Here is a 72089-nt window from a genome sequence, read left to right as displayed (position 1 = left end):
TTGGTTATAACCCAAGTCCATTTTCAAAAGTGACACAGTGCACCACCCTCTATACTAAAAATCAAAACATGCTACAAATTAGGATGTTACACTTTCTGGTAATGCTAATACAATTTTATGTCATGCAATTTTAGTTTGTTGCAGGTATTTTATGGAGTTTATTGTTTGATATTATCATTTATTGTTTTATGATGCTTAGAAAAAGTGAAAATAGGTTACACAATTTTTTTGAAGAAAATAAGAAAGTTGAGTAATTTTTATGAAAAAAATATAAGGACTCATCATTTAGTTATTTAATTATTAAAAAACCAAAAATAATTTGGGTAACCCACTACTCAACCCAACCCAACCCAACCCAGCCCGGAAATTAGTGGGTATTCTGAAATTGGCCCAATGGTGTAATGGGTGGTTATTTTACCTCACTCAAACTGGAAAACCCTATATGGTTTGGGTTTTGGGTTTGATCAAATCCAACCCAAACTGACCTACGTACACCCCTAAAGAAAACATCAGCTAAAATTGCTTTTGTAGTTCCACCACTGCGACCATAATCGCAGAATTGTTTCAAAGAAAAGTGGGTTATACAGGATTCCACCAAAATAAAATTTTGCGAATACCGATTATTGTTGAGGGTAAGTATAATCACAAAATCGTTAGATTTAGGATAAAAATTGGGATTTTAACTACCATGATGCTGTTCATCATCAAGTTACATAAAATACTAGTAAGAGATATCAAACAATTGTGAGCAGAGACCAAATTTCATCTGATGCATATTTTTCTCTTCTAAAAACTCTCCGGCTAAATTAGTTCGGAAGTGAATGTATATTTAGAGTGTGAAAGTTGTCTCGGAAAATGCATTGGTTACGCTCCATAAAATATACGTATAGCTAAGCCGACTGCGGACAAAGGGGACTTGTTAAATGCTAAGAATTTCCCCCCCTTGACCAGTCTTCTGGTCAATTTATTGCTGACTGCTGAAATGCACCATGTACTTATTGTGTTAACTTTGACTCTGAATGTTTGGTTTTGAAGTGGAATAAAGTTGTTTTGATTTAAGTCCAAACTCAACCAGTGGCGTTCATATTATTTGGGTATGAATTATTTTTGCTTTATTTTTGTTGTTGGAAGGCACAATGGGAGAAAGCTCATGCACTGGCTCACTCTTATTATCAATTCGTGGGCTTGAGTAGCAAGTCCTCCTTGTATAAACATTTTATTTTATGCATTAGTTTAATATTTTAAATACTTATAGAACAGTTGGTTTGAGTGATTTGGTTGTTATATTCTGAACAAATTTGAATTAGTTGTTATTGATGATTTTCCCTATTTCTTTAATCTTCAATCCTTTCTTTCTTCCAGTCAAACTTCCCAAATACTTCCGGGGCACAACCTCCTGTGAGAGTTTTTGAACCTCAAACTCCTGCTTTGATTAGAAATCCAGAGCAATATCAGCAGCCCACATTGGGTTCTCAATTGTATAATGTGAGTTGATCTTTAAATTCAAATTCAATTTTATCAAGTATTTTTTACCAGATGCAGGTTATAAAATGACTTTCTGTGTTTCAGACAAACAACAATCCAACTTTCCCGCCTACCAATCAACCTTACCAGCCTACACCTCCTGCTCCATCTCACATTGGTCATGGCCCGAACTTACCACACGTTGCGGCACCTACGTCAAATCCAATTGGATTCATGCAAACCCCTAGTTCTGCTGGTGTTCAAAGACCTGGGGTGGGATCAATTCAACCTCCCAGTCCCCCTCAACCGCAACCTGTGCAACCGGCTGCTGCACCAGCAGCTCCACCACCTACTGTGCAGACTGCTGATACTTCAAAAGTACCTGGTAATATTTCTTTTACTTTTCAGTGACTTTTTCTTTCATTGAAAAGACTAAACTAAATATACTGGTGTTTATTTTATGAGTAAGAAGGCATAAGTCTTTAATTATGAAATTTATTTCATTTCTTTACTGATTCTCTTTTGGTTTTAATTTTTGCTTAACTATTTCAGCACAACAAATGCCTATCGTCACATCATTGACAAGGCTTTTCAATGAGACATCAGAAGCACTGGGAGGTTCACGTGCAAACCCAGCAAAGAAGCGGGAGATAGAAGACAACTCAAAGAGACTTGGTGGGTTGTTTGCGAAGTTGAACAGTGGGGACATCTCCAAAAATGCTTCTGATAAGCTCCTTCAGCTTTGTCAGGCTTTAGACAATGGTGATTTTGGTACTGCCCTTCAAATTCAGGTAAGTCAATTGCAATTTCTAGCATCAACATGGTTGTGTCGTTACCATACATCAAACTTACATTTTAACTGTTTTACTTATGTGTTGCAGGTTCATCTGACTACTACTGAATGGGATGAATGCCAGTCCTGGTTAGGTTCACTGAAGCGAATGATCAAGACAAAGCAGAGTGTGAGATTGAGTTAAAAAGTTACTGATACTGTTTTGCTGATTTTGGAGAATTTTCATGTGATTAGTAACTTGCAGTAGTGATTGCTGATAATCTTATCATCGTCGAAAAGACTACTGCCTCTAGATTGAAGGTGCAGGGTTTTGGTTTTATGCACTTCTACAATTTCTAGCAGTGTCTGCAGTTTTCAAATCGACTGTTATTAAAAGCTGTTACTCAAAATAGTTTTCAGGAAATGAACGGAAAATGTTTAGCAGATTGTTTTACGACCAACATTTGTAATAGAAGTGTTTTGTCTGTTTGTTTGCTCTAAAATTTCAGATAGTTTTTTCATCATCACACCCCTCTGGTACCAATGGTGATGCTCCAAGCTGTTCTAGTGTCGGTTATAGATTGATATTTCCTTTTCTTTGATATAATTTTTGTATCACACTAGTCATATAAGTATTAAATTAATTGCCAAACAATTGAATAATGTAGCATCATGTTTATTTGTCAACCATTTAAATTCTTGAAGCTGTACGTTATCTAGGCTTACCACGTCAATAGGGCATAGACTCATAGTAGTTGGGACGTGAAATGATCTTAGTTTTAGTTTGGATAAAAAATTGATGAGTATCTTTCTGTACGTGAAATGGTGATATGATTGCATAGCTGTGAAATGTGGATTATTTATGGATTTTGATAATATCCTTTTGGGTGAATTTTTGTTTTGAAGGATCCTTTCGGGTGAATTTAATGAATCATTTGAGTCCAAATATAACAAAAATAAATACTTAGGATATAAGAGTGGAATAAAGTGGTGTGAAATGTGATTCCATTGAGTGGTATATGATGGGTTCCATTCCATCCACGAATCTCATTTTCCTTCCCCTCTCATTTGGATTTGTGTTGTATGGGATGAAATCCAATTAGTTTATTATTTGTACACCAAAACCACATTATTTACTGCTTCATGATACTACATATTATAGCTCGTGTCCATTTTCTTCCAATTGGCTTTCAATCTTGCCTATGATGCTATACTACTATAGTAATAATAACTACAACAACAAAAAAATAACAACAATAACAATGAAGTGTTGATAAGTGCCAATGAAAAGAGTAATGAAGGAAGGAATTCAAACCTGAAACTTCCTACTTTTATAAGTGCCTACTTTTATCCTACGGTTTATTCTTCAAGGATCTGGACAAGCTAAAGGACAAAGAAGTAGAAGCTTTGGATATCAAGTCTGAATTACTTTGAAGATCAAGCACAATGGTTCTGAAGATATCAGAAGGTCAATGGATTCCATTTTACGTGAAGGTACAAAGAAGGACAACAATGTACGACCACTACTCCACCACCTCCAACATTTCCATGTGCATTGTACGAAGCTACATTTGTGTCTCCATTGGAAAAACGGTTAATTCCTTATCAAGGAAAGGATTCAAATATATTCCTTCATAGGACATTAACCAAATTAATGTTGAATGATCAAGCTTCTCAAATGACTCTTTGATGTGCTACCACTCTTCAACGTCTTTTTTCAACCTCTACATAAAAGATTAAAGAGTTGAAGACAAAACAAGACTCTACAATATTCTTACAAGTGCCAAAACTCTGTCAAATTCATCACACATTAAACACTTAGAATTTCTTATAAACTTTTATATCTTAGAAATTCTTTAGTTTAGAGTCTGAACTGTTTTGTATTTCTGAACACCTCTGACCGTATATCAAGTGTTCAACCAAACATTTGTTAGAAGTGTCTTTCTTGTGTGCTTAAGCAATTGTAATCTTGTGTGATTATAGTAAAAAATTTCTTGTAAGTGACAAGGGGACTGGACTACTTCCGAATTATGGAAGGAACCAGGATAAATTGTTTGTGTCTCTTTGTTCTCTCTCTTTAGTTCTTTCTTATCTGCCGCACTTAACTCTGAACATTGCTTTAGGTTCTAAAATCTATCAGAAGCTGAACTTCAGACTTAGTTTAAAACAAGAAAAAGCTAACACAATCTAACCCTCTTCTTATGTTTTTCTCACCTTCATAAAGAACATGCATAATCTAGTTTAAATCGAGCAGAATAAAAACATATATTGAATGAAAAACTTTATTAATAAGATCAAACAAATAAGAAGGGGTTCACTTGAAACCCTAATCAAAAGGTTTAGTTTCTCTTGACAACATACATCATAACAAAACAATAGAAAAACACACCCTGGAGAGAACAAGAGAACGAAGAATCCTTCCTTGAAGCTCTAATGCTTGACCCTTGCCTTGATCGTCAATGTTTCTGAATGAATAATAATGGGTACAAGAATCTCTATTTATAGAAAATGATTACTTAGAGTTTAAGAGAAGAAAACTGAGCTTTTTGCACCAATCCACCTTGAAAAACAAGCAAACTACCCATTCTGGCCGTAGCAGGGCGCCTAGGCACATGGGATTTGATGCAGGGGCACTAGCCATTGCTGCTTCAGGAGCAGGGGGAATGATCCATGTGCAGGGGGGCCTAAGGCAGCCCCTCCTGGGCGTTATCTTGTGTTTTCGTCCCGTTTTCGATCGTTCTTCCGTCTAAAAACTCCTAGGAACTTGAAATGAATTGTCTTCACTTTGAATTGTCTTCAACAACCTTCTAAGAACCATTGGTCTTCAATTTCATATCCTTGATCCTTCACGTGATGTCTTGGTTTGTCGATTTACATGATTTCTCACTACAAAACACTCAAAACACCTATGGAGCTGCACGATCTAGGATAAAAGTGAATTACAACAACTTGAGTGAAAACAATACAATATGTTCCACAAAAAATTAACAACTCCCCCGTCTCTCATCTTATTTGTCTTCAAATGCAAAGAAAAGTACGAAAAACATAACAAAAAATGTCATATGATGCTCTGTCATTATATTTTCCATTGTAAATGGCTTCCTCACTCCTTCTGGTACACACTCACCCTTTTCATGTCCCTAACCATAGAAATCACACTTAATAGCTTAAACATACTGCACACATACTGCACATGTTGCCTTGTGCTTGTCTCGTACTCAAACAAAACTTGCATTTGCATTGAAAAAGCTTCCATTTGTCTAGCTATAAGAGTATGACTAGCCATGAGTGCACCGTTGTCATTTATTTAAAACCCAACTGTAACGCCCTCTTTGAATTATTTGATTGTTTTAATAATAAGTTTAGAATATATTTATATGATTATGTGATTTATTAAATGGCTTATTTTATTATTTAATGGAATAGGATTTGAAAATAAAATAAGATTAAAGTTGTGGGGGCTGTTTTGGAAATTAGATGAGTGATATTTTGTTAAGTTATATGTTGATATTTATTAGTGAAATATATATGATTTGTAGTAGAAATATATGTTATTTGTTGTAGAAATACATGTTATTTGTTGTGAAAATATATGTTATCTGGTGTAGAAATATATTTCTTATTTAGTGTAGAAATATATATATGTTATAGAAATATATTTGTTATAGAGATATAATTGTTATATGTTACAGAAATATATTTGTTATAGAGATATATTTGTTATTCGTTATAGAAATATTATATATATATATATATATATATATATATATATTAGGATAAAATATTGAGATTTTAGGGAGATTTGGATATAAGAGAAAAATAAGTATGTTAAGGATTTTTATAAAAGGGGAGAGTTAGAATTAGAAAAGAGAGATTTCGTGCAAACTGCTTTTGGGAGAAAAAGGGAGAAAGTGAGAAGTCAGAGAAAAACAAGAGAAGAGAAGAACCAAGAGGAAAGGCTGCCGATCGTTAATCTTAAGGTAAGGGTAAGACTAGCATTCAATTCTATTAATCTATATGATTCTGATGGTTGTATTTAGCAAGAGTAGGATTGGATTTAGAGAAGTTTGAGAATTAGGTTAAAGTGAAGAATTGGTGAGAAATTGATGATTAATGATTAGATTGATGTAGAAACTGATTACAAACCTTAGATGATCCATATGATGATTACAGGAATCAATTTTGAGGTTTAAACCAAGTGATTAAGTGAATTTTCGTGAAAATTGCGATTCTACCTGAGCCAACATTCATCGCTCGCCTCCCGAGCTATGATCCTCACCATAGCGAGTGAGCCACTTCATCGCTCGCTTCGCGAGCAGCTTCTTCTCGCCTCGCGAGCCATACCTTGCAGCTCGCCATAACGAGCAGATTAACTCGCCTAGCGAGTGTGACCAGAATGTCAACATGATTTTGTAGTTTGACCTTTAAGTCGAACCTTAGATGTTTTTGAGTGCCTGAACATGTCTAATTATGATTAGAAAAGGTTCTAGATTGAGATTTAACCTGGAATAGTTTAAGAATGGATTTTTGGGCGTTACATCTGTACTCGCCATGGCGAGTAGAGGCTCTCGCCTCGCGAGCTAACCAGTTACAGAATGCCTTGTTTAGGTTAAAAGCGATCTTTGTCGCACGAGTTGATGTGAGTTGATCTTGGGGGTTAGAAACTAAGTTATTTACCTTGATGTTGTCATTCCAGTAAGCCTGGATTGTATATTCTAATGTTGATGATAATGTTATATAATTGTATATACATTATATGAATTATGTTGATATTTGAGATGTTGTTGATATGAAGTTGAAATTGTTATACATGAAGATTATTAATGATGGTTACTTGCTGTATATGTTTAAATGATGTTGTCTTGCTGTCGTGATGAATATGATTGGCTTTGATGAATATTTATATAATCGTGAAAGATGTTTATATGAAGTCGTAATGGTTGTATTTGACGATTATTGTTGATGTTGACTTGCTGCATATTATTTAATGGTGTTGCCTTGCGGTTGTGACGTATTAATATCATGAAGATCTAATGTTGGTCTAAGTTGTAAGATGTTGATCCAAATTATTGGAGTCATAAGAGATGTCTAAGTTGTTAAGTTGTTAAGATGTTGAGTCCATTGCATACTCATTTACGTTGGGTGAGGGCTTGATGCTCTGTAATGTATATTTATACATAATATGTGAAGGGAGAGAGCTTGATGCTCTGTGAGCCTATTTACGCTCAATACGTTGGGGGCTTGATGCCCTGGTTGGTACCACATGCATGATTAAGAAGTTGAAGTTGCATATGTTGAGTTTAAGTTGTAGAAGTTGCATTGTCGTTGTCGTTGAGTTGTCATTTGTCAATGAGTTGTTAATAAAGAACTAAGTGAAGTATTAATATTTAATAATCGTTGTTGGTTATGTTGTTGTTATATTATTATAAGATGATGAATATGTTGTTGTTATATTATTATAAGATGATGAATATGTTGTTGTTATATTATTATAAGATGATGAATAAGTTGTTGTTTATATGATTATGAAATGATGATTATGTTGTCTATGTTATTATGAGGTGATGATTATATTGTGTTTAATGAGATGATGATTATGCTGTGTGTTAAAGATGATATTTATGATGTGATGATCTATGTTGATTATGATTTGGTTGTTATGTGTTATATGATAATGTTTATAATGTGATGAATATGAAGTTAATGATGATTAGAAGTTGGTTGAGTCATTAAGAATTATTATTTGAAGAATCATTATTACTAATAGATGAAGTTATTTATGTTGTTAAATATAATTACTGAATTATATGCTTGATATTATTGTTTTGTGAAATCTCACCCCTTCTGCTTGGAAATGTTGCTCTTCGTATGAGTAACTTGCAGGTGATCGAGTTTAGGTTGCTGTGTTTTGCTGTCGTGAGTGGCTATCCCTCACTGAGTCGTTTAGGTGCTCTGATACGTAACGGGATGAGATCTTTTGTGGCTATTTTCTATTCATTTACGTATTTGATTATGATTAAGTTGTATAACTGAATAATTATGAGATATTTGATGAGGCCTGCGTGTCAAGACTTATTTATGATGTTGAATTAAATCCGCTGCAATGTTTTGGAATTGAATTATGTTGAAGGATAATTAGTTAATTATCTCATTTATGATTTTTAGAAGTGTGACATTCCGTGAATTACTCTGATTAATTAAATGAAATTTTTACGTTGGAAAAACGGGGGGAACCAACCCTTTTAACTCGAGCAATTTCATACCTATACTCATTTTGAGCCATGTAGTCAATTAAGGTTTGTACTTCTCAGTCAGTTTTCACTTTCATACTACCTCCATCTGAGGCATCTAAAAGAATCCAAGTATTTGGTTTTAGTCCTTCAATGAAAATCTGCATTTGGGTTGCCTGACTCAACTCATGTGTTGGACAACTTTTCAACAGCAATTTAAACCTCTCCCATGTATCATAGAGAGATTCAAGCTCACCTTGTCTGAAGTTTGTAATTTGGTGCTTTTTCTCCCAATTTTTTTTTGACATAGACAAGAATCTTGGCAAAAACTTCATATGCAACTCATCCTAGGTTTGAATGATCCCACAAGGCAATACTAACAAAAAAAATCCTTAGCTCTCCCTATTAAAGTGAATGCAAACAACCACAACTTTTTATGATCCTCAATTACATGATCCGGGGGTAAACGATATTGACATGTTTCATAAAATCTACTGAGATGCTCTTGAGGGTATTGAGCATCCTTCCCTCATATTGGTTATCACACAAGCCTTTGAGAATTGAGTTCTTAATGTCAAAGACTACAAGGTTGGCAAGTTGGAAAATGTGAGTCAGTTGACCCCTGTTGCTTGCCATCCCATACTCACCCATGATAGGCCTTGGTGGATTATCACCCATAACTACTACTTCAGTTACATCTTGAGTCGGACAACCTTGTGTTGCTCTTAATACTTCTTCTTCTAACTAGGCCAACTAGACGGCTTTTCGATTAGCTCTCGTGGTCTTTTCGATCTTAGGATCGTGAAGAAATTCCTCACATAAAATTCTACCTCTCATAAACAATCAGAAAACACCTTAGTAGCACAGAACAATACAAAATCAAAATCAAAATCAAGCACAAATGATTATTTAAGTATGGTTGGAAATGAGTCAGTCTGACTTAATAAGAACTTATTTAATTTAAAGGTCGACTCGAGATTGATATAAACATAGTTTTTAGCTTGGACTCGACTTAATTCATGTTTGCAAACAAATTAGTTTAACTTGAGCTCAAATAAAACAATTCAAAAGTGGATATAACTTTAAATCTAATTTGACCTTTTAAATTAATAATTTAATAATATTTTTAGATGAAATATATTTTTGATCAAAGATAAAAAAAATCTAAGTAAAAAATATAAATTAATGTAAATTAGTATTATGAAAGAGTTCTTTTTTTTTTTTTTGGGGTTAAAAAAGTTTTTCGTCCCTAACAATATTTCAAATTTAACAATATTTTTTATGTCTATTGTTCTGCCGGTTATGGTTGTTTAGAAGATTGAGATCATCTTTTTTTCAACTGTGAATTGTTTGGTCGGATATGGTCTCTGGTTTCTGGTTGGTTAGGTTTATCAACGGCTCATCACGGTAATTTATACGATCATCTTCAGTTTGGTGGGCTAGAGGGGTTTTCTTAAAAAATTCGCCTGACTTTCAATATTATTTGGATATATGTGCTTTTAGTCATTTGGAAGGTAGTTGATTTTGATTACCATCTTTTTGGTGGCTAAAATCGCATTATGTCTTATTTGATTTTGATTCCCTCACTTAGAAGCCGAGTCCTTTGTCGTGTTTAAAGGCAGTTGTATAAATTTGTTTCTTCGCTGTTGTTGGTTTTTAATGTGAACATCTCGGATTCTTAAATATCTCTGGTACACCTTATGTTGGAGGTGCTTTTATTGGTTTATCAATATATTTTTAGCTTTTTCAAAAAAATATATCAAATTTGTTTATAGTCCCTAGCTAAAAAATAAAATGAGATGTTTTTATATTCACAAAAAATTTCATTTTGTTTTTATTCGTTAATGGATATAATTGTGACATGTTTTTGACATTTCTTGAACATAATAATATGGACATACAAGGGTTGAACATAAGAGATGTAAATATGAACATAAGGCAACCGATTTCCCCTTGTATTCTTTTTTATCCACCCAAGCTTATTAGTGCATCTTGCACGGGCTTGTTGGTTAATAATATTTTGCCGATTCAAAAAAAAATATGAACATAAGTTGGTCATTAGGGACCAAAAGCAAAATGAAAACATGCCATTTTATTTGTTAAGAACTAAAATCAAACTTTGATATATTTTTAGGGACGAAAAACTTATTTAATCAAAATAATTTTTTTTATCTTAATCCTAATCTACATTAATTTATATTTTTAACAAAGATTTTTTAATTTTTTTTATAAAATTAATTGTCATTATGCTTCAAATATTTATTGGGCTGATCATGAATTAAAGGCAAAGTAAATGGTTTAACACATAACTACTACTAACGTTCTGGTGACACTAATGTTCTGGAGCCTATTTTGTAGTTAACTTTGTATTTTGATAATCTTAGCACGTTTGGTTGAAAGTTTATTACATTATATTGATTGTTGGCATTTTAAAAAAATAATCATACTCCTTCAAAAAAACACATGATCTTCGGTAATAAATTCAATTAATTAATTTGCAACTGTAGTTTAATTCATGAAACAAATTCAATTAATTAATTTTCAAGTTATATTTCTTTAACTGTTTTCAAGTCTATATTTCTTAATGGGTCCTGTTAACCGGTGCCCCCGGGGCACTGGTTACCATAAAATGGAATTATTACCATAAAAGGAAACTGTTTTTGACATTATTATAAATTAATTACACAATTTCAATGGATTAACTACTATATAATTTCCTTTTTCATACCCTTAACCAGTGCCCCGGGGGCACCGGTTAGCATTTCCCTTTCTTAATTTCTCAAGTTTCATGTGATTTATAAGAAAGGAAGTTTGTGAGCTGTAAAGCCTTGATTTAAGGAAAGGAATAATAGACTTTCATACTTATTGCAAACAGTTAAAGAGTAAAAGACAGTCACTTTCTTCGAGTTTTTTGGATTATGAAGCTAACACTTTTTAGACAGATCCTATTTGTCTTAACAGTGGAAGCCATTTTCTGTACTAATTTTTTTGGCTGTTACAATAACTCTGACTGAATGAGGATAACTCGAGGTCTGTGTAGTGTTATTTTCTTTTTCAATTATAAGCAAATTTTACTTTTTAGGTTCATTCAATTAATGATGTATGTGGTTCATATGGACCACATACATTATGAACCGATGGAGTATTTTCTTGGCTAACAATTTTGGGCAACCAGGGCACCCTTAATATGGACCTAAAGAAACATACAACTATTGTGATTTCGTCATTCTAAGTGATCCAAACAAACATGCATTATGTTAAATTAGCGGTGATTGTTTTACAAAAATATTGCCATTTCATATGAGTTGATATTTTTTTTTGAACTAATGTATTTTAGCGCGCAATAACAAAATTAATTGCACGAAATAATAAATGACATTTTTAATATTAATTTTGGAAAACACTACAAAAATAAGCATGAAAAGCACGTCAATGATGATATACTGTGATGTATCTCAGATTTAATAGCTAATAAAAAACAATGAATTTCTTCCCTTGAAAAAAAGAAAAAGAAAACGCCACAAAATTATGTTTTTATGAATTGATATCCAATCTCTAATTAAATTTTTAAGGAGCTTAGCTTGAATATCGACCAAAAATGCTACACTATGTTTGTAAAAAGAAAATGAAAAATGGGACAGGAAAACACATAATTTAAATTGAAGACTTGTTTGTAGTAGTTCTATAAATTTGAGTAAACAACTAAACTAATCCTTAATTCTCTAAAATACTTTTAAATAGTTCATTAAGATTATGAATATTTTAAAGAGATCTATTCTATCAAATTTTATCATATTTTGTATTTTTTTTTTGTCAAATAGTCTAGTGGCTAAAATTCTCTTTTTTCAAGGAGAATGAGTAGGGTGTCCAGGATTCAAACCCCGACCCCTGCATATAACAATGCATATCCCTGCCAACCGAACTATGCTCACGGGGACTCATATTTTGTATTTTAAGATATGAACCAAATTAATAAGAACTTGTTATAACAAGGGGAATTAATTGCCAGTAAGTTGTTAATTTAGGAACAAAGTTAAAAGTTTAGTAGAGTTAGAGAGCTTTTTGAAATATTCAAAATCTAAAAGACTTATTTAAAACTGTCTTGTGAAGTCATAAACTGATATAGGATTACGCTCTATAATTCATATTTAAAACTATATAACATTAAGATTAGGCTTACCTAATCATTGGGATATATGTTTTATCTAGCGAAAAGGATTAGTGTCTTATAACATGGTAAACCGATAATCAAATTTTAACAAAAAGATATGTCCACACTTAGGCCCCGTTTGGTTTGGGCTTATTTTAAGCTTATCAAAAATAGCTTATATAAGCAAATAAGTTTTTATTTTAATTTATAAGTTCTCACTAACGAAAATTGTATCTTCATAAACTGTTTTTTCATAAACTACTTTAAAAAATTATAAATAATACATAAAAACTTATTTATTTACATAAGCTGTTTTATATAAGCTCTAAAATAAGTTAATCCAAACGGACCTAGTGTTCAACTGAATCTCAAACATAATTACCTCATATAGAAGAAAGCTGTGAGAGCAAAAACAAATTACCAATAATGTGCAGAAGTGCTAGCACAGCATAAGTAAATATCACAAATAATGTGGAGAACATTTCACAAATGGTGAATACAGAAAGTTCATTCCACTCTATTGTTATAATACAACAAGAACCAAGTTTTATCATACTAAGTGATATCGGTTACATGAATTAAATAGTTCCTCTTATACTTTCTTTAGGTCTACAGCGATTTGATTCCTTTTCATCTGGTCTACTCTCCATACTACAGTAACAACCTAAGCATAGTTTATTTCATCTGATCCTTTCATTTGATGCTACCCCAACTTTCACACTAATTATGTTGTTTTTAATTCAATTCTCTTTAGTCTTAGTGCACATCTAACACAACCAATGACGGAGACCCTTTAGGGCATGGGTGGCCACGACCCACCCCACACAAAAAATATTTCTTTATAGGGAAAATTGCTAAAATATTTTTTATTTGTAAATAAAATTAACTAATGGTCCACCTTTTTCTTTATTTTAGTACGTTTTACTATCACACTTTCAAGTCTTTTTTTTTTTGAGCAATACGCTTTCAAGTCATTCAAAATACATAGATATTTTTTTTGAATTTCTATGGTTGTAATTTAATTTTTTGATGTTTTGATGCTTAACTTTATGCTTAATGTTTATTTTTTATTTTTGGACAAACCGTGCTTAATGTTTATTAACACATAAATTTTTTGTATATAAATTATAGTTTATTTTAGTTTAACCGGTCATACATTGTACAATAAAATTTTCCTTCAGCTTAACCGCTACTTTCGCATCACATAAAACACTTGAGACACTCCTCCATCTCAACCACCCAACTTAGATTCAATGGTCACACCTCCTAACTTCTATTTATCTTCCTTAGACTCTCCAAGTTGGACTATATCATATGCAAAAAACATATATATTGGTGCTCGCTCTTGGATGTATTATGTAAATACATCCAAAACTAAAGTGAAAAGATAAGGGCTTAGTGTTAAAGTTTGATGTAATCCTATTGTTATCAGAAACTCTTCAATCAATCATCAGAAGAAAGAATATTGGTCGTTCTTTTGGCTTTTGTACCAAAGAAAAAGGAAAAGTGTTATAGTATATTGATCTTTCATTAATCAAAAATATGTTTTTTATATTAGATAGCTAAGATGCTAATTGTGTACACTCTATCTGAAGACATGTAGTGAGTAGTGACTATTAAGATTCATGATTAAAAGTTGGGCTTCACAATTGCAATGATTGATGAATATAAACGACAAAGAAAGTACAAGTATACAAATGGACGGGTTGATCTAAGGTCCTCTTACATTATTTTTTTTATGAGAATTTCCCTTTACATTTGAAGAACGCTGGGACGATTTCATAAATTAATCAAATACCATTCATAACTTAAGAAGGAAGACATTTTTCGAGGAGGGAGATATTTCTAAGTAGGGAGATATCAGATAGTTCTAACAAGTCGGTAGTAGTTCTTTTGTTAATTTTCTTTATTGAGGAGGTGATTTTGGGTCAAATTTTTGTTGACAACAATAAACGATACAAATTGATAGAGTACATCAATATAATATAATTCAAAGTCGCTAAAAATAAAATGGATGAATCTGCGAACAAACTCACAACATCTATATTAATAGCATACAACGACATAGTACATATGCCTACAAATGTGAATATATTCAAGTCTCTGGAATACTCATGTTTTTGAATCTGCAACGTTAACGACACCAAATTATTGACTGGATCTGCAATTATCAAATCTAATCTTGTAAACCCACTTTTTGTGTTTTTATCTACATTTTTCTTTCTTTTGACTTCTTTTGATAAGCAAGTTCTACTAGTACTCCACTTCAAACTTAGAATGTTGCTTATTTCTAAAAGCAATGTAAACTTAGTTTCGAACCATACCAAATTTGTATGATTCTATCTAACCCCAGAGAAATCAAGTAGATGAAATATATAGGCCTAAACTGTGACATGATTAGTCGCCTAGTAACAACAAAGAAAATTGTATGGAGGCTCAGAAGGTTTTAGCAAAGTATAATAAAATAATAAACGATGGCTTGGAAATGCTCAAAGTACCAAACATGTGTCTCATGTGTAGAATAATACAACATATAGTCCTTAAAATTGTCGCAAATCCAAGCAAAAATGACATTCAACATGGATACACATATAATGGAAGAATTATAGTAGAAAGTGGACAATATTTGGCTCAAATTCTCATCGGTTGTTTTTTTGAACAATCCAAATTCTCATCGGTTATGCTATACAGAAAAGAGATGGTGATTGTGATGAATATATTTTGTAGCAAGTCACAATAGTTATCATGCTATTGAACTTCGGGGGTAAGCTAGTCATTGTTGTGATGGTCTTATTGACTATCTGAGACTCAAACAATATTTGATTTTTTTTTTTTAAATGAAATGGTTATATAATATGCAAAATTAAATAAGCATAGTTACGAGTATAAAAGTAAAAGATTTTTTGAATGTTTTGATAGGAATTTTAAAATGAATGTAAATGAAATGAAAGAAATGAACAAATGGGTTACCTCCCATTCAACGCATTTTTACGTCTCAATCTTGACAGATAAGTCTTTGTTGTGTATATGAAGACAAAAACTATAGGTGATGGTTGTTGTGTGGCGCTAAAGTTGGATAATAGTAAAGCGTATGATTGTATGGACTGGGAGTACATATAAGCGATAATGAATAAAATGGGTTTGACTGAGTTGTGGATTGAATGGATGGCTATGTTTGTGGAGTTTGTTGATTACTCTGTTTTGTTGAATACTCAAGCGGTTGGACCAATAATATCAAGGTGGAGGCTTCGCCAAGGAGATCATCTTTCACCTTATCTGTTCATCATATGTGTTGAAGGGTTATCTTCCTTAATTCACGACGTCGAGGAGCGCGAAGTTAATAGGTACATCGATTTGTAGAGAAGCACCACCGATTTCCCATATGTTCGTTTGTGGATGATGGTTTTCTATTTTTTAAAGCGAAGGTTGGTCAAACTCAAGTTATGAAGAATATTCTTGTTACTAATGAGGCAGCCTCAGGTCAAGCCATTAGCCTTCCTAAGTCAGAGATTTTTTGTAGTCGTAACATCACTACGGATATGAGAGCTGCTATCACTAATATTCTGGGTGTGCAAGCGGTTCTAGGTACATGTAAATATTTTGGTCTTTCATTAAAGGTGGGGCATGATAGAAATGCTCCCTTCGCTTATATCAAGGACCGCGTTTGGTAGAGAATCAATTCCTAGAGTAGTAAGTAATTGCCTTTCTAAATCTGCGCGTGAAGCTATGATTAAGTATTTCCTTAAGGCTATTCCGTCCTATGTTATGAGTATTTTCCAATTATCGTATTTGTTAATCACCACCATTGAGAGGATGATGAATTCTTTTTGGTGGATACTACGAGATGGAAAATACCGTCCTTTAAAAATGCAAAAGACAAGTGATTGCAGTTCGGTTTGAAACTTCCATCCTTGCTTACCAAACATTGTAAGATTAAAGACCGATAAATCATTGAAACCCATTTCACCATAAACTTTGTGCATACAAATTTTCCATTTTTTTTTTTGAAGAAGCTAAACTAACCCCCTCAAATTGGCACCAGAGAGAATCGAACCTAAGACCTTGAGGAGTACACTCCCAGGTCCCAAGCCAATACCACTAGACCAATCTAAGTGGGTTAAATTTTCCATATTCTAACTACTCATTACACATACCAAAGTAACTATTATCCTCTCTATTATTAAACCCACCATGACCCCACCAAAAACAAAATATATATAATATGAAAAGTATACATATATAATGAAACAAAATTAGTTATTTTGAGATGAAGGAACTATAAGAAATCAGGTAAAGAGATAACAGCGGGGCAACATTTATGTGAAGGGGATGGGACTTCAAAAGCAAAATTTTGTTGGTCTACCAAGGGTTGCACGTGAAAGGTGATAGGAACATAGTAGCAAACATACAAAAAATTGTCCCACAAAGCATACAGCTCGGAAACTTCAAGATTTAAATATTCCTACTTTCTGGTACCGACCTGTCTGGTCACATTCTTCTTGGTTGGTTTAAATATATTTTGTTTGTTAAAATTGGATCATTTTTGCTTTTGCTCTCCGAAATCTCTTTGATCTCTTTTTAGTAAAAGTATCTAAAATGTGCCAAACTTAGCTATTACTAGTTTTGTATACAGTTAAAACTTGAAAAAGATGGCAACAAACAGTACACACCACTCTCCTACTATGGTTTTTAGGGGGCTGAATTGAGAATAATAAATTACTAAAAGAGTCAATCACTATTAGGGATTTTGAAATTGCAAATATGGGATTAGTTTATGAAATTAATTGGCCAAATGATATTGATTAGGGATCTGAGAGTATGTTCCTTCTCAAGGTCTTATGTTCAATTCTATGTCAATTGGGCCCTGTTTGATTTGAGCTTATTTTGAGCTTATGAAAAATAGCTTATGTAAATAAATAAGCTTTTATTTTAATCTATAAGTTCTGACTAACGAAAATTGTATTTTCATAATCCATTTCTTCATAAACTACCTTAAAAACTTATAAATAATACATAAAAATATATTTATTTGCATAAGCTGTTTTATATAAACTCCAATATAAGCTAATCCAAACGAGCCCTTGGGCGTGTTCATTTAGCTTCTTAAAAAAAAGTTTGTGAAATAAAAAGTTGATAATCAATTAAGGCCCAGTTTGTTATGACTCTAAAAATAATTTTTATAGTATTGCATCTTTTTGGTATAAGAAACATAATCACTGTTAGTGTTAGAGGGATTGTTATGAAATTTTTAACAAATTTTTTAGTCAGTTTCAAAGGTGATATTAGTTTAAATTGCTTTTTATAAAATTGTTTTTTAAGTATTACATCATTTTTCTACTTTTTATGATAGTAAAATTTTTAAAATTGCTTTAAAATGTGATTTTTGCTATGTTACATCTTTAATAATGAAATTTAAGTTTTCATAAAAATCATTCTTAAAAATACAAAATCAAAATATTTTTTTTAAGGAAAATCAAAATCAAAATAATTATTCCTTCAAAAAAAAAAAATTAAAATAATTATTATTAATCTATAACAAACAAACCCATATAATCTTTGTTTTATGATCAAAATTATTGAGTTGACATAATTCCGACATTATCTAAGATGTGCGGAGTTGGGTCATATTTTAATGTTGAATTTATCTCTTATTTTACGATTTACATTTATCAAAATTTGATAAAATTGATCAAGAAATAGATTAAATTGATTGTCAATTTTCCATTTCAAAGCTAATTTGTAAATTTTTAGAACCAAATTATCCTAATCCAACTTTAATGACTAAAATGATAATTCACTTCCAAGAAAAGATTTGCAAAATATTATTAGACCGACACAGTAAACCTGAGAGACCAAAATGTGAAAACAAAATCTTGGGGACAAAAATAAAAGTTTACTAAATTTTGAGAGGCTTAAAAACATATTTATGTCTTTTTAAGTAAATGGTGAATCATGTAAAAGATATTTCCTATTCCACAACATAAAGATATCCCTAAAAAGAGATATCAATGAAGTGGACTTTACCCCTCCCATTTATCTGAGTCAAGATCTTCTCCATTTTGTAGCTTCTCCATTTCTCCATTTGGAGAGATATAGACTTAAATTTTTTAAAAATAAAAATAAAAATAATTAATGAAAGTGGGACCCACTTAATAGTAGAATTTTATGTGTTTATCTCTCTTCAAATTATGTACTTCCATTCATTTTATCAAATGGAGAGAATCCTAACCCCATCTAGAAAGCCTTAGCTATCTGCCACATGTGCCAAACCTTATCTGTAGCTGTTTGGATTACATAAGCAGTTATAATTTAGTGATAATACAAATTTTTAAACTAATGACCACAAAAAATGGAAATGGTTCCAGCAATGTTTTGTCATTGCCTCTTTGTTTTATAAAAAAATAATAATATCATAGAGCAATGTGACTTATTAATCTACGCCATAATTTTCTGAAATCCAAACTTAACCCGTGGCTTAAAGTTGCTTGATTGAATTAATGTTTACTTTAGAGTCAATAGGGAAACAAAATCTATGGAACATTGACACATTTCTTTTGAAGGTAACACATTTGTTAATTGAGGGGTGTCCCTATTCCTTGCACAAGTTAGATGAGTAAGGTTCAATCAAAGTATATAATGAAGATATAATCAAAGTATTATATAATATTCAATAGAGCATATAGTTAAACAAGTACAAATTCAAAATTTGACTTGAAACAAGCTTCAATTTGCTTGATTTTTTAGTTTTTTATTCTTATTGTAATCAATTTTGTATAACAATCACATGAAACTCTGTAAAAGTTGTATATAGAGTCTGTTTTGCAAGACCATTAAGCTAACTTATAGCTTATAAACTCCAAAATTTCTCCTCGACCATCAATAGGTTTAGCTAGGACATTTACAACACGATCCAAATAACCTTGTCACTTATTGGTTTCTGAGCAATTCTTCCTATTGCTTTTACCGAACTTTCCTCTTGTATCAGCAAACCATCACCCCTTAATACAACACCAACATTTTTGGATTCCAAATTCAAGGCAATGTCTACAGTACCCTCTTCAAGTTCGACTAATTCATCTGTCATTACTTCATCAAGACCATAAATACGAGCAATGTCATCACCTAGTATGAATAAAAAAGATCTTTTATTAATGGTCAATTGGGATTACGAGTGTAGGGTGGGATGTAAGACAGCATGCTTCAGCCTTCAGTGAAACATAAGTCAATTTTAAAAAAAGGTATCAAACAAAAGTCCTAATATTTTATAGTTTGTTACAAAAATAGACACGTATATTCATGTAGGTTTTATTTTTTAAGAGAAGGATGCTTGTAGCAAAGATTAAAATATAATTGGAAGAAGAAAAAGAAAAAGAAAAAAAACAGAATTTGGATTTACAAATGCTATTGTTAGATGATTCAAGAGCTCAATCATATCCAAGCATGATACTAAATTACTAACAATACTAGGGGCCTGTTTGATAAATAGCTTATTTTCAGCTTTTATCATGATAAGCACGTATGTATAAGCTTGCATAAGCTATTTTAATAGCTAAAGATAAAATAACGTTAAATTGTTCTTCTATGTGCTATAAGTGGTTTTTATAAGCTATACTAGAGAACTAATGAAAATCATTTGAAAAAAACTTATGAAAATTGCTTTGGTTTGATAAGCCGCCACCCCTTTACAAGCCCATTGAATGTCCTCTTCACGAGACTTATACTTACGGACCAATTTTTTGGATTGAATGCTGCCCCATATTGTTAGTAATATAACCGCAAGCGCCAATATAAGTACCTTTCTTTCCACTAACAATCTCATTGTGGTAAGGCTTTCTCTTATGCACTCTTACCAAAACATCACCTACCCTAACATCCTCCACCGTGTTTGTTACCTTTACCATCGCTCCCTCTCTCTCTTTAACCACTTTCTCGCTACAAACTCCTTTACCATCTCCCTTGACACTGCCCTTCATACTCCCCACCGTGACATCCTTACCTCCCTCGGACACCACCTTTGAACCCCTTACCACTTTCACGACCCCCTCCCCAACGCTCGTTAATCCCCATTCACCGACTTTCACCTTCTCCTTGCTCACCTCAATGGCGCCTCCTCCACCTACGCAACCCTTCTCAACCTCTCTCGCCGCCGCCTTATCAAACCTAGCAACCTTAGCTACTATATTGATGTTTCCAAAACAGACAGAATTAACAACTTTCAACAGTTTACAAACATCACGAACGTTCGAATATCTCACAAATCCATATACTTCCCCATCCACATTATGCCTAGCCGGAACAACCACTTTTTCTAACATGCCACAAACCTCTAACCCTTTCTGTAAATAAAAATTCGATAAGTACGACGGAAAATTAGTAAAGTAGAAAGTAACAAATCTACGAGATTGAATTGCGTTATCTGCACCGTTGTTGACTGTTTCCCTTCCACGTATAGCAGGGGCACCTATGACATCCGCACTTCTGTTTTCCAAATCGCAAATAGCAGCATGTGCTCCGCTGCGCTCTTTATGCCTTGTCCTTCCCTGTGCAGCCGGAGCAGGTGCACCTCTTTCAACACCTCTACGATTCCTTCCCTGTGCATCTGAATGAAATCATGTGTCGCTCCTTCGACTGCCCCTACCGCGTCTCTTGTCCTCACAGTCTTCCCAATCCCTATCTGAATCCTCATAGTATTGATCAGCAACCCTATCCTGATAGTAATCCGCATTGCTTCCGCCGAAAACCTCATGTGAACCCCTAAACCTAGTCTGTCGCCTGTCAACAAAATTCCCCTATCTAAACCGCTTGTCCTCCATCTGCCATTCCATTCTTCGATCTGCCTGTCGCCGCGCTTTCCTCCTCCTTGGACTCACAACAAGCCAATCATCCTCATCACCCTAATTTGGTGGCACCCAGCCTGGCCCCCTCCCCCCCCCCCCCCCTATGTGATCTCTAAACCGGCGAAAGGGAGTACCGGTAGGCCTGCTCACGGAGGAACCGCAGCCCGTCCTCTCTCTCAAGCTCACTGTCGCTCTCTCTCATTCTCTATTTGATGTATTATGATCAAAAGTATTGAGTTGACATATTTTTGACATTAGTTAAGATATGCACAATTGGGTTATATTTTTATAAGGAGTTGTATTATTTGAACATCCATATATGTGACAACTTTTGTTACAACCAAAATTTTACAAAGGAAATGAGGTATTAGCACAAAAACAAAAGCAATAGAAAGATAAAGTAAAAAGATAATATGAGTACGAGAGAGAAATATGTCACAAAAGTTATCAAAAATGGTTGTTCAAATATAATTTCTCTTTCATAAGTATGTTTTAATGTTGAATGAGTCTCTTATTTTACGATCTACATTTATCAAAATTTGATAAAATTGATTAAGAAATGGATTAAATTGATTGTCAATTTTCCATTTGAAGGCTAATTTGTAAATTTTGAGAACCAAATTATCCCATCCAACTTTGATGACTAAAATCATGATTCATTTTCAAAAAAAGATTTGCAAAATACTACTAGACCGACACAGTTAACCTGAGAGACCAAAATGTGAAAACAATCTTGGGGACCAAAATAAAAACACAAAATTTTGAGAGTCTTGCATATTAATGTGAGAACAATGCGTACATATTAATTTTTTTTATGATCGGGGTTTGAACCATGATCTTGCATATATTATACATTATTCTTATCAACTGAGCTAAACTCACAAGGACATATTAATATTTTTTTTAGAAGATGGTGAATCATGTCACTACCAAAATAAAGATGGTGAATCATGTAAAAGATATTTCCTATTCCACAACATAGATATCCCTAAAAAGATATCAGTGAAGTGGACTTTACCCCCTCCCATCTAGAGAGACTTAGCTATCTGCCACTTGTGCCAAACCTTATCTGTAGCTGTTTGAATTACATAAACAGTTATAATTTAGTTATAATACAAATTGTTAAACTAATGACCACAAAATGACGAATCAAAACTTTGTTATTGGGTAGTGGGGTGGGTCCATTAGACACTACGAAAATGGAAATGGTTCCAGCAATTTTTTGCCATCGCCTCTTTGTTTTATATATATAAAAAAAAATATCATAGAGCAATCTGACATATTAATCTACGCCATAATTTTCTGAAATCAAACTTAACCTGTGGCTTAAAGTTGCTTGATTGAAATATTGTTAATTGATTGAATTAGTGTTTACTTTAGAGTCAACAGGGAAACAAAATCTATGGAACATTGAAACATTTCTTTTGAAGGTAACACATTTGTTAATGAAGGGATGTCTCTATTCCTTTCACAACTGTGCCTATTTGGAGTGGCGTTTAATGATGCAAAAGCACATCTGCACACTATTCGATATAAATTTGCCGTTATTTGAAGAGACTGCGAATTGAAGCTTCTACGTTAAAGTGATTTTTTGCATGATTTTAAGCAAACCGTAATTTGCAACCATTCATTCAAACAAATACTTAAATGAGTAAGGTTTAATCAGCACTCAACATGACTACCAACATTTTGTCGTTAAAAACATAAAAAAACTTACAATAATGAAGAAATAATCAAAGTATTAGATAATATTCAATTGAGCATATAGTTAAACAAGTATAAATTCAAAATTTGACTTGAAACAAGCTTCAATTTGCTTGATTTGTAGTTTTTTTATTCTTATTGTAATCAATTTTGTATAACAATCACATGAAACTCTCTAAAAGTTGTATATAGGGTCTATTTTGCAAGACCATTAAGCTAACTTATAGTTTATAAACTCGGAATTACGGGTATTTGAGCATCGATAGGTTTAGCTAGGGCATTTACAACACAACCCAGATAACCCTCACTTACCGGTATCTGAGCAATTCTTCCTGTTGCTTTTACCGAACTTCCCTCTTATATCAGCAAACCATCACCCATTAGTACAACACCAACATCTTTGGATTCCAAATTCAAAGCAATGCCTTCAATACTCTCTTTAAATTTGACTAATTCACGTGCCAGTACTTCATCAAGACCATAAATACGAGCAATGTCGTCACCTAGTATGAATAAAAAAGATCTGTTTATTAACAGTCAATGGGATTACGAGTGTAGGGTGGGATGTAAGACAGCGTGCTTCAACCTTCAGTGAAACATAAGTCAATTTTAGAAAAAGATATCAAACAAAAGCCCTAATATTTTTTAGTTTGTTACAAAAATAGACACGTATATTCATGTAGGTTTTATTTTTTAAGAGAAGGATGCTTGTAGCAAAGATTAAAATATAATTGGAAGAAGAAAAAAAAAAACAGAATTTGGATTTAAGAGCTCGACCATATCCAAGCATGATACTAAATTACTAACAATACTAAGGGACTGTTTGATAAATAGCTTATTTTCAGCTTGTAGCACAAACGCTTATCATGATAAGCGCATATGTATAAGCTTGCATAAGCTACTTTAATAGCTAAAGATAAAATAACGATAAATTGTTCTTCTATGTGCTATAAGTGGTTTTTATAAGCTATACTGGACTAATGAAAATCATTTGAAAAAAACTTATGAAAATTGTCATAAGCTATTTTCATAAAGTCTCCCAAACAGTCTCACAAAACTTATGTCAGTAGATAAGTTCAAATAAGTCAATCCAAACTGGTCCAACACTTGATAAAAGAAACTGAGATGAATGAAAAAAGAATAAAAAAAAAAAGGATTAGACAACATCAGTGCAATTCAATTGAAATTTTAATTGAGCTAGATACAACCAAGTTATTAAATTATGAAGCAATTGAAAGGTTTTTACAATTTTCAGCAGCAGCTTCATGTTTGTGTAAGATAACATTACTATATGTTCCTAAATCATACATTGGTTATTGACAGGAAGAATAGGGAAAACAAAACCTTTGACAAAGATTTTTGAACAGTTTTAAGGGAACATAAGTTATGTACCCTTCAATCCAAATCCAAATACTTACAGTTAAATGAACATGTCAATTCTCAAATCCACAATCAATGAACTAACACCAAATCTACACAAGTATAATTTGCAAGCAAGGAAAGCTTACAAGTTATGAAACACGGACACGACACCGACATGTTGACATAAGTTTTAAAAAATTGAATAATTGAATGTAACCACATATGTCGGTGTTGTGTCAGTGTCAGACACAAGACACGCCTTCAATCTGATTTGTCGGTGTTACAAGACTAAGCATCACTCCAATCAAAACGTTTATGAAAATAACTAGATAGCCTCAGTTGCAAGAGAATTCAAAGTTGATTCAGAAATCTCATGCTGTTTTGAAGATCTCTCCCCAACAATCTGAACTTTACTCAAACCAAAAGCATCCTTATCAGTACCACAAGGCCTGTATAGATTCTTCCCTTTTGCAAAATATCTTCCACTTCCAAATCTTGAACTAGAAACTTGTTCAACTGATTTAGAACTATGTTCAACAACACCGTCTCTTACAAATTCCGCTTCCTCAGTCGTAGCCATAAGGTCCATCAAGTTACTACTGAACCCCAAATCCGAATGCACTCTCCTCGAATATCTCAACGCAGACTTCGACAATCTAGCATCCAAACCATCAAAATTCCCATCTTCCACAAACCTCGAACTATTGACATGTCCGTTCCTCGGTTCAACCGGACGTCCAACGGTTTCAACCATCATACAAGGGTTATTAAAACCATTCCACGAATGATTCGGAACCAATTTACACAACCCACTAAGCCAATTAACAACCTCATTCATCGACGGCCTTCTCTCCCTACAAGACCTAACACATTTCGCCGCAATCAAAGCCAATTGTTTCCTCACAACAAGATCCTTAGGAGGTGGTATTCTAGGATCATAAACAGCAAAAACTTTCCCTTTCTTAATAAGTGGAATAGCCCAATCCACAACAGAAGGAGGTGAATAAGCAACATCAATAGCTTTTCTTCCACTAATAATCTCCAACAACAAAATCCCAAAACTAAAAACATCAATCTTAGTACTCAAATTATCAGGTGTAACATAACAAGGATCAAGATAGCCCATAGTACCAGCAGGTGGAGTTGACCTCACCCTATCAAAACCTCTAAGTGCTAAACCAAAATCACCTAATCTAGCATTATAATTCTGATCAATAAGAACATTAGCAGATTTAATATCTCTATGAATAACAGGTGGGTTTGATGAATGAAGAATATCAATAGCCTTAGCAGTTTGCAAAGCCAAACGAATTCTTCTACCCCAGTTAAGATTTCTTGAAGAAGAATGAAGAACATCAAAAAGTGTACCATTACACATAAACTCAACAACCAAAAGCCTATCTTTAGAATCATTGGTGAAACCAACAAGATTAACCAACCTGGGACTATGAATTTTCGACAAAATATCGATTTCATTATCAACTTCATTGGTGATTTCAGAAGATGAAATGGGTCTTGATGGTCTTTTTACTGCTACAGGTTTACCACGAACAATTGCTTTGTAGACATAACCATGACTTCCTTTGCCAAGAAGTTTGTTGTCTGAGAAATTGTTTGTTGCAGCTTCAAGGTCACTGTATTGAAACTGTTGGATCTTGATGGTTTTTTCTTTGTTCTCTTTGTTCGGTTTTGATGATGATGTTACAGAATTTGAAGTTGAGATTGAAGATTCAGCTTTGCAAGAAAAATTGAGGTAACCCATCTAAGGCTTATGGATTTTGGAGAGAAAATATCAGAACACAGATTTGGCCTTTGGGTTTGGGTAGAAAATGTTTATGTTATGGGAAAAGAGAGTGTAATAGTGTACACTAAGTTTTATTTTTATTACAAACGCGTTTTTTTTTACATAATACTAGTAATTAAGTGCTTCATGTGATCTTATTTACAAAAAACAATTTACTTTTTAGATACATTGAATAATTTATGTATTTGATTTATGTTCTTGATTAGTTACATATATTATTCAATGTATTTAAAAAGTCAATTTTCTCTTGTAAATAAGACCGGAGGGAGTATTATTTTATTATCTCTTTCTTTAAAAAAAAGTATTATTTTATTATCTTGACAAAAAATTAAAATTTAATTTAATGGTGTTTTTTTGGGTATATCTGTCTGTCTGTCATTGAAATTGGGGTCCACTTTTGGAATAATCTCGTGGCCCTAGGTGGGTAAAGTAATTGCGGATGATGTAAAGGCTATAATTTAACAAGAAATTTAAGTTTTTTGATAAAGAAATGATATTTTCCCACTCCCTCCCTTCTGGCCTATATATAAATTCCTTTTGTTTTTTTCTTAAAAAAAAAATTGTTAATGCAATGATTTGTCTATTTTATTTGTTAATATTATTAAAGAGTAAATCAGAGATTCTTTAAGTTGCTTAATGTAATAGATTGGTTGTTTAATTTTTTTTTGCACGTTTAAGTTCTTTAAGTTGGCTAATTTTGTTTTTTTTTTTTTAAGTTTTTTCTATATCAATGAGGTCCTTTTTAAATTATTTACTCGTAATAATTTGGGGGATTTTAAACCTTAAAGGACCTAAGTGTTATAAAAAATATTTATAGGATCATCTTATTACAATTTACAATTAATTAACTTTGAGGATCTGAGTGGTACAAAAAAAATTAAATGACCAATTTCTTATAATTAAATAATTTAAAGGACCATCAGAGTAATTTAGCCTACTACTAAATTAACATTTGTTTGTATGTGTGTTTAATTTCAGTTTTCATGTCCTCGTGAACTTAACTCAGTTGGTATGAACAATGCATAATATATGCAAAGTCTTAGGTTCGAATTCCAACCACCAAAAAAAAAATTCACTTTTCATATTTAAAAACAAGTTAATAGTATTAATTAAAGGTATGATTAAGGAAAAATAATAATAAATGCATCCTGTAATTTAAAAAAATGATTTATATTTAGGGACAATTTTTGTGTGAAATGAATACTTATATATAAGGACGAATGAAGTATTATTTTAGAACGACTCTTTTCCATACTCTCATTTTTTATGATCTTAATTTTTTGGTTTTAATTTTGGGTTAAATATGGTTTTGGTTCCTATAAATTTATCACCTTTTCGTTTTAGTCCCTCTAAAATTTTCCTTCAACTTTTAGTCCCTATAAAATTTTCAATCACTACTTTTGGTCCCTATTTTTAAGTTTATTTTTTTATTTTTTAATGAAATTGTGTAGAAAGGTGTAGAATATTGTAAAAAAAATTCCCAAAGTCATTTTTTCGTAATTTTAATTTCGATCAGCTTAGTTTTTGCAATGACTTTATTTTTTACTCAACGTTTTTAAATTTATGCTTGTTGTGTTTTAAATTAAGGAAATGTTAATAAGTGTTTTTACGACGTTTCTTTAAAAGTTTAAACTAAATATTTATTAAAAATTATGCATTCAACGTATTAAAAATAACAAAAAGTAACTTTTTTATGCAAAATTTATCAATCAATTTATTTTAGAATCCTTAACGAATGTATTTGTTACTATAACCATTTAAATTAGGTTTAAATATGTCTTTAGTCCTGGCACTTTCATCAGATTTTGGCGTTGGTCCCTACATTTTTTTTTGTTTGGAATTGGTCCCTGCACTTTGTAAAAATATTGGTATTGGTCCCTCTATTAACTTTCTGTTAAAAAAAAACGCAAAACTATTGGTGTTGGTCCCTGCACTTTGTAAAAATATTGGTATTGGTCCCTGCACTTTGTAAAAATATTGATATTGGTGCCACGTGGCGTGAAATGATTGGGCCACGTGGCACTCTGTTGGTTGTTTTTTTTTTTTTTAACAGAAAGTTAACAGAGGGACCAATACCAATATTTTTACAAAGTGCAGGGACCAATGCCAAACAAAAAAAAGTGCAGGGACCAATGCCAAACAAAAAAAAGTGCAGGGACCAATGCCAAAATCTGATGAAAGTGCAGGGACCAATGACACATTTAAACCTTTAAATTATAGTCAAGGTCATTTCAAAACAAAAATTATTGTCAAAGTCGTACTACGTACGAAATACGAATTAAGAAGATTCACTTGATCTCACCCGTGATTTCTATGCACTTTCGTTGCCCTTGACTAGCGGATTGTTTCCATTAGTTCTTTTACTACATAACGAAATTGTATTATCAATTTAAACTAATTGATGTCACACAAAGTCATTATAGATGAAAATGTATTCACATTTATTTGTGTCACGGTTGATAGGATGTAATCCAAGGTTTATATTATGAGTCTAGAGAATGTAAAGGTTGTCTGCAAGTATATATTGCATATAAGAAATATTGGTATAGCTTCAACGAATCAAATCCACTGTCATCTTGAAATCAGAGTTAATTAATACATGTTGTCTTCTCGATCAAATTCGATTAACATATGTTGCAGGTGTTTGAATTGAACAAGTTAAAAGCCAAAAAGAATTTCCCACAATTCAGTTGTAAGAATATTTGAAGAGGTAATTTTGAGTGTAAAACCATAGACAACTTTACCATGTTTATTGGAGATATAGTAAGTTAGTTTTTTTTTTTTTTTTTTTTTTTAAATTCAAACAACTTCATTAGATAGCAGAAGTGTTACAAACAGTAGCAGAGCTAATAATAGGGAAAAATATATCCTACCCATGAGTTACAACCAGTTTGCATAGCATGGCTAATAAGTCTGTGAACTAGAACATTTAATATAGATTTGGATTAATTTGGTAACATAATTCCATGGTATCCAGATATGTGGAGAATACGTAGAGGGGTTAATCGGAAACATAACTCCGACATCCAAAACTTGGTACAATATGCATATAGAGTCTTGTTTAGAACATAACATATACATGAGTCTATGTGAGAGTCGTGAATGATTATGTGAAGATGTGTGCATGACTATGTGTATCATGTGATGTTTGGTGATGGTGAATGATATATTTTTGATTTGGCAATTAATGATAATGCGAGTATTTGTTATATCTTGTGTTGATGATTTTGATTGTTATTATATCGGTTCAATTTATTAAATAAATATGTGGACTTGTAAATCTTAATGTTATGCTTCAAGTTCATTTAATCTTTATGTTGAATGTAATCACAATCCAGGGTCTTTGGGCATTTTGCTCGCATCTTGGTGGATGTTAACATGTCCGGGAAACGATTTGATTCGGTGTTAGTGGAACGTGATGGTTACGCTTTTTTCGGTGTCTGTTGAATATGAAAGAAAACATGCCTTTTATCACAATTGTAAGGTTTTGGGTCACACAATAATGCAATGTACGAAAATTAGTACCAATAGCACTGCAGTAGGTTCTGAGTTACAGCAGAAAAGGCACACTCTAACACATGATAAGCATAAGATGGTTCACTCAGATGGGAAAAATCTCAAGAGTAGGTCTAAGTGGAGGTTCCTCAAACTAAAGAGCTTATTAATATTCCGACTGACATTGTTTTACAACAGAGTCCTATTGTAGAAGGACTTGAACAACATCTGGAACAACTTGAAGAGGACATGGTAATAGCAACACATATTCTGCAAATTGATAATCAGAGTGGTGTTGAGGATGCAGGCATCACCTTGAACAATTCTTTCGATCTGCTTAGCTCAGTTGAGGTGATTCCCCATGGGGAGGATACCTTGGCAGATGAGACCTTCAATGTTACCTCTGAAGGGTAGTTGGCTGCTAATCAGTCGGGTACATAGGAGGTTCCTTTAGAGACTGTTGGTATGGCTATTAACACCACTTTTAAGGGTAGTGGTACCTTAGAAACTGGTTGTCATAACCATAACGAACAAGAGGAAGAGGGATCTGGGAGGCTGTTATTCCCCACATATCTTTCTCATTCTATTGATCAGGGTAAAATTGTCGGGAGACTGTCATTCCCCGATGTTAACTTTGAGTCTATCCCGGATGCTTTGGATCCAGTTGATGGGCTGAAAAGTCAACATTTGTTGTGTCTTCATCTTCAACCTTGGCAACCCCTCGTACATCTTCCGCATATTTTCTTAGTTTAGATAAGAGAAATGTTGTCAGTTCCCCACCTTGTATCCCTAACGCAAAAATTATAAAAAGTGTACAAGTGATGAAGATATTCTGGGGGGACATAGAGGACGATGATTATGATGATTCTTCTCAAGTTTTGTATTCCATCCCTTGTGTTGCTAAGTATCTGCAGGATACCACAGTGAAGGCTACTCGTTCCAAATGGGGAAGGCCCAAGAAGAAAAAGAAGAGTTCTAAGACTAGATTGGAAAGCAGTTCTGAGGGTATTAAGACATGTTCCAAAGCACAAAATCCCCCTGCCATTTCATCATGAAGCTGCTGATGACAGGTCATCTTACATTATTCTTAGCATGTTTTTCAGTCATTTTCAGTAGGTTTTAGCAGCAAAAACGAGGAGTATTAGAACGATTGCCTGTGATTTCGGGACTTTTGTAATGTTTTCTATATTTGAGTTTGTAATTCTAATTTTCCCGAAACATAGGAATTTTAGGGGGTTTTTGAAGTAATTCACGGAAAAATCATGCAAATCAGCAAATCAAGAACATCTGAATAATTGTCAAGAATTTGGGAAGACCAAGAATGAAGATTCAAAAGGCCCCAATAGACTTTACACAGGGAGGAATTCTTTTCCCATGTTCCGAGGCAAGTTATTTGAAGACGAAGACCTAAAAACGACGAAAATCGAAGAAACTGGGCCAAAGCAACAAAAGCATGCACCTTGGGCACATGCCATGCGCCTTAGACATCTTGCATGCGCCTTGGGCATGCTTGATACGTCTTGGGCATTGCTCATGCGCCTTAGGCATTTGAAAATGCCAAGGGAGCATGCGTAATTTTATGCATTTTTGCAAGTTTAGCCCGCGTGTTTAGCTCAAACCCAGTTAGAAACTCTCACTATAAATACTAGCTTTCACCATTCCAAATTTCTCGTTCAGAATTGTGGAAGTTCAAGAGGAAGGCACCTTTGGAGCTTCGGGAGAGTTTCTATCTTCTCTTTGATTTTCTAGGGTATGTTTTTATTTTTAGTAATTTGTTTTTAGTTACAATGTATAATTAAATCTTTTTAGGTTAGAGTTATAAGATGAATCTCTATTTATTTTTGTTGGATATTTATTTAATTTAATGTTGTTTATTTTATTTATTTTTTGTTCGTTATTAAGTTTCTTGATTTAGTCATTTATTTCAAAGTAGCGTAACCCTAGATTAGGTACTTAGGTTGTGACAGGACCTAACATTGTTATTACTATCTTGCTGCTTATATCTTGATATTTATAGCATTATACTAGTAATTATATGTTTAGGAAGTAATTAGTTAGTAACTAGAAAAAGATACCGAAATAGAGTTGACCCTAATAGTAAGTACTTAGAAGGTGACATTACTAAGACTGCTGAACCTAGGATATAACTGGTTAGTAATTAAGGAAACAAACGTCTACGGGGAATAAACCTAGATCAAACCATTCTATCAAAACCCTTGGTAAGGTAGATGAGATAGGGCTTCCCGTTTGTAGATCTACTAAGAGTGGGGAGAGGGTGTGCTATGAGTGTCCTAAGATTCATAGATGTGCTGAACAAATGGAACCTTGGCCTTCATTGCCTTGGAAAAAACTGGAATGCCAATTTAATTTTATGTTTCAATTACCTTTGAATTAGCAAGACCCCGCACGTAAGGATCATCGTGCGATCAGCAGGTGCAGTTAACCATCTGAGGGATAAACCTATAATCAACTAGGAGAGTAAGACCCCGTAGGTTAGGATCACAGTGCAATCATCAGGTGCAACTTAAGGATTGACTAGATTAGAAACGTCCCAACAACCTCATCTCATTTATAGTCTACCTAAGATAAATAAATGCGACAGTACTGCTATTTAATATCCAACAATATAAACAGAGGGGGATTCGAAGAAAACTAACCTCCACTTACTTTTCTGCAACCAAAACAGGTAAACTTGCTCTGTTGCAAACAAATAAAAATTGCAACTCTCTAACCCTTAACTTTTATATCGTCAAACTTACAAAAATAAGTAACGCAAATTGTTTGGACGAAATGACAATCCCTGTGGATACGATACTCTGCTTATTAATTGATTACTTGGTAAACGATTTGGTACACTTGTCATATCCGACCATCAAGTTTTTAGCGCTGTTGCCGGGGATTGTTGATATTTTCGACTAAGCAATTTAAATTTTTTATTTTTATCTATCTTTATTTTTCTGTCATTTATTTTTCCGCATTTTTATTTGTATGTTTTCTAAAATTAAAAAATACCAAAAAAAATTAAAAATTTAAAAATACCAAAAATATACTATTCTAATTGACTCTGTCCTACTGATAGACAATTGGCAAGTGTATCAAAAACTATCGAAGTAGTAAAATATCGTTCCTACAAGGACTATTTTTAATCTCAACAATTCTACTACGTTATTAAATAGGATGTATAAAGGTTATTTTGATTTGCCACTAGGTAATTGATTTGTTTGTTTGCATAAAAGTAACAGCTGAAAATTAAAGATTGATTAAGAAAATATGGAGAGAGATGAGATCGGGTCTTTCGAATCATCGATATTCCTCTAATTGGTATATTGCCCCTATTCTTATGAATGATTATCTAGTTCCATGATAGTTAACAAAATAGTCATAATCAATCCCTTGAGTTAGGACCCTCTTCTTAAACTACAACCCCTAATTCCTTAGGTGGTCTAATAATCTTTGAAGGTTTTAAGCAGATTAACCTAATATCACTAACAAACGATTATCCATTTCCTAGACTAACCATGTTTATTAGAACAATTCAATTAGGTCTAAGTCGAAAGCTATGGTCAGTAGTCATTCGTTCTCACTAAATCATGTTTATATTTGATCAGGATATAAAAATCATTAAGAACAATCGAATTGAATAAAAACTAGATTGTCATTCACAATAAATAGAGTTTCACAGCAACATGGTTCAATTAGGATTACAAGGAATAATCTCTGACCTAATCTCTAAGAGATTTAGCTACTCATAATCAAGTTTACAAATAGCATAATATGAAATAATTAAAACATACATGAACTGAGGATGATGAAATCGCCCTTCCAGCAGTCTTCAGGTCATAAAATCGCACTTTTACTCTCCAAAATCGTAACCCTTGTTTCTTGATCTGACTTCTGTTTAAATAGGAAATATTTTATGAGTGAAAAATCACGCCGCGCCTATGTCCAACCGTGTCACGATTCAATTAAAACCTAGAATCCTTCCAAATCCTTCTTCAATCGTGACACGTTTCTAGAATTCGCGTCACATTTTAAGAAATTGAAAAACATGCCTCCTTGCCAATAAAATTGCGTCACAATTATACCAATCGTGCCGCGTTTTGTTACTTTAAGCTCTTTTGTTTTTTTTTCCTTGCTTTTTAACACCTCTGGACCCTTTACATTGCTCCTAAACTCTATAAAATTATCATAATAAGTCTTAAAAATTACGTAATGACAACATGTCATCACAACTCCAAACTTGAATCATTCCTTGTCCTCAAGGAATTCATTTGCAACATTGACAATCGAAAGTAAAATAACAGTTACCTGATCAAGTGATAGTACCCAAAAAGTTCATTTTCCGACTAGCTAAAATTGAGCAAGTTTGACTTGTTTGCATCCACCAATACACAACTCCACACAACAATTTAATAAGGGTTCACTCAATCAACGTGAAAATCTACATATTACCATACGCTTGAAAAGTTTCTAAACGTCAATCAAAATCAATGTCATTTCACACTTTGAGGACTTTCAGGGTTATAACTGGGCTTAGGCGAAGGTGAGATAATATTTGGATAAGTAGGCTACACAAAATTTGAGTTAAGCACTCATACGGAAGTGAAAGCACAAAATTCAATCCATCATTCACCTTTGGAACAACAATTATTGTGAAGGTACTAGATAATACTTGTAACAATTGGGACAATCGAGTTTGAAGTTACTCGGATTTTCAATGTTTTGTCCCCTTTTCATTCTATTTTCTCTTTTTTAAAATACCCCATTTTTGGCATATTGTTCATGATAAAGTTCTTTTCGTTCTTTTCTTTGTTCTCTAGCACCCCCATGAAATTCTAGCATACTTGTTTTAATATGTTATGTAAGATGTTTCAACGTTTGCGATGTTTCGATTAATGTTCCAACATCATAGTGTAAACAGAAATAAAAACAAGAAAATAAATGGCAGGAAAGTAAAAGACACAATAAGTTTGTTGACCTAGTTCGGTGACAAACACACCTACTCTGGGGGCTGCCAACCCAAGAAGGAAATCCACTAGTGTAGTCCTTATTCTATAACTCTCAACAAACTCTTCGTTTACACTAAAGACCGAGAACCTACCCGTATAAACTTCAACCTAGGAACTCCTCGATTTGAGATCCCATCTCAATATCCTTTGGTCAGTCACAACCCCTGTGACCTATCAGACCTCAAACACAAACACAAAAGTTGAAGTTACCTTCAAACAAAACAACTAGCACCTTGTTTCACAACTTCGGTGTAGTACACAAGAGTATCAAACTCAACACACAGTCCTAAGCATGTATCACAAACGATACAAGAAAGGATCACACTAAAGGTTCTAAACTTGCATCATAAACGATACAAGAGTAGAGCACATGTAGACTTAAAACTCTAAAAATCTAAACTTTTTAGAATGATGGCTTGAATAATCAATTAGGTCTTGAAGTCTCCCTTATATACTGAAGCAGCTTGGGCTAAATACTTTAGTTGGGCTTCAGCACAAAGCAGATAGGTTCAGTTAATTTGCAAAACATGAATCATAAAAAAATATGGAAAGTCCTAAAATGTCGGGTCATCTTTAGGAATCTCCCAACCAATAACAAATATTTCCTAAAATATAAATACTACTTTAGAAATATTCCACAGCTGATTCTGTAAAGATATGTGCGTTGCTTGGTCAATAAGATAAGGAAATATTGTTTCCTTAAACAATAAAGGGCGCGTGTACAAATAGGCTTGAACCCAGGCACACTGAACATCGTATCCAACATCTTACAGAGATGCCTAAACACATGTTGGAACATTGGTTCCAACAACACAAACAAGGATATTTGTTTTAACAATAATGCAGCCAATACAAATACCCAACACCCCACCCCAAACTTAGTTGGTTGCAAATTCCAATAGCAATCTCAAACTTATTGTTTAGTAACACTCTACATTGCCTAACTCAAATATACATTTTGGCTCAATTCCTAAAAGTCACTAGGCTTCATACGCAGTTTTGTCACCTGAACAAAAAGGATCTAAACCTACCGTCTCAATTTGGTTTGCAAAAAGGATAAATTTCAAATAAAATCAAGGTAGGCTTCAAAGGCTCACATGACCAAGCACTTTGCCTCAGTGTATAAATGACATAGACCATTCAACAGTAAAGAAACAATGCAAGTTGTAGAAATGTAATTTGCACGGACACTCTATATAAGTAAATTGGAAAAATAAAATTTGACCATAAACCTTATAGTGTTAAATTTCTGAGAGTTGTGACTACCTACCTCACATGCCGAACACTTCGCCTTTGAATTTAAGTCATTCCTCCTTATGAATTTATTTGGAATATCAATAGAAGAAGCATCATTAAAAGAAACTTGAGCATGTCCAAAATCACGTATCTTCAGTTTGCAATCAACATTACCAAGAATATTTTTTGGCTTCAAATCGCAATGAAACACATTATCTGTAAGGGAAAAAAATCGAAGTACACGAGTTTAATATCATTATCTAATATAGTGAAGGAATCGATTATAAGCATATCTTTATGTATAAATTTGAGGCCTCGAAGAAGTTGGTAGAGGAAATATTTGTGGTGGTCTAGAGTAAGATCATTATTTGCCTTAATTACATGATGTACATCAGATTGCAACATAGATAGCCTAGAACTCACAACCCTATTTCAGTTAGAATCGATTTAAGGGTGAAAACTTAGAAATTTTAAGTCTCGAATTCTTTTAATGGAGAATCCATTTAGATATGACGTAAAAGCTACAAGGGTGTGCTCCGGTTAGAATCGATTTAGAGACAACAAATCAATTATGAATCGATTGTCCATTAAATCGATTCTAACTTACATATGTAATTATGGAAAAATATGACCGGTTCTTTTACTATTTTAGACAATGATAGTAAACTCATGTATTTAATTTTTTTCCCCTTGTATCTAATGCCTTTGATTGTGATTTGTAACCATAAAATATTCTTGCTAACGTTCATTACAAACTATTGATATGTGATTTTGGACTTGCTCGAGTTACATTTAATGATGCACCATCTACTAAAATTCAACCATGTTGATTGTTTCATTATTCAAATATGTTTTTCTTGTAAGGTTTTCGATCGGAGTTACATTTAGAAAGATCTATGTCAACGAGAATCCTCACATAGTGCCCACCACGATGGTATTAATTTGTGGAATCAATGATCAAAGGAGTTCCAATCGCTCCGGCTATCTTGTGCATTGTCTTTTCCCTCCAATATTACCTAGAGCCAAGCATTGCGCATATCCTCTAAAGTGGAGAACTTAAATTCATAAAAACCTCTCCCAAATGATACCAATTTCCATTGTCCCGAGTGTTTCCACAGTTCCGAGAGTTTCAAATATAAATCTTCGGTAGTATACAACTTATCTCCCTTACTCATAACTAGACTGCCATGTAGGAGCCGCTTACATTCATCAATTCCCTTTTCATATTTGCCCGTGTAATCTTAATACTGAGAGAATCACCTTTGATGATTGGAACTGGTAACAGCTCATCAATTGTCGTTACTGAGCAACTCAAAGCCTACGCAAAAGTAACCTTCATTTGTACTTGGTTCAGTCTGTTTCGAAAAATCCTTATCTGCGAATGATACTTTTGTGATCGCAGGTGTGGAATAGTTATGAAACTGCACGGATGATGAGAAGGCCGATGTGGCTGAAAGCTCTGCCTGCCATTCGAAAGGCACGTCAGCAGCTGGAATAGCCATGGGCCGGGTGGAGAAAGGGTGGAAAGAAGGAAGAAGATGATTAGAAGCGTAAGCCTAGCAAAGGCACGTGAAGGTTATGTGTGGTAAAATGAATCACGGTGGAGAATTGTATGAAAATGCACCAAATGGAAATCACAACCTCCAAATAACAACACGTACGAGAAGCAAGATTTCATTAATCAATGACAGAACGGTTACTCAATTGGGTTGGATTCCAAGAATTTAATTGTAAGCCACCAATTGAAAAAGGTAGCACTCAATTGATTAATGTTTGGTCTTGATTACCACAATGGAAGCATGAATCAAGTTAAAGGTTGGAGAACGACACTCCTGCTAGTAACCCTAGCGGAGAGTAGATAATAATTAATATAATTGTTTTAAGGTATGCCAGGAGTCAGGACAAATATCAAAAGGAAACAACGACATCCCAACTAAGTTGACACTCCGCGAAACCTCCAACCTATGCCGCCAAAATCAAAAGATTTTAATAAAAAAAAGCGAAAATTAATTACAAGAGGGGGGCTAGGCCAAAACCCTAAAAAACAGAACGAAAGAAAGAAAGAAAATAAAAGCACCACAAACTATGGAAATCTGTAGTTTGGCAAGCCACAACGACCACGAAAGAAGCAGCAAAAGAAAACTCAGCTAAATAAGTATTAATCACGTTCTTGCTTTGTGCTTGCAAGAATGTTTGGCAAGTGAATGAGACACACATTGCAAAAGTAGGACCTATTGCCCAAAGTGCAATCGTTCCTCCCACTTATGCAATTTCTTTTTGTCCAAATGCCTCTAAAATTGGTGTTGTAAATATGTAAAGAAGGAGGAGTAAGATTGTTTTGAAAAACAATACTATCTAAGATCTTTGTAGATACACTCCAAGCATTTTGTATTGTTTTGCTCCATATACTTGTCCACAAAGTGTTTCCAATGCACTTGCCATCCCAAGCAATATACCAGTTATAAATCTGCATAGAGTAGTCATGACAAGTGAGTGCATATGCAGCAAGGTCAGTTGAGCCAGTTGTAAATAAAAGCTTGAGTTATTATATATGTGCCAAATGATGGAAGCAAGAAGATTTGGATAGTGGCAGGGCCTGCTATATTTCATCATTGGCACATATATAATAACTCAAGCTTTTATTTGTCGTACAATTGGCTCAACTGAACTTGCTCCGTATGCACTCACTTTTCATGACTACTCTATGCAGATTTATAACTGGTATATTACTTGGGATGGCAAGTGCATTGGAAACACTTTGTGGACAAGCATATGGAGCAAAACAATACAAAATGCTTGGAGTGTATCTACAAAGATCTTAGATAGTATTGTTTTTCACAATATTCTTACTCCTCCCTCTTTACATATAAAAATAATTATTTTATAGCTCCCCTAATCAAAAGATAAAGATTTGATTGTCATATATATAATATAATATAATAGAATACAATTATTATTAAAATTCCTAAAATAAAATTTGACTATTTTCCAGCACTTCAAATTTTTCTCTAAAAAAAAATACATATTTATTATTTAATTATCAAAAATATAATATAATATATTTATTACTTAATATTTAATCAAAACATTAGTTTTTCAAAGTAAACAATTAATGTTTCACTTGTATTTTAATTATTTTTTTCAATTTATGGAATTTTTCTTTATTATTAAAATATGGCATAACAAATGGTTTTTATTAATAATTTTCATAAAAAATTTAATGTAATACACTGAATAATTTAATTGATTTAAAATAGTAAATATGATATATTCCTTAAAGTACCACTGTACCAGTCAATAGGAAAATTCCTAAAGGATATTACTAGAAAGTTATTTCTTTCCAATTAACACACAAAATGTAGTTTGTCAACTTTTTAGCACAATGTATTTTGATTATAATTCATCGAGGTTATATTATCTAATAAAATTAACTATTTATTTACTACCTAGTGAAGAAAAACAAATTATCTTATAGGGTTAAAACGTGACGTCGACGCACCATTTGGATCACATTAAACGAATATAATAAAAAGAATTCTGCGAAGTATGTTCTTTAATGTGGTGCACATGGTGTGTTCACGTCATTGTTCCATTAGTCTAGTCAATATCATAGGGATCAATCTTGCAAACAGTAGAAACGTCGGGGAGTAAAAATATATAATACAATTTCAATAGGTATAAATTGGAAGCTCTTATATTTGTAGGGACCTTAAACATATTTAACCCTATAATATAATTAATTTTTTTCACTAGGTAGTAAATACATAGTTAATTTTATAAGATAATATAACGACTTAATGAATTTTAATCAAAATACATTGTGCTAAAAAGTTCACAAACTACATAAATAACTTTTTAATAATATCCTTTAGGCATTTTTTTCTATTGACTGACACTTTAAGGAATATATAATATTTACTATTTTAAATCAATTAAGTTATTCAGTGTATTACATTAAATATTTCAATAATATTTTTATGAAAATTATTAATAAAAACCATTTGTTAAGTTCCCTAAATTGAAAAATAAATAATATGAATATCCCAATGTAACATTTTTTTTGAAGGAATATCCCAATGTAACATAAAATGTTTACTTTTGAAAAATTAATGTTCTGATTTACTAGTGGATAACTAACATCTAAGACTATAATTTTTATGAAGACATTGATAGCTAATTCCCTCATTTTCTAAGTGATTTTGATTGTTAAAAACAGATTTTCAGGCAAAACGGTTCAGGAGTACCAAATTAAATGTAGGGTTAACAGGTCTTCACCCCCTGTAATATAGGTCATTTCTGGTTTTCCTAAAATATTTTTTTGATTTACCCCTGTAAAATATTTTTGTTTTGATTTAACCCCTTAATAGGCCAAACAAAAATGAAAATTTCTTAAAAAAAAAAAAAAAAAATATTTTACTGGGGAATCCAGAAATGACCTATATTACAGGGTAAAGACCTATTAACCCTTAAATGTATAAGCATACCAAACAACCAAAATCTACAAACTATCACATTCAATTTGAAATTCGACATTCCAATTCAACTAATCTCATAAAAACAGAAATCAATAATGAAATTAAACATTATTATCATTCACTTATGATTAATTAAATTAGTTTACACAATCTAAACATGAAACATTTTTATTCCAAAATCTATTATGCATGCATCATGAATCTAATGTTTTCCTCTTCTAATTTTAAACCCATGATCACAAAATTATAAATATAAGTTTATGCATGAGTGAACGAGGGAAAAGAGGAAATCCACCTCTAATCTTCTTTGATGATGCTACTCCTACTTCCATTGCTCATGATTCTCCTTAAATCTCTAGCTTTCCGAGATCTTCTAAATTCCTTGAAGCCCTAATTTCTTCTTCACTCTTCTCTCCATAATACTCCTTGAATCTTCATTATCTCAGCCTCCTCAATCTTAGAATGAATTACCTAACTTTAATTTCTTGCATGTGGTATTTGATCAAGGAATTTAGAGGAATTGGTGAGGATGAGGGTTTTTTTTATGGTGAAAGGATGGATGAGAGAACCACGGAAGAGTAGGGTGAGCGAAATTTTGGAATTCTGATTTTTTTTATTTGATAATTAGGTATATACAGGGGATATAGGTGATTGTCCCATTTACTCTTTTGTCCTCACTAAACATGGTAATTCACTTTTTTTTTTTTTTAGGTTTGGACCTAAGATGGTTGGGCTTACTAATTGTCTTAGTTCATTCTCTAATTTCTTCTCTAATTACCTTATTTAGGATTAACAATGGGCCATTATACCATATACCCCTACATTTAATCTTTTACCCCTACAAATCATTTGAAATACCAATTTCATCCTTTTGTCATCTGAGTTCACCCCACACAAAATTCACCCGACATAACTTTTCAGAAATTGAATACTCAAATCAAAGTTTTCTTATAGAGAAACATGTAATAATGGAATTAAAATTTGAATTTGAAGAGAGAAACATGTTTCAAAGTTTTCAATAATCGGAACTATTACACAGGGTATAATGTTCTTAACAATAGTATTGGTATGAATTATTTAGCTAAGAAAGTTTGTGGGCTCTTACACAAACCTATTTTTTTTCGTCGATATATAATATTTACAAAATATTACAAATATATTTCAGATATTCAGGAACTCATCCAAATAAATTCGTATTTAGTTGGACTTGATCGAATCTCGCGTGATTTTTATTTGGGATCAGATACCTTAAAACAAATTCAAACTGCACCCCAAACACCCTTTATTCACATATGATTACACTGACACATATTTTCGATCAATGTTTTGTCAAAAAAAATAAAATCAATGTTATACAAATGAACAAATAAAATGAATACACATAACTCAGAAATGTTTGATAGTAATGATAAGTTTGTATGTAAAATAATAAATTAAAATCTTCCTCTAAAAATAAAAGATTAAATGAAAATCTTCCTTTGCAATCTCGATATATATAAGATCGTTCCAATTTTGAGAAAATGAAACGGTCTTAGTAAGTATTAAAATTCGCAGTATCTTGAAATTGTCAAATATAGTAGTTTCTTTTTGGTACAAAATAAAAAATAGTAGTTATTAAATTCTCAGTATATTTTTTTTTATATCATATAATCATACTTCTATTTATATTATATCCGGCAAATTAAAATAATAAAAGTTTGCACCATTTCATGAAAATTTCTATTTATTCCAATGGATACAACTTTTCAACTGGAAAATTTTGACCATTTGAATTTAAAATTTAACCTAAAAAAACTATCCAAAACAAAACCAAAGTCGCATGACACGAATTCGCAAGTGTACAGTTCTATTGAGTAGTAAAAATATTGATCCATAGGGAGTAGAAGTATTACCAATCTAATTTTTAGTTTTGATTAGTTGAAAAGGAATAAGTTTTTTGAGAGTAGTGTTTGTTTGGTTTAAAATTCAGATTTAAAAAGCATTAGGGGATTCTTGTTTTCATCGTAATGTTAAATTCTAAACATTCCCTATCTATTTCTCTACTTCATATGCTAAATTCAATTCTAAGGACAAGGTGTTCTTTGGTATTTTATGTTCCTTTCAGAATAAATGCATCTAAATAATAATCATGATTATTCTCATGGTTGATTACCATTGAGACCCTTTAAGTGTAGCCTTATAATCCTAAGACTCACAAAACTATTCTCATGTTTTGTTTATCTTGTCTAATCTCATTTGCTCCAATATCAAACTTCACATTTCGGTCTCTCATTTGATATTTGTTATTAGATTAAACAATGACGAGATTAGATTAGAAAATGAATTTTAATAAAATTGAGTCTAGACTTAGGTTGAATAGGATTCAATCATTAGATTAGTCCAACAATCCCAAGACTAAAAGAGTATACTCACTCATGATCGTAGTAGACAAGGGATTAAAATGTAAAGATATGGAATATAAAGGCATGAAAATAAACAACTAGAAATGTAAAGTGCTGGAAAATAAAGTGCAGAAAAGTAAAGAACAGAAATGTAAAGATCAAGAAATGTCAAGTGCAGAAAAAATAAGAACAATAAGCTTAGAACAAAGTAAAACTTTGATTTCAATTTATAGTAAGTTCAAAAATATTCCAAAATGCTTTACAAGACTAATTTGTGGCCTATTTATAGCCTAGAGCCTCAGAAAAATCATTAATCTCGGATTACAAACCAATAATGAGCAAATTCATAGAGTTTGTAACATCTTTTTCACGGTGGGGAGCGAGAAGGCTGGGGTGGATGTAACACCCCGTTACCCAAAATCAATTTAATAATAAATAAATCATCATCAGAGTAAATCCTAAACGGGCATGTGTTAGCCGATATTTGTGAAAACACTATCATTTAATGCAGTCAAGGGTTTGACTTGAAGAAGATGGACTTAGCTTTGTGAAGAAATCTATCGAAAATATATATATATATATATATATATATATATATATATATATATGCATGTCTTCAGCAAGAATCGAAGAAGCCCGCTTAGTTTGGTGATTAAAGGAAGTTATCGAAGCGCCTTCAGACGTTGTAGATGAGATCAAGCAGTTGGCAACGGCTAGGTTCGATTTTCAAATCGAACAGATATGATTAGGTAGTTATAGGACTATTTGTATAAATAGTAGTTTTTCTTAGAAAAAACAGGTCACAATTCGATCATACTAAAAAATTACACTCAATACTGTCCGTATGGAAGCGACAAACGAGTCACAAGTTGCAAAGTATGAATCTGTGCACCAACTTTCATTAAGTCTTTACAAATTCAATACAGTTGTTTAAAACATCTTTGCAATTTAAACCTTTTTCGAAGTATTTTCTTCTATTGTCATTCTTTATAGAATTTCGATTGGATTCAACACGGGTTGGATTCAACTCTTTACATTTTGCTCTTGTCTTTTACTTTAAACAAGAATACTTTACGAACAAGTATTACGTTTACATTCAAATCATAAAAGCACAATATGCTCCTAAGATTTACTGGTTGATCTTGCAAGTAAACATTATTGAAACCAGCGGTTGTTTACCAAAAATCAGTGTAAACAAATTGGCACGCCCGGTGGGACCTTTTGTGCTTTTAAACTTTGAAATCTTTTCAATTCTGAAATTGTTGTTGGTCTGCATTGTGTATGCGTTTAAGGAATAACAAATTACTTCCTGAAATGACGCGTCCTCCTATCGTTTCTGGCACAGCGGCATCGAACGCTGCTTCCACTTCAGGAACAACGACCAATCAAACAATTCCGACGGGGTCTACGCAACTTAACCAAAATAGTAATATGACTCATGTATTGGAGCCCGTAGACACCCCAGCAGATGGAAATGTGACTTCACAAACGTCACAGGCCAGTAAGTCGAATACTATGGCCAATACTACTTTAAGAAGCAGCCCAGCGGTTACAACGGCTGCTCAAACTAGCCAGGCTGCGGGAAATATGTTTTCTCAAGGGTTTCTTAATTTGGGAAACAATGGAAGAGGACCCTATGGGATGCCAACCTCTTCGACTCAAATTTCACATACAAATACGACCATACCACCATTGTCTAACCAAGGAGAGAATGTCTCATTTGGTAGATCTCAACAAACTTTTATCCCATTTGGTTCGCCTCAACAATCGTTGACCAACGCATCGATGAATGCGCTAAGGCAAACTATGGCAGATACTAATCACGATATGGTCAATATGGTGACTCAACAAGTCACCACGGTCATCAATCCTTTAATCAAAGAAACCAATAGTAGTTATCAAGCCCTATCACAACAAATGGGGCGAATAGCAGATTTTCTGGGCGCGCCCCAAGTGTGCGTCACGCCGGCTGTGCAAAATACGAATGCCCGGCGGAGAGAAGCGTTTGTCGAAGAACGGCAAACCAAACGCCCGAAAATCAGGCGCAAGAAGTGCAGCCTGAGATACCAGAAGAACCCGCTAGGATTCCTATAATGGTAAACAGAAACCAGAATGCGGACCAAGTGGTCATGTAGGCCCGTAGGAATAACTACGAGGGCCAAAATAACATAGCGAATATAGTCGAAGCATTGCTGGCCCAAAATGGTTTCAATACTGGATTGCACTGTCCAAATTTTGTTTCAGCGTTGTCCGAATTCGTATTAGAAACGGAGATGCCCAGAAACCACAAAATCCCCAAATTCACCAAGTTTGCTGGGGAAACGAATGAGTCCACCGTCGAACACATTGCTCGATATATTATGGAGGCTGGAGACTTGGCAAACAATGAGAATTTAAAATTGAAATATTTTCCAAGTTCTCTGACAAAGAATGCATTCACATGGTTCACAACTTTGCCTCCACACTCTATAGTTAGTTGGAATCAATTAGAGAAGGCTTTTCATGAGCAGTTTTACATGGGCCAATCTAAAATTAGTTTGAAAGAGTTGGCCAGTGTTAGACGAAAAACGTATGAGTCAATAGATGATTACTTGAACAGATTTCGACTCCTTAAAGCCCGATGTTTCACCGTTGTGCCAGAACACGAACTGGTTGAAATGGCCACAGGTGGCTTAGATTATTCTGTTCGAAAGAAATTAGATACACAATATCTTAGGGACATGGCGCAATTAGCAGATAGGGTTCGCCAAGTCGAAAGGCTTAAGGCTGAAAAAGCCAGAACAAATAGGTTCCCTAAGAAAGAGAAAGTTGCTTATATCGATACTGGAGATAGTGAGCCAGAATTCGATTGGGGGTCAGATTCTGTAGAAGATAACGAAATAAATCTTGCAGAATTGAAAGATGGGCCACCTTACACTTGTAAAGTATTGAGGCCATCGAACGGGAAAAACGTAGAGGAACCCAAAAACGATAAATATCCCCCAAAAACTTATACTTTTGATGTGTCTAAATGCGAAGAAATATTTGATCTTCTAGTTTCTGATGGCATAATTTTAGTGCCAGATAATATGAAACTCCCTCCTCTAGATCAGAGGAAGAAAAGGGGTTTTTGTAAATTTCATGGTTTTTTAGGCCATAACTTATCCCGTTGCACTCGTTTCAGGGATTCTGTGCAGAAGGCTCTCGATGAAGGTGTTGGAACAAAATGTGTTTCACAATGAACCTTATTAAGTTTTGATGATAACAAGGTATTAAAAATTGTCAATTGGTTATTACTAATAATTGTTCAAGTGTACAGGACCAAAGGCTACTCAAGTTATTTCAATAGGTCTTGGAAGAACAATGGAATGTAAAAGAAATTCTGAGCATCTGAAGAAAACTGCTCCTGAAGCTGAAGTGCTTCTGAAGTAATGACGTCATCAGAAGCAGAAGGTCTTCAGAAGCAAAAGTTTTCATCAGAAGCAATATCTTCACCAGAAGCTACGTTTGATCCTTTAATCAAACTGAAGATTCAAAGTAGCTGATTCTCAATTCAGTCTTATCCAAGAAGAACGAAAAATTGAAAGGGAGGTATCAACGGATATATGGATAGCACTGAGCACTTGTCTCTCGTTAATAGAGTTGACAAAGTACAAGTGTACAACCACTACCTCCACTACTCTGTTTTCTGTCTACGCTACAAGACAAAACAACAGCCATGCCTGCAGAATTTGTACACTCAAGATGGGAATGAATTTGAAGCTTATTCTTCAAAGGACTACACCCAAATCAGGCAAAGGATCACTGGTGGATAATCAAAGGATTTCAAACGACTCTTTAGACGTGCTGATTATCTCAATGTCTCTTTCACGCCTCTATATAAAGGAGTGAAGACTTGAAGATTAAAGAGAGAGATACATAAGTTCAAAAGCGCCAAAACTCTGTCAATTTGATTCTACAAAGCACACTGAATTTCTGCACTGATTTGATACATCTTAGAAATTCAAAGTCTAGAGTCTTTTCTGTATTGTATTGTGAACACCACTGATTGTATATCAAGTGTTCAATTCAAACTCAATTCTCTGTATTTTTGTTTGATTAGAAGTCTCTTGCCTGCGTGCTTGAGCATTAGAAGTCTCTTGCTTAGTGCTTGAGCATTGGAAGACTCTTGCGTGTGTGCTTGAGCATTTTTGTGAAGTCTCATACTTAGAAAGTATTGAGCAGTTGTAATCTTTGTGATTATAGTGAAATCTCCTTGGAAGTGCAAGGGGGACTGGACTACTTCCGTGTTGTGGAAGGAACCAGGATAACTGCTTGTGTCTTTGTCTTTCTTTTCTCTGCTCTGTTCTTTTCCGCTGCAATCTGACTCTGATCATTTCATCAGAAGCAATCAAACTGCTTCTGAAGTTTTATCAGAAGAAGTATTTTTTAAGAGAAAAAGAAAACACAATTCAACCCCCCCTTCTTGTGTTTTTCACCTTCAATTGGTATCAGAGCCTGCTCTGTTATCACAGCACTTAACCGTGTTACAGTTCAAGATCTATTAGAAAAACATGTCTGGAGATGAGGAATCAGTTACTACAAAATACACAAGTGTCAAGCATGACTATGATACTGCTGACAAGAAAACAGACTCTGGAAAAGCTCCAAAGTTTAATGGAGATCCAGAAGAGTTTTCATGGTGGAAAACTAATATGTACAACTTTATCATGGGATTGGATGAAGAGTTATGGGACATACTGGAAGATGGAGTTAATGATCTGGATTTGGATGAAGAAGGAGCTGCTATAGACAGAAGAATACATACTCCTGCTCAAAAGAAGCTTTATAAGAAACACCACAAGATAAGAGGAATCATTGTGGCTTCTATACCTCGCACCGAATACATGAAGATGAGTGACAAATCTACTGCGAAGGCTATGTTTGCTTCTCTATGTGCAAACTTTGAAGGCAGCAAGAAAGTAAAAGAGGCTAAAGCTTTGATGCTAGTTCATCAGTATGAACTTTTCAGAATGAAGGATGATGAGAGTATAGAAGAAATGTACTCAAGATTTCAAACTTTAGTTTCTGGATTGCAAATACTGAAGAAAAGCTATGTTGCTTCTGATCATGTTAGTAAGATTTTGAGAAGCTTACCTTCAAGATGGAGACCCAAAGTAACTGCTATTGAGGAAGCTAAGGATCTAAATACTTTAAGTGTTGAAGATCTTGTTAGCTCACTCAAAGTGCATGAAATGAGTTTAAATGAGCATGAAACCTCTAAGAAGAGTAAATCCATTGCTTTACCATCTAAAGGAAAGACCTCAAAATCTTCCAAAGCCTACAAAGCCAGTGAATCTGAAGAAGAATCACCTGATGGAGATTCTGATGAAGATCAATCTGTAAAGATGGCTATGCTGTCCAACAAGCTTGAGTATCTGGCAAGGAAGCAGAAGAAATTTTTGAGCAAGAGAGGTAGTTACAAGAACTCCAAGAAAGAAGATCAGAAGGGATGCTTCAATTGTAAGAAGCCTGGTCATTTCATTGCTGATTGCCCTGATCTTCAGAAGGAGAAGTTTAAAGGCAAATCCAAGAAATCAAGCTTCAACTCCAGTAAATTCAGAAAGCAAATCAAAAAGAGCTTGATGGCGACCTGGGAAGATTTGGATAGTGAATCTGGTTCTGATAAAGAAGAAGCTGATGATGATGCTAAGGCAGCCATGGGGTTAGTGGCAACAGTATCATCAGAAGCAGTATCAGAAGCTGAATCAGATTCAGAAGATGAAAATGAGGTATATTCCAAAATCCCTAGACAAGAACTTGTTGATTCTCTAAAAGAACTTTTATCACTGTTTGAACACAGAACCAATGAGTTGACAGATTTAAAAGAAAAATATGTTGATTTGATGAAACAACAAAAGTCAACTCTATTGGAACTGAAAGCTTCTGAAGAAGAACTCAAAGGGTTTAACCTCATATCAACAACATATGAAGATAGACTCAAGAGTCTTTGTCAGAAGCTACAAGAAAAATGTGATAAAGGTTCAGGCAATAAACATGAGATTGCCTTGGATGATTTTATTATGGCTGGAATAGACAGAAGCAAAGTTGCTTCTATGATCTACAGCGAATACAAGAACAAAGGCAAAGGAATTGGATATTCTGAGGAGAAATCCAAAGAATACAGTCTCAAGAGCTACTGTGATTGTATCAAGGATGGATTGAAATCCACCTTTGTGCCTGAAGGTACAAATGCTGTAACTGCTGTTCAGTCAAAACCTGAAGCTTCTGGTTCACAGGCTAAGATCACATCAAAGCCAGAAAACCTTAAGATCAAGGTGATGACAAAATCTGATCCTAAAAGTCAAAAGATTAAAATTCTGAAAAGATCAGAACCTGTTCATCAGAATCTGATTAAACCAGAATCTAAAATCCCAAAACAAAAGGATCAGAAGAACAAATCAGCTACTGCTTCTGAGAAAACAATACCAAAAGGTGTCAAACCTAAAGTATTGAATGATCAGAAGCCACTCAGCATTCACCCTAAGGTACAAGGGAGGAAAAGTAAAACCTCCAAAACTAACCCAAAAGGACCCATGAAGATATGGGTACCTAAATCTGAATTGGCCAAAAATGCAGGTGTGCTTAAGGGCAAGAGAGAAACAAAGGTCATGGTACCTAGACAACGGATGTTCAAGGCACATGACTGGAGAGAAAGCTTTGTTCCTTACCCTTACAATGAAAGATGGAGGAGAAGTGAAGTTTGGTGGCAACCAAACTGGAAAGATCATTGGTACAGGTACTATTGGTAATTCCTCCATCTCAATTAATAATGTGTGGCTAGTAGATGGTCTGAAGCATAACCTATTGAGCATTAGTCAATTTTGTGACAATGGGTATGATGTAACGTTCAGTAAGACCAATTGCACACTAGTCAACAAGGATGACAAATCCATTACATTCAAGGGAAAGAGAGTTGAGAATGTCTATAAAATAAATTTCTCTGATCTGGCTGATCAGAAGGTAGTTTGCCTTCTGTCAATGAATGATAAAAAAATGGGTATGGCATAAAAGGTTGGGACATGCTAATTGGAGATTAATTTCTAAAATTAGCAAGTTACAACTGGTCAAAGGATTGCCTAACATTGATTATCATTCAGATGCACTTTGTGGTGCATGTCAGAAAGGGAAAATTGTGAAAAGTTCTTTCAAATCTAAAGACATTGTATCAACCTCCAGACCCTTAGAATTACTCCATATTGATCTTTTTGGTCCAGTTAACACTGCATCTTTATATGGAAGTAAATATGGATTAGTCATTGTTGATGATTACAGCAGATGGACTTGGGTAAAATTCATTAAAAGTAAAGACTATGCATGTGAAGTGTTTAGCAGCTTCTGCACTCAAATACAATCTGAAAAAGAATTGAAAATTTTGAAAGTCAGAAGTGATCATGGTGGAGAATTTGAAAATGAGCCATTTGAACTTTTTTGTGAAAAACATGGGATTCTCCATGAGTTTTCTTCTCCTAGAACTCCACAACAAAATGGGGTTGTAGAGAGAAAGAACAGAACCTTACAAGAAATGGCCAGAACCATGATCCATGAAAACAACTTAGCTAAACATTTTTGGGCAGAAGCAGTCAATACTTCATGTTATATTCAAAATAGGATCTATATCAGACCTATGTTGGAGAAAACAGCATATGAACTCTTTAAAGGAAGAAGACCCAATATCTCTTACTTTCATCAGTTTGGATGTACTTGTTACATCTTAAACACTAAAGACTATCTAAAGAAATTTGATGCCAAGGCTCAAAGAGGAATCTTTTTAGGTTACTCTGAAAGGTCAAAGGCATACAGAGTGTATAATTCAGAAACACAATGTGTTGAAGAATCTATGCATGTAAAATTTGATGATAGAGAGCCTGGAAGTAAAACTTCAGAGCAAAGTGAAAGTAATGCAGGTACAACTGATTCTGAAGATGCATCAGAATCTGATCAACCTTCTGATTCTGAAAAGTATACAAAAGTTGAATCTAGTCCAGAAGCTGAAATCACTCCAGAAGCTGAGTCTAATTCAGAAGCAGAATCTAGCCCAATAGTACAGAATGAAAGTGCTTCTGAGGACTTTCAAGATAACACTCAGCAGGTTATTCAACCTAAATTCAAGCACAAATCTTCACATCCTGAGGAGCTAGTCATTGGAAGCAAAGATAGTCCTAGAAGAACAAGATCACATTTTAGACAAGAAGAGTCATTAATAGGACTGCTTTCAATAATTGAGCCTAAAACTGTTGAAGAAGCTCTCTCAGATGATGGATGGATATTAGCTATGCAAGAAGAGCTAAATCAATTCCAAAGGAATGATGTGTGGGATCTGGTACCCAAACCCTTTCAGAAGAACATTATTGGAACAAAATGGGTATTCAGAAACAAGCTGAATGAACAAGGAGAAGTAACCAGAAACAAAGCCAGACTTGTTGCTTAAGGCTACAGTCAACAAGAAGGCATTGATTACACTGAAACATTTGCTCCAGTTGCAAGATTGGAAGCAATCAGGTTACTTCTATCCTACGCAATTAATCATGGCATAATATTATATCAAATGGATGTCAAAAGTGCCTTTCTTAATGGTGTCATTGAAGAAGAAGTGTACGTTAAACAACCTCCTGGGTTTGAGGATCTTAAGCATCCTGACCATGTTTATAAACTTAAGAAATCACTATATGGCTTGAAACAAGCTCCCAGAGCTTGGTATGATAGACTAAGTAATTTCTTAATTAAAAATGATTTTGAAAGAGGACAAGTTGACACAACACTCTTCAGAAGGACTCTTAAGAAAGATATTTTGATTGTGCAAATATATGTTGATGATATAATATTTGGTTCTACTAATGCATCTCTTTGCAAAGAATTTTCTAAGTTAATGCAGGATGAATTTGAAATGAGTATGATGGGAGAATTGAAATTCTTTCTTGGAATTCAAATCAACCAAAGTAAAGAAGGAGTATATGTTCAAGCTAGAAGTTCAAGCTAGAAGATTGTAAAGTGATGAACACTCCAATGCATCCAACCTGCACCTTAAGCAAAGAAGATACTGGAACAGTAGTAGACCAGAAGCTATACAGAGGTATGATTGGTTCTCTATTATACCTCACTGCATCTAGACCTGATATTTTATTCAGTGTATGCTTGTGTGCAAGATTTCAATCAGATCCTAAAGAATCTCATTTAATTGCAGTTAAGAGAATCTTCAGGTATCTGAAAGGAACAACTAATCTTGGACTCCTGTATAGGAAATCCCTAGATTATAAGTTGATTGGATTCTGTGATGCTGATTATGCTGGTGATAGGATTGAAAGAAAATCAACCAGTGGAAATTGTCAATTCCTGGGAGAGAATCTGATATCCTGGGCAAGCAAAAGACAAGCAACTATTGCTATGTCTACAGCAGAAGCAGAATACATTTCAGCTGCAAGTTGTTGCACACAACTACTTTGGATGAAACATCAGTTGGAAGACTATCAGATTAATGCTAACAGTATTCCCATTTATTGTGATAATACTGCTGCTATTTGTTTGTCAAAGAATCCAATTCTACATTCAAGAGCCAAGCATATTGAAATCAAACACCATTTTATCAGAGACTATGTTCAAAAAGGGATTTTAGATATACAATTCATTGATACTGAACATCAATGGGCTGATATATTTACAAAACCATTATCTGTTGAAAGATTTGATTTTATTAAGAAAAATTTGAACATGCATTTTGTGTCTGATTGAAAAATTGCTTGCCTCTGAATAAGAAGTTTGCTTCTGAAGTTTATTCAGAAGCATTTGGTTCATCAGAAGCTCTTAACTGAGGTTCTGAGGAAAATGTGCTTCTGAAGATGACGTCAGCACTAAAACTTCAGAAGTGGTATTCTTTGCTTCTGAATAGCATGGTTAGTGGGAACGTTGGTAGTTACTTTATGTAACAGCTGTCCCATTACCCAAAAGGTAGTTTTCTGAAGAGTCTCTGACGTGGTCTATTTGTATTGGAGTATAACAAAAAGGGCAATGATGTTTTATTTGCTTTTTAACATACTTACACGCGCCCCCAATTTGTCATTAATGCTGTGTTTGTTTGTCCCTTCTGAATTGCAAACGTTTTAATAAAAACACTAAGTCAATTCACACACTTCTCACTTCACAACAAACACTTTCTATTTTCTTCTCAACCCTCTGCGAAAGTAAGCGCATTCACTCAACCTCTCAAAACACCTTAGAACCCTAAAACTACTTCAAATCAATGGCATCTTCAAGTTCTGCTGGTGGTTCGTCATCAAATATGGATATAGATACTCCAGCATATGAGATCAAAGGAAGAACTATGTCTATTGAGGAATGGGAGTTAATCATTCAAGCGGAAAATCCAGTGGATTTCGCTTCTCTAACTCACCATGGGTGCGACTTGGTAAAGTTCTACAAGAAGTAGAAGCTGATGAGTTACTTCAGTCTTCTCAATGGTCCTACTTACGAAGTGCTGGTCAGACAATTCTGGGTAAGAGCTTCAATTTTTGACAAAGTTGCTGCTAAACAAGAAAAAGCTCAGTTGATTCTGGTTGATCCTACTTTGGAAGGAAAAACCAGAGAAGAAATGGGTCTACTCGCCTTCACTGGGACTGAGATTAGATCAAACGTCATGGGGATTCCTGTAACAATCAATGAGCAAGTGATTGCTCAAGCCATGAGAAGGGATGCTGCTGGGACATACGATGGAGAAGAGATTCCTAACCCCAGAACAAGCCCTTGGAAGGAAATAGTAAACAACACTATCTACGGATCAAAGGATGCTAAGCCTTACAGCACCTTAAGCATGGAAAAGAAAATGCTGCTGAAGATCCAGAATGAGAACATCTTTCCCAAAGGTGGAGGAAATGATCAACCTTCACTTGGTCACAAAGTCTTTCTGCATCATACCATCTCTTAGGAAACAACAATGAACGTTCCCAAGTATATGTTTAAATACATGATCAAGGAACTCAAGAAGAGTCAGATGGAGAACAGGAAGTACGTTCCCTATGGAAGGCTGCTCTCCATAATCTTTCAAGGAGGAGGACTCCTAAGTGCCCTGAAAGACGTGGGCATTTATGATAATCAGAAGCTGGGAGCAGTCACAGGAAAAATAATCAATGGGGCAACTCTGGTCAAGATGAGGCTGATTTCAACTTGCAAGAAACTATTCAGCATGGAGTAACTCTGCTTTCTCAAGCCCTGAAGAATAAGCAAGCTTCAGGAGCCACATCATCAGATCCTTCTACAAAAGCTCCAGAAGCACCTCAGTCAGAACCTCTTTCTTCATGTAATCCATCCAAAGCTCCAACTTATACTCAGTTTCCTACTCTACCCTCTTCACCCTCTTCATCATCCACAGAATCAGATGACCAACCCCTTAGCCAACACATAGACAAACTTCTAAAAACCAAACCTACCAAACTAACAGAATTTGGAACACTTGACTATGAGAGAACTCAAATAGAATTTTCCAAAAATAGGATTAAACTGTGTGAGAAATTCAATTTGCCTACTACTCATCCACTATATCCAGATATTCCAGAACCTGTTAGTATACAACAACCTGAACCTAACCAAAAACCTACCCAAACAAACTCACCAAATAACCAAACTCCACAAAAAGCCTCTGAAGTAGTTTCAGAAGCAACTACTTCAGAAACCCCCCAACAACAAGAAAACTCAACCCTTCACAACTTAGAAAAACATCTAGGTGGTGAAATGCAACCAACACCCACAAAGGCCTCTAAGACAGTCCCTGGAAAGACTGTGTTAGAAAACCAACAAACAGAAACCATCCCTGAGCAAACTGTTCCTGAGCAAACTGTTCCTGAACAAGATGCTTCTGAACAAGTTGCTTCTGAACAAGTTGCTCCTGACCAGCAAACAACTTCTGACCAACATATAGCCTCTGACCAAACAACAGAACCAGAACAACAACCAGAGCCACCAATAATAGACTTAACCTCTGACCAACCTTCCACATCAAATACAACTCAATCTGAACCTTCAACCATCCCTGACAGTATCCTTGAGACTGAGTATATAGAGGAACAGCTGATCAGACTTAGTGATGAGATTCAGGCACTGATTCTTCGCAGAACAGTTCCTGTACCTCCTATTCACTATTATGATCAGTGGATGGATCTGGAGAAGAGCTTTGTTGATCTGATGAGTCAGCTCAGAACAAAATATGTGTCATCTTACTCTGCTATGCTGAAGAAGCTATTGGATGATATGCATGAAGTAGCTAAGGAGAAAGAGCTGAATTTTGTGCCTCTGCTGGACATCTCTCCTTACTATCCAGAAGAAGAGTACATCACAAGGGCTGCAAGAATTCATGCTGGGCATAAAAGGAAATTAAGGGAAAAGGATGAGCTACTTCAGAAGAAAGATGATCAGATCAAGTATCTCTTAGAATAGTTGTATAAGCAAGCCCAACCTTAGTTGCACACCCAACACTAGCTTGTTTTTTACTTTTGTTCTTAGTAGCTTTGTCTTTGTATCTTAACCTTTCTTTATATATATTATCATTGTTTCTGGATCTTGTGCTTTTTCACCTTCAATATGTTTTGCTCTGAAATACTATTTTTTTTTAAGGTTTATATGTTTATATGCTCTGCTACTCTTTCTTTTGTTTTTATTCTTTTTGTTGATGACAAAAGGGGGAGTAAATGTATAGTATTTTTAAGGCACTGAGCCCCACTATAACCACTTCTAATTTTTTTTTTAAATACTTCTGATCTGATTTTTATGAGTATTTTATTGAAATTTAATTAATAAGAATAGAACTCAGGGGGAGCTTACAAACCTCACCTTAAAGATCTATTAGACTCAGGGGGAGCTTACAAATCTCTATCCCAGTGGTCAACTTATTAATTAGATCAACAACAATTGAACATTTTAAATACTATTGTTTGTCATCATCAAAAAGGGGGAGATTGTTGGAACAAAATGTGTTTCACAATGAACCTTATTAAGTTTTGATGATAACAAGGTATTAAAAATTGTCAATTGGTTATTACTAATAATTGTTCAAGTGTACAGGACCAAAGGCTACTCAAGTTATTTCAATAGGTCTTGGAAGAGCAATGGAATGTAAAAGAAATTCTGAGCATCTGAAGAAAACTGCTCCTGAAGCTGAAGTGCTTCTGAAGTAATAACGTCATCAGAAGCAGAAGGTCTTCAGAAGCAAAAGTTTTCATCAGAAGCAATATCTTCACCAGAAGCTACGTTTGATCCTTTAATCAAACTGAAGATTCAAAGTAGGATTCTCAATTCAGTCTTATCCAAGAAGAACGAAAAATTGAAAGGGAGGTATCAACGGATATATGGATAGCACCGAGCACTTGTCTCTCGTTAATAGAGTTGACAAAGTACAAGTGTACAACCACTACCTCCACTACTCTGTTTTCTGTCTACGCTACAAGACAAAACAACAGCCATGCCTGCAGAATTTGTACACTCAAGATGGGAATGAATTTGAAGCTTATTCTTCAAAGGACTACACCCAAATCAGGCAAAGGATCACTGGTGGATAATCAAAGGATTTCAAACGACTCTTTAGACGTGCTGATTATCTCAACGTCTCTTTCACGCCTCTATATAAAGGAGTGAAGACTTGAAGATTAAAGAGAGAGATACATAAGTTCAAAAGCGCCAAAACTCTGTCAATTTGATTCTACAAAGCACACTGAATTTCTGCACTGATTTGATACATCTTAGAAATTCAAAGTCTAGAGTCTTTTCTGTATTGTATTGTGAACACCACTGATTGTATATCAAGTGTTCAATTCAAACTCAATTCTCTGTATTTTTGTTTGATTAGAAGTCTCTTGCCTGCGTGCTTGAGCATTAGAAGTCTCTTGCTTAGTGCTTGACCATTGGAAGACTCTTGCGTGTGTGCTTGAGCATTTTTGTGAAGTCTCATACTTAGAAAGTATTGAGCAGTTGTAATCTTTGTGATTATAGTGAAATCTCCTTGGAAGTGCAAGGGGGACTGGACTACTTCCGTGTTGTGGAAGGAACCAGGATAACTGCTTGTGTCTTTGTCTTTCTTTTCTCTGCTCTGTTCTTTTCCGCTGCAATCTGACTCTGATCATTTCATCAGAAGCAATCAAACTGCTTCTGAAGTTTTATCAGAAGAAGTATTTTTTAAGAGAAAAAGAAAACATAATTCAACCCCCCCTTCTTGTGTTTTTCACCTTCAGAAGGAAGATTGAAATTCGGAGAAAAGGCTAAAGCAACAACTAAGCCTGAGGTCGAATCTTCTAAAAAGGCTGAGTCCATGTACGCTGAAGTAGTTGGAATAAACATGGTAGATGTTGCAGAATCAAGCGACGGCAAACTGTTATCGGGAAGAGTTTTACCTGATGATACTGAAATGGTTACTGAAGACCATGTTCGAAATACCAGTTTGGTCACTGAGGACCAACTCCAGAAAAATGTAGAAAGGGCATATCCTAAGGCTAAGGAAGATCTGGTTGATTTTCTGAATCGCTGCAAGATTTCAAACACCAACGCCATGCTTTGTCCAAGGTGTAGCGCAGTTTTTGATAAAGAAGCCGCTAAAACAATCGAAGACTCTCAGCCACAGGCAAAGTGGAGGGGAAAAAAGAAAGATAATCGCCCTAAATTTAATTTTAACAAAAGGGGTACCCCGTATAAAGATCATTCTGCTGGAAATTCTCAAAAGAGAAATTGGAGAGGAACTTTCAATCCATTTGCAAATTCCCCCACTGACACTTGGGTCTTTTCAGGAGGAAGAAAATCTGGTTATTCTGCCCCTCCATCCAAATGGGTAAAGAGAAAGGTTCCTACTCCTCAACTCGATGCGCCAGAAGTGCCTACCAGGTATTCTTATAATAATAATTACAAAGGTAAGCAACCTATGACGCGAACTCAATGGCGTAGGTATCAGCGCCAGAAAAAAGCAACAGCGTTGCAAGACATCACCAATGTTGACAAAGGAGAGGATAAACAGAAAGCTGTGTTCGAAATGGTTAAAAAGCCAGCAACAGAGAGAATCTCACCCCCATTGTCAATTTTGAAGAAAGACCATCCCAAGGAGGATGAAGAAATGACTTCGAATTTCACTGGATCTGACCCTAGTCTCGACATAGTATGCAACGTGGTGTCTATCCTACCTGTGGAATATGACGTTCAATCAGAAATTAACGAAGTCGAAAGTGATTTCGTCGACGAAATGGCAACTCACAAACCACTATGTTATTATGTCATGAATAATGGATGTGTGGAAGAGCAACATGCAGTATTTGAAAAACCAGACACTTCGATGAAGTCGCATCTCAAGCCTTTGTTTATTCAAGCCAAAATCAATGGCGTGGGAGTAAATAAAGTGTTAGTTGATGGTGGAGCCATAGTCAACCTACTTCCTCAATCATTCCTGGGAAAGATTGGAATCTATGATTCTGATTTAAAGCCTCATAATGTTATTCTCACTAACTATGAAGGCACTTCGGGAAATTCGTTAGGTGCTATCGAACTGGAATTGGTGGTAGGTAGCACAAGGAGGATAACAACATTTATGGTGGTCCCATCAAAAGCAAACTTCAATGTGCTGCTGGGTAGAGAATGGATACATGGCGTGGGTGCAGTCCCCTCTACGGTGCATCAAAGGATTGCCATATGGAAGGAAGATGGGCTAGTTGAGAACGTGGAAGCCGATCAAAGTTATTTCTTGGCTGAAGTAAACACTATTACCAAGAAAAATTTCCATAAGCAACTGGCACATATAGCCCCAGTCATATCTCCAAGAGCCAAAAAGATAACTTCGAATGACGAAATGTACTCCATGAAATTACAACCAGAAGCGGGGTTCGTGTGGGAGAAAGAATTTAGAGACCATGACTTTGTAATGGTCAACCAACAGGAAGTTCAGATGGAGAACGAAGGTTTGCTCGAAACTAGAGCCCAAGCATACAAAAAGGTTGCTGATAGCCTTATACCTAACATTTCCGAGTATGTTACCCCACCAACTGGGGGGGGGGGGGGGGGGTCCAAAAATTTGAAATTATGTCTGAGCCCAATATTTGGGAGAAAATTACGGCCTACTTGGCCGAAAACGAATTCCAAACGGCCAAAGAGGCCGAATCTTTGAAGCAAGAGGAGATCGAGAAGCTCGCGGACAGGTCCACAGACGACGGTGTCGAAGACCAGAAACTGGATTGCATTTATGATGATGAACCATTAGGCTTCGAAGAGGATCCCATGGGATCCACTACAAAAATGAAAGCGCAAGATCCCCTCGAAGAAATTGATTTGGGAGATGGTACGGTTAAAAGACCTACTTATGTAAGTGCCAAAATCCCTGAAGGATTCAAAAGTCAAATTGCAGAGCTATTAAAAGAATACAAAGATTGCTTTGCATGGGATTACAACGAAATGCCTGGTTTAAACTGGGAAGTGGTGGAATTAAAATTACCAATTCGACCAGACAAAAAGCTTGTCAAGCAAATTCCTCGTCGTTTCGCTCCACAGATCCTACCAAAAATCAAAGAAGAGATCGATCGACTACTGAAATGCGGCTTTATTAGGCCTGCAAGGTATGTAGATTGGGTAGCAAATGTAGTTCCAGTTAAAAAGATAAATGGAACCATAAGGGTATGCATAGATTTTAGAGATTTGAATCTCGCTACCCCTAAAGACGAATACCCAATGCCGGTAGCAGAAATGCTAGTAGACTCAGCGGCGGGTTTCGATTACTTGAGTATGCTAGATGGATACTCTGGTTACAATCAAATTTTTTTTGCAGAAGAAGATATCGCTAAGACCACATTTCGATGCCCAGGCGCATTAGGGTGTTATGAATGGCTAGTAATGCCATTTGGTCTAAAAAATGTTGGTGCTACGTACCAGAGAGCGATGAATTTAATGTTCCATGATTTCATAGAAAATTTTATGCAGGTTTATATCGATGATATTGTAGTAAAATCTTCTTCAGAAGAAAGACATTTGGAACATTTACGCCAGTCATTCGAAAGGATGAGGCAATATGGACTGAAAATGAATCCTTTAAAATGTGCATTTGGGGTTTATGCAGGTGATTTCTTAGGTTTCGTCGTGCATAAAAAGGGAATCGAGATTAACCAAAACAAAACCAAGGCAATAATCGAGACCAAAGCTCCTTCCACGAAGAAAGAGTTGCAGTCTCTACTAGGAAAGGTCAACTTTCTCCGGAGGTTTATATCAAACCTAAGTGGCAAGACACAAGCTTTCTCACCACTACTCCGACTAAAGAAAGATGATGTTTTCAAATGGGAACCAGAGCACCAAAAAGCTTTCGATGAAATCAAGTCATATTTGGTAAATCCTCCGGTTCTTTCTCCTTTGTTGAATGACAGGAGAATGAAGTTATATATAGCAACGTCAGATGGTACCATAGGAAGTATGTTAGCACAAGAGGATGAACATGGCACGGAAAGGGCCATCTACTATTTAAGTCGTGTACTTAATGATGTTGAAACGAGATATCATCCTAGTGAAAAACTTTGTTTGTGTTTATTCTTCTCATGTACAAAACTTAAGCATTATATAAAGCCTTTTGACGTCTATGTTTATTCTCATTTTGATATTATTAAGCATATGTTGTCAAAACCAATTCTACATAGAAGAGTCAGAAAATGGGCCTTAGCATTGACAGAATATTCATTGACTTATCAATCATTAAAAGCTGTCAAAGGCCAGATCGTAGCCGATTTTATTGTAGATCATTCAGTAGATGAAGTTTTGACAACTGAAATAGAGAACCATCCATGGAATTTATATTTCGATGGTTCTAGTCATAAAAATGGTACTGGCGTGGGAATAGTGATAATCTCGCCCAAACACCATGTATTTAAGTACATGTTTCGAATCAATCAGCTTTGCTCTAACAATGAGGCTGAATATGAAGCCTTAATCACGGGTCTAGAAATCGCACTCGAACTGGGGGCAAGACACATCAAAATCAAAGGAGATTCTGAACTTGTCCTTAGACAGATGACAAAAGAATATAGGTGCGTTAAGGAAAGTTTGGTCACCTATCATGCAATAGCTAGCAGATTGTTAAAACAGTTCATCCAGGCGGAAATTCGCCACGTACCTCGAACGGATAACCAACATGCAAATGATCTGGCACAGAGGGCCTCTGGATACAAAATACCGAAGGACCAGATGCAAGAGCCGATAGAGATTAGAAACAGATGAAATTCGATGGAATCATTCCCTAGCAAATCGTTAACGCCAAAACTTGGGGGGATTGAAGCAAGTCAAAAGTCCATAAAAGGTACAAATTTTGTCGAAATTTTTGTCATTAACAATTTAAACGAAAATGATTGGCGAAAACCCATAGTGAAATATCTGGAAAATCCAGATGGAACCACCTGTCGAAAAGTGAAATACAGGGCTTTAAGCTATGTAATAATGGGCAATGAATTATTCAAAAAGACTTCGGAAGGAGTTTTGTTAAAATGCCTAGGAGAAACAGATGCATATTTGGCTGTTTCGAATACACACGACGGAAGTTGTGGAACGCACCAAGCAGGCCACAAAATGAAATGGCTTTTATTTCGACAAGGTTTATATTGGCCAACTATGCTAAAAGACTGCATAGAGTTCGCAAAAGGATGCCAAGGATGCCAAAAATATGCTGGAATTCAGCGCGTCCCAGCAAGCGAACTTCATTCGATAATCAAACCTTGGCCATTTAGAGGATGGGCTTTGGATGTGATAGGGGAAATTAAACCCACCTCATCGAAAGGCTATAGATACATTTTAGTAGGAATAGATTATTTCACGAAATGGATAGAAGCAATCCCTTTAAAAGATGTTACTCAAGAGGAAGTTATAAGTTTCATCCAGAAGTTCATCATCTATAGGTTCGGTATTCCAGAAACCATAACCACAGACCAAGGATCCGTATTCACTGGTCGAAAGATGTCGAAATTTGCCGAAGATACAGGCTTTAAATTGCTAACTTCGACACCATACTATGCACAAGCAAATGGACAGGTGGAAACGGCAAACAAAAACATCATCGCCATTATCAAACGAAAAATAAAGGCGAAGCCAAAGAATTGGCCTGAAATTTTAGGCGAGGCTTTGTGGGCATGTCGAACCTCTCCCAAAGAATCGACAAACACTACGCCTTTTAGGTTAACATTTGGTCATGATGATGTGCTACCAGTAGAGATTTTGCTGCAATCAGTCAGAATCCAAAGGCAATGCGAAATACCAATTAATCATTATTGGGATATGGTCATGGACGAATTGGCCGATCTCGATGAAGAAAGATTAACAGTGTTAGAAGTCCTTGCAAGACAAAAGGAAAGGGTAGCAAAAGCATATAACAAAAAGGTAAAATCGAAGTTTTTCGCCCAAGGAGATTTGGTATGGAAAGTCATTTTACCAATGGATAAGAAAGATAGAACTTTGGGAAAATGGTCACCCGGATGGGAAGGACAATGGCAGATATTGAGAGTCTTTTCGAACAATGCATATGAGATTGAAGAATTAAATGAAGATCGAAGGATTTTACGAATAAACGGAAAGTACTTGAAGAAGTATAAACCGACGTTACAAGAAATTAAGATCATACAAGAGTAATTCGAAAAGACAAATTCAAACATAGCATTTCATAAGGCCAACTAATGGGCGGTTTACACAAAAGAAACTTCAAAATGGGCTCTAAAAGAGCGCAAAGTAAACCATTACAAAAGAAATGCTATAAACAAGAAATTAGAAAATTCTAAAAGGATTTTCCTTCGATGGAATGACCTACATAAGTTGGCCAAACCCAAAAAGGTCGAGAAACCATCGAAGCTCACTATCAAGGCGACATCTAAGGCAGAAACGCGGGAGATTGTACAGTTCATCCTCAGCAGGATGAAATCCTCGATAGTTGCGCCTTAGTCCATCTCCAGGGCAGTTGTGCCAGTTGTTGCAGAATCGACGGCGAATTAACTGGGGGGGGGGGCAGCAACCTTTTGTACCAGCCTGAAACGAAGCGGAAATGGGAATCCCCTCCTATTATCTCCCTGCGATAACGCGCAACATTTTTCGTCTCCAAAAGAGACCAAAAGTCATTGAAAAGTTCAGTGGCATCAGGAGTGATACCGTCAATCGCCCTCAGCATTACATCAAAGTAAAGAGCGCTCACAGAGCCAGCGTCCATAGCATTCCTAAGCAAACGCTTGACGGTAGGAATGCATGGCTCAACATCCAGCATGTGTTGAGTACATCTCAAAATACAAAACATGGGATTCCCATGTTCCCATAAACGAAGCTTGAAATCCAACTTCGGATGGGTAGGTTTCAGATCGGTGAGTAGCCTGATACAATCCTCACCAAAGGCTCTGGAGACCTTACGGTCTCTACAGAGAGCAGCAATTCTCTTGTTTTGTCTTTGAAAACTAAAAAGATCAAGCATGTTGTGCTTGGCAACCCTTGCAGCAATGTCTATGATCAGGTCATCACTCAAGCAACTTATAAACTCCATGAAGAAATGTTGTTTATGGGAAAAGTGTTTAATGAACACGAAGAAAGATAAGTGAGAGATAAAAAACACAAAACAAAGAGGATGGTATTTATATAAGTGGGAAGTTGAAAAGTGGTTTTTTCTCTTTGAAACATAAGCGACGGTTCCTTTTCCTGATCATCATAGATCATAAGAAGACACGTGGCAACTAGAGTAAAACCGTGATTCAAAGAGCCTTGGAAAGGAAGTTGTAAAAACTGTATGTTTATCTTCCCTAAAAAAAAAAAAGAATCTCATAATTAGATTTTTGGAAGAGTTATGGTTTCCAAGACAAGCTAATCCTACCAAGTTAAGAAAAGACTTGTTAGTTTCTCATCATTATAAGTTATCTTGAGATTTGTTCCATTAAAAAAAGCAAGTAGAAGTATGTATATAAATTGCATATAAATAACCAAATAAAGTATTGTGTTAATGTTAAAAACGGTTTCTAAAACCGTTACAAAATAAATACATGCACAATAAGAAGGAACAAAATAGAAACTAAAACTCCCATAATGAATTCGATACAAAAATGGTTTACATCTTAAAGCCAGAAGTAAGGTGATACAGTTGTTGTTTTAAACCATCGAGTTTTTCGTCAAGAGCTTTGCCATGATCAGTGAGGAGCGCTATTTCCTGTTGGGAAGATTTCGATTCCTTGATCTTCTTGATGGCGATCTGAGCCTCTGACTTCATTAAGCCTTCTTTAGCCAGAAGTTGGGCTTTCTGATCCTCTAACTGCTCAATTTTGGCCTTATATTGGGCAATTGATGAGTCAATATCCGCCACTTGAGATTGGATTAAAGGGGTCTCTTGACGAAAAGCCTCGAGCTTGGTTTTGAATTCAGCAATTTCATCCAAGAGTTGGTCATATCGAAGGGTTTGTTCTTCAAGTTTAACTTTATCATCTTTTCTTCGAAGACACCCATGCTTGATGCTATCCAAAAGAGGTTCCAGAGCTTTGAAGAAATTTTGGAATTTCAGGCCTGAAGGGAGGTCTATGAGTTTGTGTGATAATTCCCGTATTTCGAGTACAACGCTCTCATCTTAGATACATGGGAGTTTGTGTGATAATTCCCGTATTTCGAGTACAACGCTCTCAAATAGATCAGCTCTTAGAACTTTGCTTCGAAACGCTGCGAAGAGATTTTCAGTCGAAGCTTGAGAAGGGTCCTCAATAGGTACATGGGAGGATTTTCCGGTGCTCCTAGATAGGAGAATATCGCTGGCTAAAAGGTCAAAAGCATCCAAAGGATTGGCCTCCTCAAGTTGACCTAAGGCTATTGGATCCAAGGTTGGGCCAGTTTGAAGTAGTTCAGCGTTACCTATCGAATCTAGGGTGCCAGTGGGTGGAGAGTTTCCAGCAATAAGATTCTCTCGAGGAGTGATGATAAATTGATCTGCATCGAGATCCGCTTCCACGTCGCTTTCAGGCGCTTTATCCTGGCGACAACTTGACTCTACCGCAATTTGATCGGGAGAATTGATCTCCACATCAGGTGTAGGAACGCTGGTTTCGACGCCCTCATCCTCTTCAGCAATAGGTGAAGCCTCTGCTGGACCAACTTGAGCGTGTTGGGGTATGTCAATTTGGATAGCCTACGAAAGGAACGCTGTTATGAGAAACACGTTTAGATATTCATGGCTAAAGTGATAAAACAAGAGGTTTTTGAAAAAACACCTTTAAAGCGTTATCACCAACGCAAGAATGGGCGCTGTTAGGATTCGAATCTTTGTGGGTTCTCATCTTTTTCGGGCTAGGTTGGCCCAAAGTTTCTTCCACTATGTCTGTCTCGATGGCCGGAGGATCATGTTTCCTCTTCCTACGACTCTCTGTCAGTTTGAGAGGCTCAGAGACAGCAGGTCTTTCAGCAGCATCGGGAGAAATTTCAACCTACAAAGAAGTTTAAACTCAGAGGTCCCCCTACGGAAAGCATGGTTAAGATAATTCAAAAAACAAACTTACCTCATCCTCGACAGCGCGGGCTTGCTTTCCTTTGGAAGGTTTTTCAGATTTCTTCTTTTTGTCCGTTTTTGAAGATTTCTTCTTATGAGAAGTTTTGTCAGATTTCGATTTGGATGTCTTTCGAGAGCTATCTTCTTCTGGGTACTCTACTTCCCCTGAGGCCAAAGGAAGCGCTACTAGCCATAAAGCATAAAACAGATAAATACCCTCTTTTATTTATATATAATAAATTCGAAATTGGGATGGTTTCTACAAAAGAAAATCGAAAGGTTCCATACCGAACCCTATTTCGGATAAAATTCGAATATGGGGATGATTTAGGTGCAGATGCCATCTAAATGTGTATAAGCTGTGCTTGGTCGCAGTTACTCTGTCTTTTTCCCTCTTTATAAATTTTTGTTTCATTCCCATTAGACTATCACAAAATAACCATTTGGGATAGGGTGGCCTAAAGGCCAAGGCCAACGGACTAGTTGGCAAAACGGGAAACCTTGTTTTAAAATGAAGAGCAAAAAGATATTTACTGGGGGTAAAAGGTGGAAAAGACATTGAGGGAATTTTGTCATGGATCTTATCCCTTAAAGTTTTAGCCGCATAATAAACTGTCCTCTTTAAATGGAGAGGATCATATACAGTTTGAAAGAAGTTTTGAAAAGCTTGAATTTCTCGAATATGCGTACCTCTGTTTTTCTTCGATTTCCTCTGCACAGTATGAAAAGCAAGGATCAATTCAGGAAGCAGAGTATCAGGATCTATACGATCGGTTTGGTGATTGAAGTAGCACTGCCACCATCGATAGAATGTTTCTGTACATGCAAAAGATGAAGTATATGGCTTTGGTTCGAAAATGAGCTTTTGCCGCTGAGCCCGACGCAAGGTAGACCTCCAAACATGCTCTATAAGGGGTTGCCTCAAATCATCTAAACACTTGTACAATGAACTTGGTTTAATTTGAATTAAGCCAAATTGCCTAGCCACATGGTTAGGTTGATAGCCGTACACCCCGTACGGGCTTCCAGCAGTCACTCTACTAGACAAAAAGGTGGGGGTAAGGTAAGCTTCCCAGATGACATTAACATCTACTTCTTCTTCACTAGAATCGGTTGGGAACCCTGCTGTAAACCATAAAGGCCCACGAGATCTAGTGGTGAAAGGAGCCATCGAAGGTGTGAAGGATGTGCAACCTAGAAAGGCATTGTAGGCCACTGCAAACAAATCTGGAGAACTCCTATTACCGTACTGGAGCATGGCCAAACCTAAACCTTCGATTGACCTATTATCATAGGCTTTCGAAAGAGCAGGGGGCAGGTGTACTGCTAATTTTGTTCTGAAAGTGGCCAAAAGCCACAATTGAAACAACCAGATAGGGCCAGGAATGATAAGGCTACTACCAGGTTGGAAATCTTTTATGCTGGATACCGCATGGTTCAAAACTCTCATATAAAGATCATAAGATGAGCTTACTCAAGCAAATATCTCTTCCTTCATGCAATTGGATCGCTAAGGTTGTAAACTTCTTAGGGATCTGAATCGATCTTGAGTAGAAAATATACATGGACAACCAATAAGTCTGGAAAGCAATATGCTCCTGATCGGATAATGTGGTACTAGAAGTGTTATGATGATCAATGATGAAGTTGCCATAAGCAGGTCTCGAGAAGTCAAAAGATATCTCCGATGAATGGGTGTCGGGATCGAAAATCTGACCTATAGGTTTCAGACCGACTAGACCAGCAACGTCTAACAAAGTAGGTGTCAGCATTCCGCATTTTAAATGAAGGCTATTAGTCAAGGGATTCCAGAAATGGAGGGCAGAAATGATCATCTCATTATGATATTTAGGTCCCTGACGGGATAGTTGAATGAGATCAAAAATTCCCATTTTTTTCCAAAAGGAACCTTTGGTTTTTTCCACTTTATCCGGCCACTCAAGGTATTTCTCATTGTTTTCTATTTTAGGTTCGGTTCTAAATTTAGATTTCAAAAAGCTTAGGTCATATGGACCTTTGGAGAAAATGAGAGGCAATTGATCCTCGCTACAAGGAAAGACAGTGTTTAGTTTTTCGAGATCATCGGAGTCGTCCGGCAAAGGCCCTAGGTATGCATGCGATGAGTTTGGACATGAGATGATTACCTGGGATTTCCAGATTTTGTCTTCAGCTTCTTTGACATCTGGTTCTTCCATAAATTGAGAATTTACGGGAAGATTGACATTCGTTTCATGTTGTTTCGTTGATTGAGAAGAAGAACCTTCCGCGCGCGTCATGAGGTTGCAAGTTTTGGTTATATGAACGATGAACAGTGTTGAATCGTAAGGAAGAAGGAGGAGATGGTGAAAAAGTAAAAACACTAAAAGGAGGCAAAATGAGAGTAAAAATATGACCTAAGGTCATATATAGCCTTTGATGCCTGACAGATGTCAATCATCGCATGGAACAGTTGTTTTTGACAGTTCCCAATAACAAAACCTGGCCCACTAAGCTATGATGGCGACGGTTTAAAAGTTAAACTCTTGAAGTATCCTTTTTTCAGAAAAGAATGATGTCATGCTGAGGAGTCACATTTTATCGAAAAATTCAAAAACATCAAGTTTCTCCTGATCGGTAAAGAGTTTAAACATAACGTTTCTGGGGGGCAATTTGTTAGCCGATATTTGTGAAAACACTATCATTTAATGCAGTCAAGAGTTTATATATATATGCATGTCTTCAGCAAGAATCGAAGAAGCCCGCTTAGTTTGGTGATTAAAGGAAGTTATCGAAGCGCCTTCAGACGTTGTAGATGAGATCAAGCAGTTGGCAACGGCTAGGTTCGATTTTCAAATCGAACAGATATGATTAGGTAGTTATAGGACTATTTGTATAAATAGTAGTTTTTCTTAGAAAAAACAGGTCACAATTCAATCATACTAAAAAATTACACTCAATACTGTCCGTATGGAAGCGACAAACGAGTCACAAGTTGCAAAGTATGAATCTGTGCATCAACTTTCATTAAGTCTTTACAAATTCAATACAGTTGTTTAAAACATCTTTGCAATTTAAACCTTTTTCGAAGTATTTTCTTCTATTGTCATTCTTTACAGAATTTCGATTGGATTCAACTCTTTACATTTTGCTCTTGTCTTTTACTTTAAACAAGAATATAAAAAAACTATTTAATAGAATATAAAAAAACTATTTAATTAAACATCCTTCAAAACATCATTAATTATGCAGCGGAATATTTGCATTAAAAGCGACAACGACAACTGTTTAATTCTCCATAAAATCATCATGGCATAAAAGCCTCATCAAAATAAATTCAAACACCAATAGGGCTATATCAGCGATTTCCAAAATTCGATACATAGGAATGAAAGTAAACATTAAAATCCCATCCCGTACGTATCAGAGCCCTAGACACTTGAGCCACCACCTACTACTCAGGATCACCTGCAAGTTACCCATAGGAAGGGCAACATTTTCAAGTAGAAGGGGTGAGATTCACAACAATAAATATAGATAATAAATTCATCAATTGAATCTAACACCATAACATAATAATAATTCATCAATGTATAAAATATCATCATTATCAACATCAACAACAAATGGTAATTAAAACCAACAACATCGACTCATGCAACACTTAACAACTCCACTAAGACTCCTCTACAGTGCACATGCATGTGGTACCATATTCAGGGCCGAAGCCCTCACCGCTAATCGAATGGTTAAAGCATTCTTTTCAGGACATAAGTCCTCACCGCTAAACACCGCTTTGAACAACAAAGTGTTCCACCGCTTTGAACGACAAGGCGTTCCAGGGCAAGAGCCCTCCCGCTTTATATGCTTATGCTACTGACCCACTTGTGTATATCTACATACAACTTAATAATGCATATGTTTTCATATGACTTACAACTCCGCAATTCAAACAACATGTATGGTTTAGTAAGTATAACATACATTACAGTCATCAATAGATCCTCATAAGTAATCCAACAATCCAGAACAAACACAATTAATTATAATTATGCTCATACATCAATTTCATTCAACATCATTCAACTAAACAAGAAACAGTTCTGAAAACTGGACTACTCGCCTCGCGAGTTCATCTACTTGCGATGGCGAGCTCACGGAAAAGGGTCACTCGCTATGGCGAGTTCAAGGCGAACAGAAAAAGACTGCTCTCGGGAGTTTTGACATTTTTCTCACTAAATCTTCATTTTTAAGTTCCCTATTCATCTTTTTAATCTGAAAATTGTCCCAGACCTCTCTAAAATCATCTTGGCACTTAAAACTATCCATATTACACCTTATAACAACAATCTGAAAATCCAGGTTTTCTCACAGGTACTCGCCACGGCGAGTTATCTTGCTCGCGAGGCGAGCTATAAAGTTGCTCACTCGCTAAGGCGAGTACAGGCTACTCGCGAGGCGAGCGATGAACTTCTGTACGGGCAGAATGCAGGTTTTTCCCAAAAATCTCATTTTCCTCAAATTCACTCCCCAAATTAGTTTACAGATATGAGATGAAATGAATTGCTGTACACACTCAGAACCTATTTATAACCCCAAAACATCAACCTCTACACTCAATTCACTCAAAACCCAAAATCCAACATAAACCCCAAAATTCCCAATTCTCACATAAACCTGTTAAAATCAAAATCAGAATTTAGCATCTACACAATTGAATTAAACCTCACCCTTACCTTAGTTTTGCAGAAAGAAATGCACATCAATTGATTCTCTTGGCTCTACCTGCTCTTCTCTCCCTTTTCTTCCAAAACTGACTGCTTTCACGTAAAAACGTTTTCTGACTTTCTCTTTTCTTAACTCCCCAAATGTAACTTCCCTTTAATTCATTAAACTCCCCTTAATTCTATTAAATCCTAATTAACTCCCCAAACTCCAAAATAATATTAATTTCCCACTTATTCTAATTATTAATAAAATAAACTATATAATAAAATAATACACACCACATAAATCACAAATATTATTTAAAATCACATAAAAGACTCTAAATAAATCCAAAATAAATAAAATAACGACTAGGGCGTTACAGTGGATGTGAAGGTGGGTAAAGAGGGTGGGCAGGAGAAGCTTGGTGCGTGCGTGGAGGGGAAGGGTAATGGCGAAGTGAAGGTGCAGGTGAAGGAGGTGGACGGTGCAGCGCAAGGGAGTTGTAAAAAGTTAGTGTACAATTCTTTGAAGGAGGACAGTGCATGGGCCACGGGTGGCATTGTGGTGACGGTGGGGTCTGGTGACTCAACGTTATATTTACAGCAACGGGTGGAGAACGCTAGCTTTAACAACGTCGTTGTGGTGCCGATGAGGAGTGATATGGTTTTTTTTACGTTGTATGGGGGAGGACGACATATGGACTATTTTCAATGAACCTATTCAGTTTTTCGGCATGCTCTTCTCTGAGTTGCATCAATGGTCGTCCGAGGATGTAAGGTATGAACGTGGAGCCTAGTTACGTGTGTACGGTACTCCTGTGCATGCTTGGAACGAGTTTTTTTTCAAGTTGTGTGTGTCGGGATGTGGTCGGTTTATTCGTGCCGATGAGTGCACCGTGGATAGGGCGAGACTGAATTTTGCTCGTATCTTAATTTTAACAACTTTATTGGAGGTGGTAAATTCTACAGTTGAGGTTGTTATTGATGATTGTAGTTATTCGATTAAATTGGTGGAGAAATGGGGATGTCATTTAGGGGATGATGCTTTTTTGACGGAGGAGGAGAAGGATTCTCGAACTGAAGTGTTGTCCCAACAAAATGATGCTCATGTTTTGAAGGATGTTCAAGGAGAATTTGATGACTTGGTGAATGATTTAAATAAAGAATGGATGTAGCCGAAGGAGCAGAATATTGGTCATAACAAAGGTGCTGGTTTTTTACCAACACTAGACATTTTTTCAGAAGATGTGAATGGTGCAGATTCTGTAAGTCTTGTCTGCTCTAAGCATCAGGAAGGTATCTTGGGTCAGGTACGTCATTATGGTAAGTGTGGCGATGGGCTGAAGTTGAGTACGCAAAAGACACCTACTGAAGTGGCAATTTTGAGCTTCTTTAAGGGCGACAAAGTTGAGGCAATGCATCAGATTATTGAACCAAATGATACGGTGCAACATGCTATATGTAGTAAATCTAAATCTCATTCATCTTCTCATTTGAAACACAAGAAGAAATATGGTGCTATTCTAAAAAATTCGGCATGTTTCGTAAAAAGAATAGCGCGGCTGCCACCAAGGGATAGGAAGGAAATTCTGAAGATTCTTAAGAAACAAGAATGCAAGCGTAGTGTGTTGTCAAATTCTTCGAAGGTGATGGCTAACTCTAACACTATTTCATCCGGTACATCGCATTCATCAGTAAATAAAGATTGGGAAAATTGGGTATTGGTTCATGGTAAGAAGGATATGGAGGAGGAAGATGTTCGGGAGATAGGAAAGACATTGGGTGTGAAGTTCAAGGGTGATAAGAGCAATAGTTTTAATTTGTTGTCAAGGGAGGGGAGAAGGGAGTTGAGGGCGGAGTTAGGGTATTAGGTGAAGAAGGGTGTTGAAGGTGAGGGAGAGGGTGGTGGCGTAGGGAAATACGGGCAGTTGTTGTGTGTGTTGGTTGGGGTGATGTGGGGTTATGATGAAGGTTTTTCGTATAATTGTAGGAGTCT

At 35.2% G+C, this 72089-nt stretch overlaps 2 protein-coding genes and 1 long non-coding RNA gene across 3 annotated transcripts in view; 1 reads left to right on the top strand and 2 right to left on the bottom strand.

Moving 5' to 3' along the window:
* Positions 1–2940, top strand: part of LOC25492007 (protein transport protein SEC31 homolog B) — a 14359-nt gene extending 11419 nt beyond the window's left edge. Inside the window, exons 19-22 of the mRNA XM_013600060.3 lie at positions 1363–1485; positions 1570–1849; positions 2017–2255; positions 2346–2940. Of these exons, the coding sequence (XP_013455514.1) occupies positions 1363–1485; positions 1570–1849; positions 2017–2255; positions 2346–2441 (738 nt within the window). The 3' untranslated portion in view covers positions 2442–2940. The remainder of the gene's footprint in view (positions 1–1362; positions 1486–1569; positions 1850–2016; positions 2256–2345) is intronic.
* Positions 2941–24355: 21415 nt separating this feature from the next.
* Positions 24356–26379, bottom strand: LOC25492002 (serine/threonine-protein kinase-like protein At3g51990). The gene has a single exon (XM_013600055.3). The coding sequence runs from the start codon at positions 26279–26281 to the stop codon at positions 24845–24847; it is 1437 nt and encodes a 478-aa protein (XP_013455509.1). The 5' UTR covers positions 26282–26379; the 3' UTR covers positions 24356–24844.
* Positions 26380–36849: 10470 nt separating this feature from the next.
* On the bottom strand, positions 36850–41145 carry LOC112421208 (uncharacterized). The gene is made up of 2 exons (XR_003011380.2): positions 40834–41145; positions 36850–38025 (listed from the first exon to the last, which is right to left on the bottom strand). It is a non-coding gene; the product is annotated as an uncharacterized lncRNA (long non-coding RNA).
* Between the last annotated feature and the right edge of the window lie 30944 nt (positions 41146–72089).

Source organism: Medicago truncatula, chromosome 4 (genome assembly GCF_003473485.1).
Source record: "Medicago truncatula cultivar Jemalong A17 chromosome 4, MtrunA17r5.0-ANR, whole genome shotgun sequence".
NCBI classification, from domain to species: domain Eukaryota; kingdom Viridiplantae; phylum Streptophyta; class Magnoliopsida; order Fabales; family Fabaceae; genus Medicago; species Medicago truncatula.
The sequence above is the reverse complement of the archived record's forward strand: the minus strand, read 5'-3'. Positions and strand labels throughout refer to the sequence as shown.

Bases quoted from the DNA above. Each gene is read 5' to 3' on its own strand.
- LOC25492002 (XM_013600055.3), bottom strand. From the start codon at position 26,281: ATGGGTTACCTCAATTTTTCTTGCAAAGCTGAATCTTCAATCTCAACT.